Source organism: Monodon monoceros, unplaced genomic scaffold (genome assembly GCF_005190385.1).
Source record: "Monodon monoceros isolate NGI ecotype Baffin Bay Population unplaced genomic scaffold, NGI_Narwhal_1 Super_Scaffold_20, whole genome shotgun sequence".
Taxonomy (NCBI): Eukaryota; Metazoa; Chordata; class Mammalia; order Artiodactyla; family Monodontidae; genus Monodon; species Monodon monoceros.
This window is the reverse complement of record NW_021703777.1, coordinates 117,440,193-117,512,281: the sequence shown is the minus strand read 5'-3', so window position 1 is coordinate 117,512,281 and position 72,089 is coordinate 117,440,193. Positions and strand designations below refer to the sequence as shown.

The 72,089-nt window shown below is 40.4% G+C and overlaps 1 protein-coding gene across 2 annotated transcripts; it reads left to right on the top strand.

Annotated features, from left to right (window-relative positions):
* The first annotated feature begins 23,657 nt into the window (after positions 1–23,657).
* ANXA5 (annexin A5) lies at positions 23,658–55,620 on the top strand. Of its 2 annotated transcripts, XM_029235640.1 has the most exons (13): positions 23,658–23,744; positions 23,930–23,977; positions 37,428–37,512; positions 38,820–38,914; positions 40,071–40,184; positions 42,163–42,253; positions 45,051–45,130; positions 45,565–45,621; positions 50,058–50,151; positions 51,045–51,140; positions 52,708–52,766; positions 52,972–53,094; positions 54,506–55,034. In XM_029235640.1, exons 2-13 carry the CDS (start codon positions 23,969–23,971, stop codon positions 54,563–54,565), a joined length of 963 nt encoding a protein of 320 aa, XP_029091473.1. In that variant the 5' UTR covers positions 23,658–23,744; positions 23,930–23,968; the 3' UTR covers positions 54,566–55,034. The 2 variants fall into 2 exon arrangements, with proteins under 2 accessions (XP_029091473.1, XP_029091474.1); XM_029235641.1 differs by lacking the exons at positions 23,658–23,744; positions 23,930–23,977 and adding an exon at positions 36,906–37,217 and having other exon boundaries at positions 54,506–55,620.
* The last annotated feature ends 16,469 nt before the right edge of the window (positions 55,621–72,089 follow it).

Here is a 72,089-nt window from a genome sequence, read left to right as displayed (position 1 = left end):
ACTGGGCGCTGCTCTAGGGAGCATTAATCATACTCCTGTGATTCATCTGCTCTCTGCCTGTTCCATTGGGAAGCAACCGGGAACAGAAAGCTCACGGGCTCCGGGGCCAGACGATCCACTTGTTAATGTATAATCTTTAGTAAATCGTTTAACCTCTCCAAGCCTCATTTTTCTCATCTTTTAAAAATGGGATGAAGAATAATTGTTCTCATAGTTGTTTTGAAAATGAAAAGAGGTCACATACAATGGATTTTTGGCACAGTGAAACTACTGTGTATGATACTGTAATGATGGAGACGTGTCATTATACATTTGTCCAGACCCACAGAATGTACAACACCAAGAGTGAACCCAAGTATAAGCTATAGTCTTGAGGTGATTGTGATGTGTCAGTGCAGGTTCATCAGTTGTAACAAATGTACCACTCTAGTTGGGGATGTTGATAACTGTGGAGGCTACGCATGTGTGGGAGCAGGGGGTAAATTGGAAATCTCTGTACCTTCCCCTCGGTTTTGTTGTGAACCTAAAACTTCTAAAAATTAAACTCTATTGAAAAAAAAAGAGGTCACATATATAAAACATCTAATACATGCCTGGCTCATAGGAAGTACTTGCCCAATATCAGCTACATTTTGTTCACAGATGACATAGTGCATTTCAAACATCACTCAGCTGTCTGTCCACCATGTGGAATATATCTGGCTTGCCTCCTTACTGTCAAAGGCTCTGGTATAAAGAACTTGAACCCATGTCAGGAATTATTCCAGTATTAGTAGCGGTATTATTATTGCCTAGTAATAATAATCATATTAATGATGATATCAACCACAGTGAACAGGTATTAAACATTAGTGTGCCTGCATTTTTCTACATGCTTCATACACACTACTCAACAAACCTATGCAGGAAGTTCTATTCTTAACCCCACTTAACAGATTAACTGAGGCACAGATGGGTTAATTGTGCCATGTCTCACAGTTGAAAAGTGGGGCAGCCAGACCTGAAAACCACAGACATCTGCCACCAGAGTGCATCTTTTTAACCACTGGGCCTAACTGATGGCCATTCATTGTTTTGTTCACTGGCTCAACAAACACACATTGAACAGTTATTTTGCTCTAGGCACTGAAACTCTGGAGTTAAATAAGACATAAGTCCTCAAAGAGTTCACAATCTAGTGTGCAGGACAGATATGTGAACAGATGATTTCCATGAAATGGGATAGGAACAACAACAGAGGTCGATGTTACATACAGGGGAAGCACCCTAGTGGCAGTGGTGGGTTCTCTGGGTTATACCCTCCTGAGAAGGGCCCCTGGAGTGGATTAAATAGAGGAACAGCCTGCCACAGCAATGAGTACTTGGCAGCTGGGGTGGCTGGTCAGACACAGGTAACCCCTAATAAACTTAGTCTGAAAGCTACTTAGAGATAATGTAGCTTGTCATTAGTCACTGGGCCCATAATTTTACTACTTGGTATCTTTGTCTGGGAAAAGAACAATAATCAAATACCATGTGACTCAGAAGCTAGGCAGTTGCTTATATTGTTCTCATTATCAATGGAACTGATAAACTGTGAAGCAGGTACTCAACTCGTTCTATAGAAATAAAGAAGTGCTGTACTTTGACGTGTACGTTCTATGATGAGACTGTTTTCCGTGGTAGGCTGCAAAATGGTGATCTCAAGGTTTGTTCTGAGCAGGAGGGAATTAGGAAGAAATGTTTCAGATTATGTCCTTCTGCGAGTGCTTGTTTTCTGAGTTGTTAGGGAAAATGTGAAATGGCAGGACTCCTCAGGAAGGCTGCCCCACCGAGCATATGTTTGTGCTCTTCTCATTTTCAGTGATGTCCTGGAAGAGAACTGTGGCCTTGGAGAAAAAGCCATTGTTCCAGGAACGCCCGTCTATAATGCATTGTGGCTTTCAACCAATACATCACTTAAGGGATGGAAAATCCGTATGTGTCCTCAGTGCCTCGGAGTTTCCAAATGAGCGGAGAAATGAGCTTCTCTGGATTCCAGTGTTGCAGTTTGGCAATACAGGCCTTTCCCTGCAAAAAAAAAAAAAAAAAAAAGAAAGTTGTGAATTTAAGGGAGGCTTCTTACATAGATCTCCTTGGTAGCTGGGTTAAAATGTGTAGGAATTTTAAGCATTTAAAAACACCAATAAGAGCTAATTCCAAGCATGGTGAAATTGCCTTCATTATGAAACAATGTCTTGTGTTGTGAACGGAGATATTACACAGGGATGTGATGGTGACTTGGAAAGAAGAGGGGCTGCTGAGGGAACAGGAGGACTGCTGAGGGGGAAGCCATGCAGAGCTGATGCTTTCTGTTGTAGCTACAGACTCAGTATGACAAGGGGGTTTTTCCCGTTGCGGAGCACAGGCTCCGGACGCGCAGGCTCAGCGGCCATGGCTCACGGGTCCAGCCGCTCCGTGGCATGTGGGATCTTCCCAGACCGGGGCACGAACCCGTGTCCCCTGCCTCGGCAGGCGGACTCTCAACCACTGCGCCACCACGGAAGCCCGGCAAGGGGCTTTTAAATGATCTGGACCAGTGCCCCTCCTCCTTTTTCTCTGCACCAAACACTTGACAGACACAAAATATTTGTAGTAGAAACCATTGCAGGGCTGGGTTCTGATGAACCTGGGTGGAGGTGGGCGCATTGGGAGGAAAGGGATGAGGTGGGGAAGGGAAGCAAGGCGGTTCTAAAAACAACCCAGCCAGGTGAGCGGGAACTTGCCTCCTGAGCCTCCCAGGACTCATTACTGCTCCAGGGAGCCGCTCTCCTTTGGGACTGCCGTGACTGAGGCCACCACCCCTCAAGGGTTACACTGGGTCATATGTAGGCCAGTCCTCCATGTCTGCTGGCCCTAAGTTCTCTGGAATTCCGCCAAACACACCTGCTATCCCTTCCTACGTGACCGTTCTTCAAATACCAGGAGTCAGATCCCTTCTAAGACTCCTTTTCTACATGAAACTTCTACTATTTTTTTCTTTTTCTTACCCATCCTACACTCTCATCCCTCAGGACCCCACTATGTGCCAGGTGAGGCCAGGTAATCTGAAAAACAAATCCATGATACTGTGTCAGTCAGTGGTAATAAGTTACTCTTATGTCTACAATTGCAAAACAGGAAGAGGCCTTAGAGGTCAGCTCAACCCAACTCCAGATTGATACGTGGATAAAAAATGGAGGTTCAGTTGTTGGTGGGTAAATTAGGACCAAAATGCAAATTTCTGAACCCTCAGCATAGCAGGGCATGTGCCAGACCACATTCCCAGGAAACATTTTAACAGGCAGCAAATCAAAGTATAAGGCGGGATTAACTAACAGCGCGATAAAGAATCCAGCCTGCTGTAGTTTTTGCCTCTTTTGGCACACTCCATATAATTTATTTTTACAAAATAAGATCATCCCGAAACCAGTGGGGCTCCTAAGGATGTTTTTTTCTTACTATTAACCTGATAGTTTGTGGTTGTTACTGTTTTGTGGGTAAAATACTCACACAAAGTGAGTTGTTCTTCCCCTTGTTTTCGGTTGGTGGTATTTTACCTTCAAAGACGTAGCTCTATGGATGAAACTTATTTCCAAAATTGAAAGATCCTCAAAGGACCAAATAATTGTAAAGTGTGGGATTGTATTATGTAGCAGGTGTATCATTCCCTATGAAGGAAGGAGAGAGGAAAAAAATTCAAAGCAATATTATTGGTGTGAACATTTTGCTGAAAATACACAAAAAGTTCATATAATTCTTTTAAATGAACTTTTAATTTAGAATAGTTTAAGATTTACAAAAAATTGCAAGGATAGTACAGAGAGTTCCATATACCCCACACCCAATTTCTCCTATTATTAACATTTTACATTAGTATGATACATGTAACACAATTATGAACTAATATTGATGCATTATTATTATTAACCAAAGTCCTTTCTTTATTCAGATTTCCTTTGTTTTTATCTAATGTTCTTTTTCTGTTCCAGGGTTCCACCCAGGATATAACATTACATTTAGTCATCGTGTCTTGACTATGACAGTTTCTTAGACTTTCCTTGTTTTTGGTGACAATTGTGAGAAGTATTGGCCAGGTGTTTTTTTTTTCCAACTTTTGTGGGCTTTTTGGCCACGTGGCGTGGCTTGCAGGATCTCAGTTCCCCGACCAGGGATTGAACCTGGGCCATGGCAGTGAAAGCCAGGAAAAGCCAGGAATCCTAACCATGAGGCCACCAGGGAACTCCCACCGGCCAAGTATTTTCTGGGTCTCTCAATTGGGACTTGTCTGATTTTTCCTTATGATTAGAGTGGGATTATGGGTTTTATGGAAGATGATCTAAGAGGCAAACACAGTTCTCAGCAATTGTATCAGGAGTATATGCTATCCACGTGACATAGCTGTTGTTAATCTGGATCACTTAGCTGAGGTAGTAAATACTACCAACCATAAAGTTATTCTTTTTTCCCCCTTTCCATACTGTACTATTTGGAAAGAAGTTGCTATTTGTAGCCCACACATAAGGAATAAGGAGTTATGCTATGATCCATTTGGAGTTAATTTTTGTGAAATGTATAAGGTCTTCGTCTAGTTTTATTTATTTTTGCATATGGATGTCCAATCGTTACAGCACTGTTTAAAAACTATCCTTTGAATTGCCTTTGTGCCTTTGTAAAAATCAGTTGACTGTATTTGTGTGGGCAATTCATTTGACATTGAAGGTACACTTGAGAGTGATTCTTGAGAAAATTAGTTGACTTTGATTTTATTTCCACTAGTCTGTGTAATTTCATTTTATTAAAATCTTTTATCTCCACACAGGTAGCTGTCATCTCAGCCTTTGCAAATGGCTTCTCTTAATAAGAAACAAAAAATCTTCAATTTCAATTTTCTCTTCCGTAGGTAAGATTAATAGAAGGGAATTTTAGAAAACCTCCACTCTCCCGGTATTGTTTATCTTTTGAGAAAAGGGAAGATGCCTGTGAATGACTTAAGATCAAACAGCTGGCAAGTGGTAGCACCACTAACCAATGATCAATGATTCATCGAGGACTCCAGCCAAGACTGTCACCCCGCATGGTCTCCTAATTTGAACAGAGGCTTCTGTCTCTTCAGATCATTTTCTCCAGTCATACTAATTCATAAATATACATACTTCTCAGGTGACTGAGTAAACAAATCCTCCACAAGGCTAACCAGAAAACTAGCCCAGGGGAAATCACCCTGAGAAGGTTGGTTAGAGCAAAGCACTAACGAGGCAACTCCTGAGTTCTTGCATCCCGGGAGACAGCTTATTTTTGATCTGCATCCAAATGGCACCTATACAATCTCTTAAGTTTCTGGTCACAAAAGGAACTCAATGAGAAAATGCTGGATTTTATATGTGCAATCCACTACTATTATTGGGAAATATAGCTCAATAGCTCAACGGGCAGATCCTGTGGATACTGTTAGGAAGATAATTTTCACATGAGAAAAACAATAGTGCACCTAACCTTGTGTGGGTGGGCATTATGTTAGGTGAGTATTTTGTTCACAAGCAAATAGACATATGGAGAGATGATGAACCACTCAATAAATGGAAGGAGAAACTTGACATTTTGATTCCACAGAATTTCTTAAGTATATTAAATAGATTTGTGAAGCTATGAATAGTTAGGTCTGTATGCTAAACAGTTAGATCACAAGATGCTTCCTAGTCTTTCATACATCATCCAAAGCAGCAAAAATGATCTTGGACGGTGAATGGAGGGGTTAATTTTATTCTTTCATTAAACTTTATTCAGATCTACTGCCCTAACCATCTTGCCAATTCTTTTAAAATATATTTGACTTTAAAACATTTCTCCATTATCTCCAAAATCATTATAATTAATTATAAAAGTCACCATTTGTTAACCCCCTACTGTGTGCGTAATATTATCTTAAGCATATTTATGCTCATTAGTCGCATGCAGTCTTCACTTCAGTTCTATGAGGTGCATTACATCATTGTTTTCATTTTGAGTGATTAAGAAAACGACAACAACCCTGTAGTTTATGTTCAAAATTGTCATGACTTGTGCTTACTGCATCCCAGTCAAAACTCTAACTTCTTTATGTCCCTGATCACAGCTAGCTGCCCACGAGATTGAGTCATTTCATTAATTCATACTATTATGAAAATGATGATAGATGTTTATCTGTATAGAAGATTTGGAGAAATCAAATCTAATGGTAGATTTTTATGTCAGTGAAAAGACATTGTTGGGAGAGGGAGTGCAGGAGACAGGGAAGGATTTCATACCTTCCTTTCAAATACACTTCTTAAATGTTTACCTGGTAAGATGGAAAACCAGGTATGTGTGTCTATCAATAAGAACAGCGTGTATTAGAGAATGAAGACTTGGCTTCTTCAGGGAGTACTGCTGGAAAGAGTAGAGACCTATGTATGTGGTGGGATTTTCTGTCAAGGTTATCTACCCACAGGTGGGATAAGTGAATTAACTGTAGTTCTGCAGCTAAGAATTCACAGGTTGCAATTATAATAATTAGAGCATGTCCAGGCAAAGGTTTACAAAAATAACTTAGGTGGTGGTTAGTATTGGGTACTATTTTTGGTCAAATATACATACTTGTTTTTATTTTCTATTTTTCTTCCGCTTAAAATTAGACACATTTCTTCTTGGTCTTTTGTACTTTAGACAGACCTTATTGGGCAGTGTGGATTCAAAAACACATCTCTATTCAGTTTAGGCTAAATTGGAACTCTCACATTCTTATGGTTTGGGGCTATGAGAAAACAGAAGAACATTTTGGTGACCTAAATAATTTGACCTGTCGGGATTCTACATCATTTTAACCAAAACATACACTATCTATGGCTACTGTAGTTGTATAAGACGCATACCCTATATAGTGTTGTGATTAAAAGTGAGGGCTCTGGAGTCGGACTATCTGAGTTCAAATTCTAGCTCTGCCATTTACTAGTCATGTAACCATAAACATTTGTTTAACTACCTTGTACCTCAGTTTCCTCATTTGTAAAGTGAGAGCAATAATGGTACTTTTTTCACAGGATTGTTGTGAGAAATCAAAGAATCACTTAGAACAATGCTTGGTACAAAATAATCATTCACGTTTGTAGCCACGTAATTTTGGAAAAGATGAGACAAATTATTAACAACGGGAAAAAGTGATCGTGATGAAAGTGACAATAGAGCTCATAGTTATGAAGGCAAGATGTGGAGTTATAAAAATCTTTCCCTTATAGAATGTTCTTGGTTTGGTCACATACACACACACATAAAAAGAGTTTGGTAAATTCCAGCTATAGTTTTTTCTTTAATTCAACAACTATTTATTGAGCATCTACTATGTTCAGGCATTTTATTAGGCACTGGGAATTCAGCAATGAGGAAAGCAAACTCCTGTCCTCATGGAGATTATATATATTAAGGAGAGATATAGAAAATACAGACATGAATAATGGGAATTCCCTGGCTGTCCAGTGGTTAGGACTTGGCACTTTCACTGCAGTAGCCTGGGGTTCAGTCCCTGGTTGGGGAACTAAAATCCTGCAAGATGCACAATGTTGCACTCCACAGTTCATATCTATAGTTTTAACTAATAATATACATTCTTTTCATCTATTTTTCTTGAACATGTTAATCATACTTAACTGTTTTTTGATAAGCAAAATATCTGGATCAATATCTCTTTCTATCTTTTGTTTGTTTTTTGATTTACAATGTTGTGTTAATTTCTGCTGTAAAGCAAAGTGATTCCGTTATTCATATGTATACATTCTTTTTCATATTCTTTTCCACTGTGGTTTATCACAGGATATTGAATACTGTGCTATACAGTAAGACCTTGTTGTTTATCCAAGTTAGCATCTACTAATCCCAAACTTCCAACCTATTCCCCTCCACCCCCCTTGGCAACCACAAGTTTGTTCTCTATGACTGTTTCTGTTTCATAGATAAGTTCATTTGTGTCATATTTTGGATTCCACATGTAAGTAATATATGGTATTTATCTTTTTCGGACTTACTTCACTTAGTATGATAATCTCTAGGTCCATCCACGTTGCTGCAAATGGCATTATTTCATTCTTTTTTATGGCTGAGTAGTAAACCATTGTATATATGTCCCACATCTTCTTTATCCATTCACCTGTCAATGGACATTTAGGTTGTTTCCATGTCTTGGCTATTGTAAATAGTGCTTCTATGAACATAGGAGTGTATGGATCCTTTCAAATTATAGTTTTGTCTGAATATATGCCCAGGAGTGAGATTTCTGGATCATATGGCAACTCCATTTTCAGTTTTTTGAGGAACCTCCATACTGTTTTCCACAGTGGCTGCAGCAATTTTTAAAATTAATTTTTATTGGAGTTTAGTTGCTTTACAATGTTGTGTTAGTTTCTACTGTACAGCACAGTGAATCAGCTATATGTATAAATATATCCCCTCTTTTGTTGGATTTCCTTCCCAGTTAGGTCACCACAGAGCATTAAGTAGAGTTCTATTACTATCTTTCTCTTTATGGTTTTAGTACTTGTTTCTGTGTCCTGGAATGCCTGGAAAATTTTGATCCAATTTGATCCAGACATAGTATTTTAAAAATTAGAGGGCTTTGGGGTAAAATCTTCCTCCAGAGAGGCTTTACCTCTTCTACTAGGGAGCTGATCACTTTAATCCAATCAGAGGTAGAACCAACTGCAGGCTGCATTACAGATTTTTATTTTTAGACTTTATTTTTTAGAGCAGTTTTAAGTTCACAGAAAAACTGAGCAGAAAGTACTGAGTTCCCATTTGCCTCTTGCCCGCACCCTTGCATAGCCTCCTTCATTATCAACGTCCCTCACCAGAGTGATACATTTTTTTTAAAATTTATTTTATCGAAGTACAGTTGACTTACAATGTTGCATTACTTTCTACCGTACAGAAAAGTGATTCAGTTCTATATATACAAACACGTATATTTATATATATATATACACACACACATATATATATGTGCATATATATATACTTTTTCATATTCTTTTCCACTGTGGTTTATCACAGGGTATTGTATATAGTTCCCTATGCTACACAGTAGGAGCTTGTTGTTACCCATTCTACATATAATAGTTTGCATCTGCTCATCCCAAACTTCCTGTCCACCCCTCCCCCACCTCCACCCCCTTGGCAACCACAAGTCTGTTCTCTATGTCTGTGAGTCTGTTTTGTAGATAAGTTCATTTGTGCCATATTTTAGATTCCACAGATAAGTGATACCATATGGTATTTGTCTTTCTCCTTCTGACTTACTTCATTTAGTATGATAAACTCTAGGTCCATCCATGCTGCTGTCAGTGGCATTATTTCATTCTTTTTTATGGCTGAGTAGCATTCCATTGTATATATGTACCACATCCTTTTTGTCCTAGAATGGTACTTTTTTTTTTTTTTTACTAGGGATGATTCTACATTGACACATTATTATCACCCAAAGTCCAGAGTTTATGTTAGGGTTAACTCTTGGTGTTGTACATTCTACAGGCCTTGACAAATGTATAATGACATGTATCCATCATTATAGTGTCGTACAGAGTAGTTTCACTGCCCTAAAAAATCCCTTGTGTTCCACTTATTCATCCCTCCGTACCCCTAACTCCTGGCAACTACTGATCTTTCTATTGTCTGCATAGTTTTGCCTTTTCCAGAATGACATATAGTGCATTACAGTTTTTGTGAGACTCTTTTACATCTCTGATCTGTCCCTGTTCCTAGAGAGTAGCCCTCTGCTATAGACTGAATGTTTATGTCCCCCCCAAATTCATATGTTGAAACCCTAACCCCCTAATGTGATGGCAATAGGAGGTGCAGCCTTGAGAGGTGATTTGGTCATGACGGTGGAGCCCTCATGAATGTGATTAGTGCCCTTATAAAAGAGACCCTGCAGAGCTCCCTCATCCCTTCTGACAAGGGAGGACACAGCAAAAAGATGGTCATCTATGAACAAGGAAGTTGGCTCTGGCCAGACACTGAATCTGCCAGAGTCTTTTATTTATTTACTTATATTTTGGGCCGTGTTGGGTCTTCGTTGCTGTGCACGGGTTTTCTCTAGTTGCGGTGAGCGGGGGCTACTCCTTATTGTGGTGTGCGGGCTTCTCATTGTGGTGTCTGCCAGAGTCTTGATCTTGAACTTTCCAACCTCCAGAACTGTGAGAAATAAATGTTTGCTGTTTAAGTCACACAACCCGACCCAACTAAAACACCCTCCTGGAGTTCCACCTGAGGACTTGGGGTGCTCACTGTAGCCCTGTCCTCCTGTGAGTCTTTTAAGTTTGCAAAATCTCTGTTCTACTTTATAGAGACTTTCTATTTAGTTTCTTAACATCTTGATCCATATAGTGTCAGAATCTGGGAAAACAGGTCAAGTGTCAGACTCGGTTTTCCAGATACCCTTCTCACTGGCATCCCAGCCTCACAAGATTCTGATTTTTCTCTCCAGCCCCGCAAACTGCCAACAATTCTGCTGCCTTCTCTGCCCCTTGGTGATCTCCTGCCCAAATCTCTGGCTTAGATTCCTGGCCCCTTGCCAGGTACTCAGAACTGGCAAGTGCCCCCAAAGAAAACTCAACTGCAGAATGCCAGCACTCCTGTCCAAGTTTCGTCTTTCTCCAGAATCTTATTGCTCAAGTCTGAGTTTCCCCAGCAGTTCTTCAATGCCTTCAAACAGGTACTGTTCTGGGTATTTTGTCCAGCTTTTCTAGTCATTCTCAGTGAAAGCATTGGCTTTCATCTCAGCTGAAAGCAAAAGTCTTGACATACATTCCTGACAGATGCTTCTGTATTTTCTCGTTTATTCTGTTAAGATTGACAAATAATAGAAACAGTTTAGCCAAGCAATCTACCTACATGCTTGATTTTATGGATGATTTGTCATTCACAAGTATAAATCTGTACTTTAATTTAGGATGTTGCTATATTAACATATTTGATCATCTGTTGTGTAAATACTTATGAATTTTTTCATGAATTTATAAATGAATATCTGGTGGTCAATAATCACCATATTTGTGTACTATACATGAATTTCAACTGACCAATAGAAATATTGGGGAAATATAATTTTTTTAAACTGAAGTATAGTAGATTTACAATTTTGTGTTAGTTTCTGATAATTTTATTTTATTTTTTTGTAACTCAAATTACTTTCAATCTTGAGCTTCATTTTACTTGGGTGGCAGAAACTAAGCTCAGTCAATGTGGGGATTTCCCTAGGACTGTGTTTAAATAATGAGGGACTTACATAGTGTCAAAGCATCAGGGATGGGAGGGATCTCAGTGTCATCTGTCCATGATGTATCTGCCACATGGGCATCATCTGTTCATGATGTATTCACTGACATGGCACCATCCTGTCTCCCCACTCAGTGGTCTACTCTGGCATTTCTTGACCTTCATTCTTAACTGTGAGGCTCCTTTAGATCCACTGGCTCTCTCTGTTTACCTTGTTTTCATCCATGAATGCAGAGGAAACTTCCCGGGGCTCCTGAACCATTCCAGTGGGATGAAATGATCCCAACTATTTTTTCTATAGGACTTTGATGCCTCCCTGGAGCTGAGCTCTGAGTCTCTTTTGGATCAATCTTCCAGATTTATGGGAGAGATAGAGGTATGCTTCACAATGCTTTGCTCCAATATTTTGTTTATGCCGTAAGCCCTTTGAATTTTCCTAACAACAGAAACATTTGAAACTCAAAATCCTGGCAGAGTTTGCTTTCTGTTGTCCCATGCATTCCCTGAAGCCATAATAACAGATTAGTCTAGCTGAAAAAGGGAAAATGAAATACTGGAGAGAAAAACAAAGCAAAACATTGGTTACTATTTCAAAAAAATTACCGTGCTATGTGTGTTTTCATTCCATAAACCCTTACTTTCTTACTGAGCACCTCATCTACACCAGGCAATATGCAAGACACCAGACTATCATGATAAATGAGACACAGTCCTCAGCTCAGCTACCACCAGACGGAACACAGACAAGAAAGAGGCAATTTCAAGACTTCTGGTTAAAATATGGCAGAGTAAACATGTTTACTCACCCTCCCTCCCAAAATTACATAAAAGTAACAGTAAAGAGTTTTCTAAGAAACCATGAACATATAAAGACAAAAAATGAAATACTTGTAAGTAGAGTATATGGCAGCAATGGAATGTTGGAAACTAGAAAGAGGTGGACTAGTGGTAAAACTGATTAATAATTGAAACCAAAGCTGGCAGTAAGGAAAGCTAAGAAGAAGGCTGATTTGAACTACAGGATCTCAGAAATATTTAGAGATATTAGAGTAGGGGTGCAGGTGTTGCTGGCAATGGGAGGATTCATTGCTGGTCTGTAAAAGAAATGAACTGGCAGCCAAACTTCTTTTATACTTTCCTGGTGAGAGTGTGGTTGAGTCATCTGTGGGAAGCTAGCTAAAAACAAAAGCAAAGAAACAAACAAGAAACAATGTAAAACCTAGTCAGACCTGCTGTATAAAAAAAAAATTAAATTAAAAAATTTAAAAAAACAAAAAACAAAAACCTAGTCAGATCACCTACAGGGATGTATACCAGTCTATTCCAGGCAGTTTTTAAAAACTGCTTTATTTTTAAATATGAGCAGACAACAGTGTTTTAAATTTTAATGTAGTCAAATGCATTAGTTTTCCTCTTATGATCTGTTATTCGTGGTCTTAATTTCTTTGTTAATGTAATGTCAAAACAAAGTAGAGTGAAACAATTGCTAAAAAGCACATGTAGTATGTTACTAATTACATTGAAATGGAAACATATCAAGAAATACTACACATTGTTTTTCATTAGATACATGAATATGTAAGGGAGAATAACAATAGTAATACTATTCTGTGTCTACAACATTTTATTTCTTTATTTTAAAATCTGTTTAATTAAGGTATGAATTGTAACAAGGTTTAATTGGGAACAAAGTATCTCTTTTTACTTTTCTATAATTTGAGATATTTCATAGTTAAAAGAAGATAAATAGGCAGCCACAATACCCTGAGGCAAGGCTTACCATAGAGGAAGGTACTTGGTGTTGGGGAACCCACAGAAAGGCGATTGCTGGGTGGCTAGGGAAGAGTTGGGAGGGAGTGATGGCATGCAGTCTACAACCCAAGGGAAACACTGGCAGTGCTGGAGGGGGGGAAGCGGGGGCGGGAGGTGTGGCACCAGGAGTGGTGGAGCTGTGTTTCCCTAAGAAAGTTAGGGGCATTTGTGGTATGTGTGTTGGGGGAAATAGTGAAGACCCTATAAAACCAAGTTCTGTGAGTCTGGATCTCATCCCCAGGAAAAGGTGAAGCATAAAGAGGGCTGAGCATCAGGGCCAGGGAAGGACCCTGGAGACCTAGTGAGGAACCTGGTGTCAGTATGTAATTGGCAGGAGCTCAAATTCTTTACAAAGGTGTTTTCCCCTAACATGATGCCTTTCTGTCTCATCGAGCTATACTGTTTTTGCCTTTTCCCCTTTCCCACGGCAGAGGGGAGGGAGGAGCCCTTGTTCCTAATTGCTTTCCCCTCGTGTCGCAGCCCCTGGCCTTCTAAAGTCTCCGCTAAGCGTGCCCAATGCTCCCTTCCTGTTCCATCAGCCGATCCCACCTGTCTCTCAGGCAGCCCCAGTTTGCAACTGTGAAGGCCTTGTCAATATGTTTTTTCCTTCTTAGTCTCCTTTCTAAGCCCAAACCCCTCCTCCTCTGTCCTTGTGGGATTCCTGCACGATGAGTCGCCCCCGGAGCCCTCTAATTCCTGCCCACTGCCCTGACTCCTTTGCTCTGCCTGCCGGCCTTTCTGCTGCATGGCAGGTCCCCTTCCTGCAACGTGTGCTTGAGCAGAGCAGTGTCCCAAGTGAGCAGAGGAAGACGTTGATTTTCCTATCCAAGCCAGATTGAGAGACAAGGCAGGGCTTGTGCTATGAATCAGAGGGTATTTATCATGGCTCAGGGGCTGGGGTTTACTTTTCTCAAAGGTAATTTTTGGAAAATATTTACTTTCTTTCACTTGTGTGATGTGAAAGCTCTTTCTATTTGGTGTTCTGAATTCCCTGTTTACACCTTCTAAAAGAGAGGTTATCCATCCAAAGGGGAAACATGATTTGGTTTTGGTGTTATACACTACTTTTTTTTTTTTTATGTTGTCTTTTTTAGATTGAGGTACAATTTACATATAGTAAAATGAATATAAGTAACTTGTGAGTTTTGACAAATATCTACATCCATGTAGTTGTAATCCAAATCAACATAGAGAAGCTTTCCATCCTTTCCAGGAAATCCTTTTGCTCCTCTTTTAGTTAACTTCACTCCTACAGCAAACTACTCTTGATTTCTCTCACCTTAGCTTAGTTTTCATGTTCCTGAACTTCATAAAAATGGGATCAGATAGAATCTATCCTTCTTGTGTCTTGCTTCTTTTTCTTTTGTTCAACACGTTTTTGAGATTATTCCTGTTGTGTTCTTTTTTTTACTGCTGAATACCATCCCATTATATGAATATACCGCAATTCATTTATCTATTCTCATTGTGATAGACATTTCAGCTGTTTCTATACACTAGTGTAAACTAACTGTGTAGAAAGATGTAGAACTTTTCTTAATAGTGGAGAGTGTTCTTTATAAAATCAAAATTACTTGTAACTAGTAGTTACAAGTGAGGAAGGTGGGAGGAGCAAGAGGGTAGGGGATTAAGAGGTACAAACTATTAGGTATAAAATAAAATAACCGGGCTTCCCTGGTGGCGCAGTGGTTGAGAGTCTGCCTGCCGATGCGGGTTCGTGCCCCGGTCCGGGAAGATCCCACATGCAGCGGAGCGGCTGGGCCCGTGAGCCATGGCCGCTGAGCCTGCGCGTCCAGAGCCTGTGCTCCGCAACGGGAGAGGCTGCAATAGTGAGAGGCCCGTGTACCGCAAAAAAATAAATAAATAAAATAAAATAACCTACAAGGATATATTGTACAACACGCAGAATATAGCCAATATTTTATAATAACTATAAATGGAGTATAACCTTTAAAAATTGTGAATCACTATATTGTACACCTGTAACTTATATAATACTGTATAGCACCTATACTTCAATTTAAAAAAATTACATCCCTAGCTGATTATCTAACATACTGGAATTAGAGCCTCTGTATCTTATAGACTTTTCTATTATTGGAAAAATAGAAGCTTGAATGTCAAGATCCTTGCGGCCCTACTCCCCAGTTTCCTGAGTCAGCTGGCTTCTGGGAGTTCCCTGGTGGTTCAGTGGTTAGGACTACACGCTCTCACTGCCAAGGGCCCAGGGTTCAATCCCTGGTTGGGAAACGAAGATCCTGCAAGCCGTGCGGCACGGCCAAAAAAAAAAGAAAAAAAGAAAAAGAAATGTCTTGATGTTTCCTCAACTCCCATCCTGAGTCTTTAAGGCCATATTAAATAATAATAACAGAATTTTGAACTGTTACTCTGCATATTACTGTATGAACATTGAGTAGTTAATCCACTAAAAATATAATTAGTTTTACCGTGTTTCAAAAAGAAACTGGAGAAATAAAAGATAGTCCCTGGGTATTGTTTAAAGACCCCTGGAGGCTTGAGTTAGGAGGACTGAGCACCCCACACTTGAAACTTGGGTCTGGAATTTTGTTCATGCTGACCTCTGCAGGCAAACTGTTTGAACTGGTTTTCTATTGCTCTGTCACAAAGTACCCCAAAACTAACTTGGTGACTGAAAACAGTAAACACTTTTTATTTCATCATTTGTGTGGGTCTGAAGTTCAGGAGGAGCTTAGCCGGGTGGATGAGCTCAGGGTCTGTCGTGAGATTGCCGTCAAGGTGTTGGCACATGTGGCCAGAGAGGAGGCTTAAGAGAAAATTGAGAAGATGCTTAGTGATGGGCCTTGAAGGAGGAACAGCAGCTCACCAGGGAAACTGAAAGAAAGAATGTGTTTGAGGCAGGCAGAGGAGGTAAATGCACAATAGGAACTTTTTTTTTTTTTTTGCAGTACGTGGGCCTCTCACTGTTGTGGCCTCTCCTGTTGCGGAGCACAGGCTCCGGACGCGCAGGCTCAGCGGCCACGGCTCACGGGCCCAGCCACTCCGCTGCATGTGGGATCTTCCCGGACCGGGGCACGAACCCGTGTCCCCTGCATCGGCAGGCGGACTCTCAACCACTGAGCCACCAGGGAAGCCCAAAATAGGAACTTTTATGTGATTCATTAGCAAGAAAGTAGAGAGTGCAGTAAAGTTGGAGGAAAAACTCAGGAAGGCCACAGTAACATCTTGCTAAAGAATTCTGAATATTTCCCGCAAGCAATTTGGATCTGCAAAAAATCTGTTGATTTTAAGCATGGAGTAACACAATCAGATTCGCATTTAGAAGACAAATTAGAGAGAGGGAAAATTAAGAGGCCAGTAGAAAATGATTGCAAAGCAAATGGGTAGAAGGGAGCCGGAACAAGACAAGGAGGGGTGTTATTAGAATCTACCGCCTTAAATGTGGTGGTGCGAGCGGATGGCGAGGGAAAGTGAAGGATCCAGAAGTATTGCCGGGATTCTGCATCAGTGACTGCTTAACAGTGATGTCTTGAACCAGGACAGGGAATGTGGAAGAAGCTGGTCTTGAAGGAAAAATGGTAAGTTCGGTTTGGGCATGTTGCTTGTGAGTTACCTGTGGCCCATCCTGGCTGAGACATGAGAAGCAGGCAGGGAGCTATGTGAGCCTAGAGCACAGGAGAGAGGTCTGAGCTGAAGATGAGGATTTGGAAGTGTCCTTTGTTGTGGCCGGGCCTGCTGCAGGCTGGGTGACGCAGTAATGAATGAACATGGAGCTGTGGCTCAGCAAGGAACCCCTTATATAGGTTAGTGGTTCTCAACTGGGGACAATTTTGCCCTGCAGGGGACTTTTGCCAATGTTGGGAGACATTTTTATTTCTCACAACAGGGGCGGGGGGGTGGGTACTACTGACAGTGCGTAGAGGGTGGAGAGGCTGTTACCAGAAAACTGGGTTTGCCTCTTGGTGGGTATTGAGCCAAAAGACACAATCAGCCAAAGAGCAGGAGAAAGAAAGATTTATTATTACTTGCAGCAAGTAAGGAGAACACCGGGGATCTTTCCCAAAGGTCCTGGGATATCCTGGGATATCTCCCAGGATAGCAAAATGGGGAAGTTTTAAGCTAAGGGTACATGCAAACTAATGAAGGGGCTTGAGCAGAGGAGAATTCAGTGTAGAATTGGGGCAAAGGTTGACAGAGTCCAAGCTTTACTTGACTGAAGTCAGAAAACGTCAACGTCATCATTCCATCCTCCGCCTGGGTGGGTGCTTTATTTCCTGCAGAACTCAAAGATATATATCAGATTTTATATGTATCCCTGGAGGAGGACCTAGGACTCTATTTCATGCTGAACTATTATTTCTTGTAGCCATGTTTTTGCCACAAGAAGAAAGCTGGTCTCTGAGAGAGGAAAATGAGACAGAGAGAGCTAAGAGTGTGTGATCAGTCATACTTTCCCTTTATTGGCATTTCTGTTTCTGTTTTTCTTTTTTAACTTCTATGAAATTAATGTGGGAAGGAAGGATCCTGCTTCCATAAAGTTGAAGTTAGCACTCACTTCCCAAGACCTTGAAGTATGACTGATGACATGCTCTTAGCTCTCTCTCTTTTTACCAAAACTAGCTTGAGCTGCGTTTCTGTCACTTGAAACTAAGAAAGTCCTGATTTAAACAGCTTTGTTAATTTAGCCTGAGAAGAAGCTAGTGAAAGGAAAAGATTTAAATACAGATGAGAATAAGATCATTATCCTGGAGGATGAACCTTAAACCTTGGGTAGGAAGAGGGTCCTTTCACCTTCTGAGTAAGAAAGAAGGAGGTAAGAATGGGCGTGGATGAAGATGAGTTTGTAGGTGTAGGGTGAGAATTCAGGGCAAGGAGACTGGCTGAGTAGGAATTAACGTCATCTGCTGGGAGAAAGGATGAGGGCTAGAATCTTAAGGAGAGCAGTGAAGATTAAAATAAATGTGATGAGGGATGGAAAAAGAGTTGAGCAGGGACATATTAAAGGGTCACTAAGAAACACCGAGGGCCCAGCTGAGACGGATGACTCCAAATCTGTTTCACGGCCACTCTGCGGTATGATTTTGTTGTGTCCAACTGTCCTCAGCAGCCTGCATGTAGGGGCAGGTAGATGACGGCGGGGTAGCGGTTACTGGGACGTGTGAAGAGAGTGGACTGGAGGGAAGTGACAAGACGGTGGGGAAATGACTTACAAAGGATGGATGGTAGTCTGGGTGGGAAGAGAGGCTAGGGGTGGGTGAAGTCTGAGAGTACTAGCAGATGTGGCTGGAATGCCAGGAGAACATGGAGGAAAGGAGGGAGCTTCTGGGGGTGGGAATTAGTAAGGTTTTAGAGGAGGAACCGTGTAGAGAATGGCAGTGTTCAGGGTGTGAGAGAGCGAACCCTCATTCCCTCTCACCCAAATAATAAGGTTGCATAAAGGGGAAAAAAATAACACTACTTCCATCCATCACGTGCCTTGATATCCCCGTTAGGCTGACTTCTGGGAAGGACACCACCCTCCCGCCCTCCTTCTCCCAGCCCTCCACGCTGCACATACACACCCACCCGGCGGCAAAGGCTTTCCTTGTTTAAGCCTACTTCCTACTCTTGCCTCCTACCCTAAGGTTAACAGAATTCTGCTGTGTCATCTCATTTAATCTGCTAGACCGAGCACTGTAATTAGACAGATTCTATCTTTTCTTTTTTTTTTAAAATCACTGTATCCTGAGTGCCTATGACAGGGTGTGACACACAATAAAGTTGTTGAATGAATGAAGATAAACTTCAGATAAAGAAACCAACGCTGAGAGTACCATAAACTGGCCCCAGAAATGGGAGTGGGTTGGGGGTAGGGGACCAGTGCTGAGAAGCTGGCTGTTGGGTAAAGCCTGCTGCAGTGGAGCAGTGGATGCAGAGGGACTTCATTTGGGTTTTTAAGTGGGATGGGTGGGGACTGAATCATCAGCATGGAAGAGATGAGGGTGGGGTTTCGTGGTGAGAGTTTTTTGGAAGGAGAAAGAGGGATGAGAAATTGAAACCAGTCTTCCTGTTATTTTTAGGCATTAAACAAGTGAGCTCATCTAATCCTAGCCACCACCCCAAATTAGGAAAAATCAAATCATTGTCCAAGGTCACACACTACTAAGACCATAAAGCAAAACTTTACCACCCAGGGATGAGTCCTCCCCAGAATTCAGAATCCCTGTCTGGGACTACATCTATTCCACTGGCAAAATTCTCTCCTACAAGGTTTCCTTTTAACTTTTTTTATATCTTCCTAGTCATTTTGAATACCAACCGTTTGCAGTTAACAACCCACACCACAATGGATTCATTCAGCCATTCACGCATCCATTCAAAACATTCACTGCGCTGCTATGAGCAGGTACTAAGTGTTCCTAAGGGCACTGTGCTAGGTGTTGGGGACTCAGCAATGAACAAGAGAGACAGGATGCTTGTCCTTTTATAAACAGGCTGAGTAGTTTGGGGTTTCTTTTTACTAATTGCTCTGAAGATCTTAATCAAGCTTAAAAATCCTTCCTGAAAGATTCCTATGAGAAACTTTCTTTTACCTAATTATTTACCCAAGACCTATATTCCAGTCTTCTGCTAGGGAAGCTGACTTACGTGTTACTGGATAAACACAAATATTGTTTTGAATAAAAGCAGTGGAAGGCCTTCTAAAGATAAAAATCTCCTGAGGAGTCTCTGCTTTTAATTTCTGGTGAGCACGTGGATCTCAATAAGGGGAGATTATTAAAGAGTTTCCTCATAATTTCACACTGTTGGCTCAGGATGAGTTTCTGAAAGTAAATCTGGACCTATTTCTCCAAAGGACATTACAACCACTTTAAGTCTAAAGGGCAAGGTTTGGGGGGGGGCACTAGAATGCTGGCTACATTCCAGTAGTACTTCTGGGAGGTAGAAGTGATGGTGAAAATGGACAGGGCAGAATCTGAAGAAGAATGAGGCCTCACCTTCTCACCCTGGGAGGTTCAGGGATGGATGAGATGAGGCCACATAGACGGCTTGAATTAAATTCCAAATGGTGCTTCTGGAGTCTTTGGCCACATCAGATGGTGGCCGTGGGAGCCTGCATATGGAGAGGAGTATAGAGGGTGGGAGTCTCATTTTGCTGTAATTGATAGGGGCCACTGATGGGAGACTCTAGTAGAGGAAGGATAGGAGAGAACCAGGAAGCATCAGCTTGGCCCTGGAGAGTTGGGGCCTGCTAGGCCTGAGGGATTGGCTGGTGATAGGACAGGTCCTGTTGCACAGGGCAGTGGGACCATCAGAGAGTAATTTGTTTTAAATGTGAGAGTAGGGGCTGAATCATCAGGTTAGGGGCCGAGAATGGTAGTGAGGGTTTTTCAAAGGAGGAAGAACTGTGGAGGAATGAAACCAATCCTCTTATAATTGCTAGGCATTTTTACAAATTAGCTCATTTAATCCTTAATTTCTTGCAATTCACTATCTTGTCTTCTTTTCTTCTTCAGGTAATCATAATTTGTAACAACTATATTTATTCAATGAAATTAATTTAAAAAGAAGACTAACTGAGAATTTTATATTCTAAAAAACAAGACTAACTCTTCTAGAATTAGGGAAAACTGTTTTACTTATACAAAGCCTAATACTCATTTTTTTTCTCTTTATGCATCAGTATAATTAAGGGAAGCAGTAGGTCAATGAATATACGATGAAAATATTAGATTTGAGACATGTAGAAATTATAACACAAGGAAGCTAGACCTGTTTAGAATAAGCTAGTTCCTGAATGATCCAAATAATTGAGGTAAAGAGGGAAATCAGGAAAGTCTCCAGTTTACAAATAAATTGAGGTTCAAAAATGTGTTTGGGGACTTCCCCTGGTGGTTCAGGGGTTAGGACTCTGTGCTTGCACTGCAGGGTACGTGGGTTCTATTCCTGGTCGGGGGACTAAGATCCCACAAGCTGCGTGGCTTGGCCAAAAAAAAACAAAAACAAAAATGGGTTTGTAAATTAGTTATCTGAGATTTGGTACATTTCCCCAATGAAAAGAAAATTTTAGGTATGGCTGTAACCTGATACCTGATTATCTCATCAGAAAATAGCTGAAATCCATTATTTGTACACAAGAACTGTACAGCAAACAAACCAAAATAATCACAAAATACTTTAATGCAACATAAAGACAACACACTAAGAAGACTTTAATTTTAAATTCAAGAAAGAGAAAGTTTAATTAGGAGGTTGAAAGAGTTAACTGAAGAATCTGGTGGAGAGTCTGAGGATGCCCTTTGGACACTGAGTAGGGACTTTTGGGATAGATGACAGATACTGTTTTTAAGACATAATAAGGGAGATTTTCTGAGTGCCCATCATTTATAACACCCAGTAGTTAAAAAACACCACTCATTCAAAATCCATCAATTAAACATACCATTCAAAGCAGAGTCTTTAGGTGGTAGTTTTTATGCACTTTGCACTCCAGCCATTTTAGAAATTCAATTCACACACACACAAAGGCACTTTCCTTCTTTTGGTTTTGCTGTTCACTTAACCAGATCACCCTTTCTCCTCTTCATTTCCTGACAAAATATCCTCCCTCGAAGCCTAATTCAAACGACACATCCATCAATTTTTTAAATCCCTTGACAAAGTATTAGCTGTCTCTCTTCTGAAACCAGTTGCATTTTGATTACATTTTATGCATCTCGTTTATGATTTACAGTTTGTCTCCCATTGTATTATCTGTATTCCTGCTCTATCTGTAATGTTAATGGCACTAGACTCTTGTGTAGGCCTTCTCCACAGCTTCAGACCACCTTTGCAAAACAGCGTTCCCCTCAGCCTGATTCCCCAGCTCCACTTAATTTTTTTTATAGCAGACTTCATACTGGACATAATAGGTATTTTTTATTGTCTGTCCCCTCCCCCAGAATGTATGACTTATGAGGGCAGGGACTTTGTTTCATTTACTGCATTACCCTATCCCCAGTGCCTAGAACTGCGCCCAGTCCACAGTAGGAACTGAATAAATCCACGTAACTGGAAGTGAAAGAAATACCAACTGGGGTATGTATATCAAAACACTGAGTCTAATAATTCATTAATTCTATCACTATTTAGCTGCAGGACACAGCAAGTCGTTAACCTGTGATGGGCATCATTTTCCTATAAAATCAACAACATCGTTATACATAGGATTGCTGAGCTCTGGTGTCATTCCATTACTCTGAGAGTAGAAACTGAGAGAGATGATGAAGTAAAGGACTTCAAGTAAGTGGATGTGTGAGGGGAAAAGAATGCTCCAGGCCACACTGAAGGAGCTACTCTTGGTGAAGGTCAGAGAGAAAATGATAAGCAGAAGTGAGGAGAAAAAGATGCAGAGGAAAGGGCTGCCTTCAGACTCCTTTGCCTGTCAACAGTGCTCTGGGAGAGGTGCTCAAAGTAGAGAGGAGATGTGCTCAAACTAGGGAGGCTGAGGCCACGTAGAGATGCCGGCTGCTTGGGAAGAGGCTTCCAGGGAAGAGGAAAGGCAAGCTGAAAGGGGAGTGTGTGCGTGTGTGTGTGTGTGTGTGTGTGTGTATGGCGAGCTCCACATGCTTTGCAATTTTGCCTCTCTCTGCAGCAAGCAATCACTCTGCTGTGACTTTGTCAAGGCCTGATTAAGCGTGTGGCTCATATGTGAAAGCAAATGAGAAGTTCTATCTATACAAAGAACACATTCGTTCTACATTTAATTTATGACAAAAGCTCTTCTTTATTCCCCAAAGCGGACTAGATTCTCATCTCTTACCTTGAATCTCCACAGCACTTTGCGCTTCTCATCCTAGAATATCTTACTGCGTCTAGGGTTGCCGGCTTCTGTCCTCTTGCCTCCCGGCGCCCGCCCCGGTGCCGCCCCTCTCGCCACGCTAGTAAGTCTGAGGAGGGCACTGTCTTTCTGTCTTTGCGTTCTCTGCACCAGCCTAGTACAATCTCCTGTAGTGTCTGTCTCCGTCTGTCTTTCTCTCTCATACTCATGTATTTTACGTTTAACTAATAATAGGGAATGGCTCAAATTTAAGTTATTTGAAAGTTCTAGGCTGGTTCTGAAAATAGGAACCGACCCCAGGCGGAGGTTTTTAAATTTCCCAAGTAAGTCACCATCGAGATATATACATTTAAGAGAAGGCCATCTAGGAAGCAACGATTGACACTTTTTTTTAAAAACAAACTTAAAAATAAACTTGGTAATTCTAAACCGTGGTCAAAGACGCGCTGTCCTTGCCCGCAGAGACTGTCTGGTCTTCACGCCCCTACACCGTGAAGGCCGAGCACCGGGTGAGGCCCGCGTTCCTGCGGCCACAGAGGGGAGGGAGGCCCCAGCGATCCCAAACACGGAGTCCTGGACAACTCCCCACGCCCTCCCGCTGCGCGAAGGCCAGGCTGTCCCCCGGGCCCTCAGGGATCCGCGCCCCTCCCAGGCTGCGAGGACTCGGACCGGCCGGGCTGCACGCAGGCGCACTGAAGCCCGGGCAGGGGCGTGTCGGAGGCGCGCAGGGATGGGCCGGCGGGGGCGGGGCGGGGCGGGGCGGGGCCGATGCCTTTTCCGTTGCCTGGAACCCGCAGAAAGCAGCTGCCTGGAGCGTTCTCTGCCCGCGTCTCTGCCCGCCCTCTGCGCCGCCGCTCTCCCGGAGGTTCAGGTCTGGGTGAGTGAGAGCTCGCCTAGCCCGCCGAGGGCAGCGGGGGCGCCGGGGTGGCGCGGACGCTCGGCGGAGGGCTGTCCCGGGAGCTGCGGAGAGGGCTGGTCTGCGGCGGCGCCCGGGGGGCTGTCTGGACGCCGCGGCGGCGAAGTCCCGCTCGCTGAACCCGCCATCTCTCTCTTCTCTTGCAGTTCTGCATCAGTCACCTTCTCCTGACCTGGGCAGTCGCCATGGCACAGGTAACGCCGTGCGCCCCCGCGCAGCGCTCGGATTTACCAACTTTGTAAACTGTTCAGGAGTTCTAGAATTTGTTGGAAAGCCAGAAGAGTTTAGGAGTAAACTGAATCTGCCTTCGGGAATTTCTTACACTTTGTTTCCCCTTTGTTCCCCTTCCTAGGGAGCGCCCGCCCGAACCTGCTCCCACCTGGCGCTGCAGCGCAGCGGGCGCAGCCGCTGGTGACGTGGCCGGATTTGGGGGGCGCTTCCTCTTCGTGAGTGAATGTGTGAAAGGGAGCCTTCCTAAAATTCCAGAGAGTGGCTGAAATTAGAACCAGAGCAAGAACAACTCCTTGTGGTCTTGTGAAGCGAACGCATTTCTTTTTTTCTTTTCTTGGCTTTATTTATTTATTTCGCCAAGTTTCCTGTATTTGAATACTATGAGTGGGCGTTGGCTTTTTCCAGTAGAGTTGTAGTGGAGCTTTCTCCAGTCGCTCAACCCAATTTAACTAAAAGGAACTTTTCGTCGTTGGCACAGATTTTTTTCCCCCCCCAAGCAAGAAGGTTAAACCGAAGAGCTGCTTTTCCTAAGTAACGAACTCGCGGAACGAGGTTATGAATTGAATTTGCCTTGGGACTGTTTCAGAATTTGATTACCTAATAACGGCTTTCTTTGCTGTTCTTAACATTTATCAAAAATGTAGGGAAGACAAAATCATTTAATTTGTATAGCACTCTTTAAAAATTGACCGTGTTGTACAATCTTTTGTGAATAAAATATCGGTGCTTACGACAGCTCCACCCCGAAACTAATTTTACAAGATCTCATCGATCTAACTGGCTTGTCAGAGTCCAGAAACTTTTTTTAAACAAGTGGTTCAACTCAAACAATGCCCTCTTTCATGTATAGTTCACTTAAAAAAAAAAATCAGATTGACTTATCAAAATTGAATAAGGTTTCATGATCCTTTCCAAGACAAGATGGGAGGATTAAGAGGAGTTGGTAATTTTATTAAATTTATACAGTACTTCCATTCTTACTTCCTCTTTTGCACTTAAGAAGTGTTACAGAAAACCAAGTCTCATATTACTTCAAGTGGAAACTTCGGTTTAGATTCTTCAACATATAAAGGATACTTTTATATGGAATTAACTTTGCTGAGCATTATTTTTCCAATCTTGATATGCTGGTGTGGTGATGTAAATAATGATTTCGCAAGCATTAAAGAATAATTCTCTTTATCTTAGCTCTTTTGGCTGTTTCCCTTTTGTAAATTTACCCAGTGATTTCTGAAGTTTTTCAGTCAGTTCCTTTAATTATGTAGACTCTACCCAAGATAGCATAAGTGAACACATTTCCCCAAATGTGGACATTGATAATTTCAAAGGATGAAAATAGTGTAAAAGCCCTTATATATACAAAACCTGGGAGAATGGTGGCTTGTATTATAGAATTTTGTACATGACCTCTATTACAATATAACCAGGACTGTTTTCTATCCAAGCCACAGTTTTTAGTTATCATAAAAGTTACAAGTAATATTAAGAAAGATAGTGTTGAATTTTCCACTAGCTTTGTTATTAGTTATCCTTGGAAACCATGGAAGTAAAACATTTTGTTAAATATTTAATATTAAGGTGAAGTTTTGTTGGCTTTATACTTACATTTGATGGTGTGCAGAATGCCTACATTATGGAATTGCACTTTTACTGTCTAAAATTTCCTTTGGACCCCAGTGTAAGCTGAAGTACTTCAGTGTTGGGTTTCAAACAGTTTCCACGGTAGTACCTTTTGTTGACGTGCGGTATGGGCTTCCACTCTCTGGCCATCTGTAGAGTAATGGCATCATGGCTGAGTCTTAGAGGTGCACATTCTGGCAATTTAAAATATGTTGTTAAATATTAATGTCTTTTATTTAATGAAAAGTGAAAATATAGCCTCCCACAACAGTGATTCTTCATGTTTATGAGCTACATCTTCCATACCAGTGGTTTTCTCTTCTTACTTAACATTGGGACCACCCTGCAGATAACAGTTTGCAGATATCCAGGAATCAATTATCGCATATGTAGATCACGGGCACGACTGTCTTATTACAAATTTGATGGAACTTTGACAGATACATTGGAGTTTCTTTTTTTATGTAAACAAATATTATTAGGTATATTTTACACTCTTAAGAATATTTATATTAATATATTTATAAGTAAATTATACATTATATTGTAATGAATGTACTTCATGTCAATGTTGCTCTTTTTAAAAATTTTTTTAAATTTATTTTTTGGCTGCGTTGGGTCTTCGTTGCTGCGCACCGCACTTTCTTTAGTTGCAGCAAGCGGGGGCTACTCTTCATTGCGGTGCGTGGGCTCTAGGCACGCGGGCTTCAGTAGTTGTGGCATGTGGGCTCAGTAGTTGTGGCTCACGGGCTCTAGAGCACAGGCTCAGTAGTTGTGGCGCACGGACTTAGTTGCTCTGCGGCATGTGGGATCTTCCCGGACCAGGGATTGAACTGTGTCCTCTGCATTGGCAGGCAGATTCTTAACCTGCCTGGCAATACTGGGCAAATATTGGGAACAACATAAAAAGTGACTTATCATGTTAGGTAAATACATTCAGAGTTGGAGGCATTTGTTGGGTACCACTACTTGAGCTCTGCCCTTCTTCTGGTCCTAATTCTTATCCATTAGTATTGAAATATGTGGGATTCAACCAGTTAACGGTTATTTGGAGAGAAATAGTCTAACCTGAGGCTTCCCAGTTTTTCTCAAAGAGAGCACACTGGTTAACTCTATCTTCTCCATGACATACAAGAATATAAATTACAGATATACCTGCATGTAAACAGTCCCTGGACAGTACTTTTTTTTATAGGTTTGAAACTATTCATTTGAATGGTTTTATATTTATCTGGTTTGAAACCACAGCATCCATGTTATTTTAGCATAAAAGGCTAAATGAGTAATAAATTATTATGATTATTGGATCAGTAACAAAATCTACTATGTTAAATTTGGGTACAAGCTAGTTGAATATATTTACTAAGGAATAGCCAAAGAGCTGTTAAAATTGCCTGAGTTATCTATATATAGTAAATATTTTTGAATCCCTTCATCTTTTTTCTCTCAACAATTAACTTCTGTTTATGTAAGTGTGAATTTTTCATTAGGTATTAGGGTCATTTCTTTAATCTGACTTACAGTATTTTGGGTTGGATTTCTTAAATAGGCTTCTGACCTATTTCTCTCCTATAGCTTTACTTGCTTACACAGGTTTGTTTTTTTTTAAATCTAAGTATTTAGCTACAGCCAAATTATTTCATAGATATTCTAATTTATTTAAGTATTTGAAAGTACATTGTGTAGTTCTGTGTTCTTTGGTTTGGAAAAATCAAGAGTTGGCTATATTTCGTAGACAAATGATCCATTTAATACATTTTAATTCAATTTAAGGCTTTTATGTCTTTAATTTTCTTTAGGATAATGAAACTTTAAAAAATTACATTTTGGGCAGTCTGAACTTTGTTTAATTTATAGTGTTGTTTACAAAGAGTTAATGTATTCAGGGCATCAGGAATGTCATGAAGCAAAAGCAGGGTACATAATTTTTGACTAGAAACTTCATGAACATCATAGCTATCAGCCTGGTACATATTTAAACTGTACAAAATTTGAAGAGAAATTTTTTTGGTTGGCTTGAAATCATTGCACTATGATAATTTACAAGGGCCCTGAGCAAGCAGGATCAATATAAATAAGGAAATTTGAGATGAGGTTCATTCCAGAGGAGTTGACTGGAGGTTGAGTGCATCTTTTCATGCCATTCACTTTCAGGCCAAATCTCTCTGTAGTGATTCCCTTGGGGGTTCTTAGATCAGGTTACCTGTTTACCCATGGCCTGTGCTGCTTTGGGTTAGTCCTTCTCAGTTCCTGATTCCTTGACTGTGGTCTTCGTTTTGGATGCTGAGAGAGAACTACATCACAAGCTGCTTGGCTGCTTTGCAAGCCGCTGAGCAATTCATTGGTGTTTAGTAAACCTTAATTCTCCTATCTTGAGCTAGTGCCCCTCGGACACAGTTGGCAAGTTAGTCTGAGGTCCAGTTCTGAAATAAATTTTATTCGTATAACCTGTATACTATTCTAAAACTTCACAAATATATCAGTTGATTTTGTTTGTTTGTTTACCAAATTAGCGCTCCTAAGACCGTTTCTTTGTGTTTTATGGACCCGTCTTTCAGTTTATCGGTTTGTATAATATGTACATCTGTAAGCAACTGATTAATTGAAAGGAATACATATTCCGGTTGGTATCATTTTCTTTGGACTCCAGTTCCTAACTGTTCTCTTTACTTTGTCATTCATGCATACATTCATGAATGTTTGAAGCTTTTGAGTTCCTACTATGTGTCAGGTATTATTAGACATGGGAAATAAAAAGGGAAATGGAGCTAAGATTTATTGATACAACGGGTGCATTGCCAAGTCCTTTTTATGCATTATTTAGTGCTCATAATACAGTTTTGGAAATAAATATTACTAGTTCAGTTTCACAGATGAGGAAATTGAGGTAACTTAGCCGATGTTAGTCATATGGGACAAAGGAGGAAAGGCATGATATGTAGAGGCAACAGGAGCAAAACTACAGGCTTGGGGGTGTAAAGGAGTTTGGCAGGGCCAGGAGCTGCAGGCAGTCTGGTCTTGCTGGCGTGAAACTGCAGGCTGTTGAGGAGATGGAGCCCTGCCTTGGAAAGGGGAGCTGGAGCTAAAGAAATATGAGCCATTTTGTAGGTAATGGAGAGCTACCAGAGAGTCATTAGTTGGGGTATGCCATGGTCAGATTTGTGTGTAACAAAGATAGCCCCGGGGCCAATGTGATACTGTGCTTCTGGGGGCTGCAGAGGCGGGATGGTGGTGTGGGAGTTGAGGAGGGGAGAGGGGAGCGGGACATTGGAAGACTACTTGGGCATCTGTTGCTGTAATCCCGGTGAATCTTAAGGGCTTAAACTAGGCAGTAGCTGGGACTTTAGATAGGAGGGGACTGTAGGAGAGAGTGGGCAAATTGGATGCATGAGTGAGTGGGAGTTGGTGAAGGGCCAGGTTAAGGTAAAGATGAGCGGCTTCCTTGATGGAGTGGTTGATTTTTTTCTTTGAGAAAGGAATGCAGGTTGGAGGTGGGAGAAAAGCAGAGTTAGTAGATTTGTTGAATTTGAGTTCTTTATAAAACATTTAGGTGGTGCTATCTAGTACACAGCAGGGTGTATGTGGTCTTTAAATCTATTTTCGTCTCTATAGGTCATCCATTTGATTATGTATTATTTATCTCTTCCTACAACTAAAGATTTGAAGCTAACTTATTTCCTCCCTTTGTCTAGGACCAGCCAAGTTCATTAGATTTCTGTCTCTCGTTTAGATGCAAAAGGAAGTAAAGTTGTGAATCGATGCACACTCTTCTCTAATATGAGAAATCTGTAAACTTGATTGTTTTCTGAAGCATCGATGTGAATGAATTGGTTAGTGAAATAGCTTTTCACGTGCTGTGTGCAAAATGGCCAATTCAACAACTAGGTAAAATAGCCCCTTCTTCGGAGGTTAATACATTTGCCCGCTTTACCGACTCAAAGGTATCACCATTATTCACGGACAGTTAAACTTTCCACTTTATTAGTATTTGCCAAGGGAAGGCATTCTTATACTAGCAGGGAGGTAGCCATAGGAGCATTGAAGAAACACAACAAAAATCTAAATAATGTTGACAAAACCTTTATTAAGTTACTAAAAACTTTTCTACCACTGTGCACATAATGTAAACTATTTTATAGTGATGCTTTTTTCCCTTACATCTGACTTTGAGAGGTCAAAGGTAGTTGGATGATTAGACAAAATGGAAAGAAGCAAAAATAAGGAGGATGAAAGGGAAAGGAAGTTATGTGAAAGTTAGCAAAAGTTATAGACCAGTTTGAATTTGAGGCTTTGAACTATAATTTTCACCTCTTTTGATGGGATTGAGCAACAGTGAAGATTAGGACTTGAGATCTTATTTCTGACGCCTCATGGTATGTGTTTGTGCCCCTCGGTCCTCTTGGAGGTTCTAGTTTTTTCTGATATTTAATTTACTTTGCATCTCAAATCACAATCGTGTTTCCCTGGCTTTTTCCTCCTTTCTTGCTCATCTCATTTCTTTCCTAGTACAGTGATTTTCAATATTGTTTTTTCTTTGCTGATCAGTGGGACCCATCATCAAAGGAAATATTAATGGGCCTGTTCTGTATTGTGTCCGTCAGATAAGACTTGAACTGCTCTGACTGGAGAGGGAAGGCAGAACTCTGCCCTTGGCCTCCCCACCCAGCCCTTTCTTGGGGGAGGGGGGGAAAGGCTTTTTGCGAAACCTGAGCCTCAGAAGAACCGTAGGTAAAAACCATTGTACAATGGCCATCATCAAAAAATCTAGAAACAATAAATGCTGGAGAGGGTGTGGAGAAAAGGGAACGCTCTTGCACTGCTGGTGGGAATGTGAATTGGTACAGCCACTATGGAGAACAGTATGGAGGTTCCTTAAAAAATTACAAATAGAACTACCATATGACCCAGCAGTCCCACTACTGGGCATATACCCTGAGAAAACCATAATTCAAAAAGAGTCATGTACCACAATGTTCATTGCAGCTCTATTTACAATAGCCAGGAGATGGAAGCAACCTAAGTGTCCATCATCAGATGAATGGATAAAGAAGATGTGGCACATATATACAATGGAATATTACTCAGCCATAAAAAGAAACGAAATTGAGTTATTTGTAGTGAGGTGGATGGACCTAGAGTCTGTCATACAGAGTGAAGTAAGTCAGAAAGAGAAAGACAAATACCGTATGCTAACACATATATATGGAATCTAAGAAAAAAAAATGTCATGAAGTACTTAGGGGTAAGACGGGAATAAAGACACAGACCTACTAGAGAATGGACTTGAGGATATGGTGAGGGGGAAGGGTAAGCTGGGAAAAAGTGAGAGAGTGGCATGGACATATATATACACTACCAAACATAAAATAGATAGCTAGTGGGAAGCAGCCGCATAGCCCAGGGAGATCAGCTCGGTGCTTTGTGACCACCTACAGGGGTGGGATAGGGAGGGTGGGAGGGAGGGAGATGCAAGAGGGAAGAGATACGGAGATATATGTATATGTATAACTGATTCACTTTGTTATAAAGCAGAGACTAACACACCATTGTGAAGCAATTATACTCCAATAAAGATGTAAAAAAAATAACAATAATAAACGCTTTATATGTTAATATTAAAAAAAAAAACAAACCATTGTACAGCTGCTCAGCTGTAGCGTTTTGCTTAATGATTTCTGGCTCTTAGTTAGTAGTATGTGGAATGGTGGGTAGCTGTTTAGGTGTTGATTTTATTGAACTGGATGACAAATTTAAAGAGGGTTTATTTCTCCTCTTAAAATGTTCCAGACCAGGTGATGTTTTCTCATCTTTAAATTTGAAGTGTTATTTCTATATTATTTTCCTGTGCATTTAAATTCTGTGTCTAGAAAAGCAGCTCTTCACTTGTGTTTTGGTTTAATTTTATTTGTTTTATTTTGGCATAACTAGTCTTTGCAGGCAAAGAACTTTTTCATTTAAAGCAAACAAGTGAAAAAAGCCAACAAAATTATAGAGCTAAAAGAATGGATAATTTTGAAGTTGAGAGTTAACAGACCGAATTATATGTTTTGGCCACGTACTGTCTGAGCATATATAATAATTCCCTTGGTACGGCTCTGGTGGCATAGGATTGAGGTAAATGAGGGTGAACTGAGGATGGGTGAAGGGAACAGTAGCTACTTACGGTTGGAATTCATCTGGGGAAGGTGTACTTGTTGAACACCTTGAGGCCGGTGGCAAAGATGGGAAGCAGGGGAAGCCCTCTCTGTGAGTCATGTAGAGTCCCATTTGCCCAGTGTAGATGGTTTTGTGTGGGTGGGGATGGAGCTTGGACAGGATGTCCAAACAAGGGTTCTCTCTGTGTGAGTCATGTCCTGTGATTCACATCTGCTCTCTTACTACCGCTACATGGCTTTGCTAGCTTTCACAATGACTGATCAAATGGAAATGTAGCAAGAATGTTTCCCAATCTTTAGAAAGCTCTCAAAAATACAACCAGCAGTTGTTTCGTCTTCACAGTAACTGAGACTCAAGGATACTTCTCTTCTTTCCATTGTTCACCTCATTTCCTTCAGGCTCAGGGGTCAGATGTCTCTTCTCTTTAAGGCAAATTCCTCCTGTCTCCTCTGTTCTTAAGCTTTTTGCTGTTTCTCTGTCTACTAGAAACTTCTTCAGAGCCTATAAGCTGGAAAAAGTATTTTTAAAGTGTGTGTTTTTTTTAACGTATTAAAAAAGAAAAGCCTGTTTGTAAAATGGGAGTTCACAGAGATGCTCTGCCTCTCACTCTTTAGTGTCCTCCAATCAGGCTTTTACCGCCACCAAAGACCTCCTACTTGCCAAATCCAGTGGACCCTTTTCCATCTTCCCGCTTACTTGATTGCCCTATGGTTTGGGCACTGCCTGTTCTTCCTTTCCTTGGAACATTTTTCTCCTTTGTCTTCCATTCCATCACCTTCTTTGGATTTTCTTTTTGCCTTTGGGAGGCTGTGTAGAGCCCACAGTTAAGAGCCCACAGTCCCATGGCCTGTGTTCAAGTGCCGGCTCTGCTACTTGCTTGCTTGCTGGTCACCTGGGTGATTCGCCAAACCTTTCTAAGCCCGTGTGTTTCTTTATCTGGAAAATGGGGTTTCACTGAGATGGTCCATGTGAAGCTCTGAGCTCATTGCCACCCTTAGCTGATATTAGCTGCCATTCCGATTGTAGGTGACCTTCCCTCCTCCAGCTCTTCTTTCCATTCCATTAATATTGCCTTTCGTGAAGCCTCCTCCCACAGCTCTAGTTACCACTTATGTGCCCCAGTAACTGACAAGCCTGCTTCTCTTTCAGTATGTGGAGAAGTGCAAAACCAGCCACCCTGTTCCTTATCCAAAAGATGAATCATCCTCAGTGGTTTCCTTCTGCCTTGGCCCTGTTCCTGTCTGCCTTTTCCTTTCCATTTCCACTGCTCCTGACTTAGATCAGGTCCTTTTTATCCTTCTTATGTTTAGTAGTTTTTAAAACAGTCTTTCTGTCTCCACACATGCACAGTTCTGTCCTTTTGTCTCCACTGCTGCCCTAGTGATGTTACTGTGCAGAGTCGACCTTGTTCCTTGTCTGCTTGCTTAAACGCCCTCCAAGGGCTTCCTTTGCCAGCGGGGTGAAGGCTGCTCTTCTCAGCCTGGCTTCCAGCCGTCCTCGCTCCCCACTGTGACCTTTCCCTTGTTTTTCGATCCAGTCTTACTGCTTGTTCCAGTCTGTTGAAATACTTAACCCTTTGTCCAAAGCACCACATTGTTTCCTTCTTCCATGCTTTTAATTATGTACTGAAATAGCTGCCTGCCCTTTTCTGCTTTGCTGAGCCAGCCTGGCAAAATTACAGGCAACTTTCAAGACGTTTTGGGGAAGTTTTTCTGATTTCTTTTCTTTCCACTCCTCCCGTCTCAGTCCCTCCTTTATGTGCTCCTATTACCCTGAGGAAACCTCTGTGTGTATATACTCTGCTGCACTTGCTTACTTACATGCCTATCATTTTCTCTTGACTTAAGAGATCTTAACTTTTTCCTACTGATTAGTACAATACCTGGCAGTGGAAGGCATTCAGAAAATGGCTGTTGAGTGAATAGATAAGCAGACAGGTGAGCTAAGTCATTCAAGCTCTCACAGCGAGAGAACCCATGGTATTTGCTCATGTTTATGGTGATACTGATGGTGTCTTCCTCATCAATTTGAAGTGGTCTTACTAAACAGAGAGGAACTGCAGTTTGCCTTGAGAGAAATAACTTTCCTAACCCATACCAATTTTGAAGGGCCATCTCCTCAAATCTTACCAGTTTCTCTCCCAACCTATTGCTCCTTTTAATGATGTTGAACCATTTGAAGCTGCCGGTATTCAACCATTCCCTTTCATATGGTCAAGCTATGGAACAAATGGCAGGGAGTTTATTGGCCCTTATTGCATCTGTGCTTTTTAGATAGGGTGGAAATAGAGACTAGCCTGGCTTTGGGTGGATTTCTCAAAGGGTTCTGAACCCACTTCTAATGTGGGGTGTGGTTTCCACACACCAACAGGCAGTTCTCCTGTACCAGATGGGTGTCTTGCTATTCAACTCAGTTCTGCCATTGTCTGCTGGAGATAGCATCAGCTCCCACAGGTTGAGGGCTCAGTTCTGCAAGACCACCCCTCTTCATACTCCCACCCCCATTTCAGACGCCAGTTGCAAGGCCAGATTGCCACATCTGATTCTGACTGACTGGCTATAGATCGGAGTTTCCAATGACCCCATCATTGGCTCACAGATCTCAGAGAAACATTTTACTTACTAGATCACTGGTTTATTATAAAAGGACACAACTCAGGATTAGCCAGATGGAAGAGATGTGTAGGGCAAGGTGTGTGGGAAGGGGCAGGGAGCTTCAGGGCCCACTCCGAGTGAGCCACTGTCCCTACAACTCCATGTGTTCACCAGCCTGGAAGCTCTCCAAACTGTGTCCTTTTGGATTTTATGGAGGCTTCATTACTTAGGCATGATTGACTCAATCATTGGCCATTGGTGATAGAACTCGATCTCCAGCCCCTCTCTCTTCCCTGAGGTGGGGTTGTGGGTGTGGGACTGAAAGTTCCAACCCTCTAATCGCATGGTTGCTTCCCCGGGCAAGCAGCCCCGAAACCCCCATCCTTAGATGCTTCCCAAAAGTCACCTCATTAACAAAGTCAGGTGTGATTGAAGGGGGTTTGCTATGAATATCAAGCTCTTATCATTATGAAATTTATCACTCTTATCATCCGGGAATTCCAAGGGTTTTAGGAGGTCTGTGCAGGAAATGGGGACAAAGACCAAATATATATGTTTCTTATTATAAATCACAGTATCGCATTTTCCCACTTAGCAGAATGAAGAGCTCTGGCTTAGTTTCATGACCTCCCCATGAGATAAGTGAGGCTTCCCTGCCCCTCCTTTTCCTACTTGGCCACAATCTTTTGTTTGGCTGTGGGTGTGGGGGGGGGTGGCTTGGGGGGATGAAAGCTGCTACCAGTCAACACTCTGGGGCTGGGAGATGGAACTGGGAAAAAACACCTCTTCTCTTGGATTGTATGCTTTTGGCCACATAATTACAACACTAAGGTTTTCCTGTAGGTTCTCTCAAGGCTGACTCTGTTCAGAGGAAAGAAGAGTCTTTCTTCTTTCCTTGAACAAGAGGAGACTATTGTTAAAGAAAAAATTATTCTCGTACTTGTTAAATGGTAAAGAAGACTTTCAAAACTACTGCAGTAAAGGTCATGCCTATTGCAATGGAAGAGAAGAGATTGGGTTCAAGTCCAAGTATAGCAAAGGCAGCTGGGAACTTACAACCAGTGAGCAGGATGAAGGGGGTCAGTGGATGGAAAGTTACTAAGAGGAGACATTAAGGGTAGAGGGATTCTTGCTGAACTGGCCTAATAGGATTCTTGCTTAAGGCGGCCCATGGATTTATACGTCAAAGATGGAGGATGAGGAACTTGAACAGATATTAAGGTTTGCGGGATTCTCTGTAAACTGACTTCAGCAGGATTCGTGCTACAACTGGGCTTGGCAGGCTAGAGACCAGTCCTAGTCAAAAAGTGTGCTCTGAGGAGCCTGTCTGAAGTTTGGTCAAGGAGAGAGTCTGTCTTCTGGAGCCCTGAGTGCTACTTTTTCAGGAGGCAGAATGCAGTGCCACTGAAGAGAGGTCTCAGAGCTGACCTCTGGTGCATTGTCCCATGCAAGTTCTTCCTCATGGATATGTCTCTCTGTTGTCTTTTTTTTTTTTTTTTTTAATGTGATTGGTGTTAAGATACTGTAGGCAAATGCAGCAGTTGGATGTTAAGGTGGAAGAGAAATTTTTTTCCTTGTAGGTGATCGTGCTTCCATGCATTCATAGTAAAACAGAAGTGATCATAAACCAGACAAGTCTTCTCGGTCCCCAACCCTTATAGCTGTTTATTTCTCAGTTTTGGATGGAACCTTGACAGGAGTTGTGAGGTACTTCAGGAACATTTATTGGTAAAAATAAATCCTGGGAGCCTCCCTTTATCATAAGATAAAAATTTATGGCTCAGTATTAATAAAGCTTTCTGATTCTAAAGATCTATTGATATTACAAACAGTTTTTGGAGGTATTAAAATATTTGGATGATTAAAAGTACTATATATGATAACATAAAGTAGGAACTCTTACAAACAGTATCTTCTAATATATCTTTAAAAGTTCTAAATTCAGAAATTTGTATTCTTCTGGCACATGAACTACTGAAAATCTTTTCAGGTTTTGCCAGGTTATCTTAAAATCCCTAAATAAGTATAAGGAAACAGGACTAGATTTATTAAGAGCATTGCTTAGAGTTCAGTGCCTAGGGTAAGGCCTCAAGTTTGTTTTTATTTTTTTTTTAACATCTGTATTGGAGTATAATTGCTTTACAATGGTGTGTTAGTTTCTGTTTTATAACAAAGTGAGTCAGCTATACATATACATATATCCCCATATCTCCTCCCTCTTGCGTCTCCCTCCCTCCCACCCTCCCTATCCCACCCCTCTAGGTGGTCACAAAGCACCGAGCTGATCTCCCTGTGCTATGCGGCTGCTTCCCACTAGCTATCTATTTTACGTTTGGTAGTGTATATATGTCCATGCCACTCTCTCACTTCGTCCCAGCTTACCCTTCCGCCTCTCTGTATCCTGAAGTCCATTCTCTAGTAGGTCTGTGTCTTTATTCCCGTCTTGCCCCTTGGTTCTTCATGACCACTTCTTTTTTTTTTTTTTAGATTCCATATATATGTGTTAGCATACAGTATTTGTTTTTCTCTTTCTGACTTACTTCACTCTGTATGACAGACTCTAGGTCCATCCACCTCACTACAAATAACTCAGTTTTGTTTCTTTTTATGGCTGAGTAATGTTCCATTGTATATATGTGCCACAGAAGGCCTCAAGTTTTAATGCAGGCTCAGCATGCTCCCAGATCAAAGTGGCGAGAGGCTTAACGGGAATGAAGCCTGCAAGGAAGTGCCCTCCTTGAACCAGGAGGTGCTGGTGGAGCTTGATCACTGGGGGGCAATGCCTGAAGGAAGAGGGCCTTGGAAGCCAGCCTTCCTGCTAATGGTATCGCAGGTAGGCCAGGAGAGCTCGTGCACTGAATTGGTGCACTGCTAATCCACATTGTAATGGTCTGTTTCCCATTTCAAATGGGGTTATATTGATATATCTTATCAAATGATAAGTTTATGTAAAGTCTGAACATGAAGCAGAGCAAGCAGCTTACTGTTTATGTTTATTGTATTAGTCATGCTGTGAATAATATTGCTGTTTTTCCTGTGTCAGGCGCTCAGAGGCACTGTGACTGACTTCCCTGGATTTGATGAGCGGGCCGATGCAGAAACTCTTCGGAAGGCCATGAAAGGCCTGGGTAAATTCAGCCTTCTTTTTGTTCTAAAAAAAAAATGTGACATTTGTTTTTCTGAACAAAAAAGTCATTGTTTTACAGTAAGATTAACTTTAGAATATTTTGAGCTGAACATATATAGAGAGAAACATTAAAGGAACAAAAAAAATGACTGACCACCCGTAGTATTTAGTCTCTAGAACCAAACAGCAGTTAAATTCAGCCTCTTTGTTTTTTTAGCTTTTCAGCTTTACCCATATGGTAGCTGACTGAGTAGATAAACAGACATTCCTGAGGGTGATCAGCTGTGCGGCCTTTTGCTCTCAGTGTCCAATCAGATATCCAGTTCTATAAGCTTCTTACATCCGACTGTCTTCACTTTCTCAGCTTTCCTTTTTTGCAGTTTAAAAACCTCTCTTCTTGAGGACTTCCACATATAATTAATCCTCCTGTCCTCAGGCTCCTTCTGTACCAGTGTCCATGTGAAGGGATTCATCTTCCTCAAACTTGGCTCTGACCCCATCACTCTCCATTCTGAACATCTTGTGAGATTTCCTGTTGTAGCAGGATCAGGTGCAGGCTTTCTGGCCTTGTAAGGCCTTCCCTGGTATTCCAGCCCACCTTGTCGGTCTCAGCGCACATTACTGCCTGATGTGTCCTCTGATCCATCCATGCCAGGTGATCTGCTACTCAGGAAAGCTCTGTATTTTCCTACTGTTAAGCTTTTCCTGGATTCTAAAAGCCTGTCTTTCTTCCTTACATCACTGCCTGTCAAAATCTTTTCATCCTTCAAGACTGTTTTGGGTGGGTGTCACCTTCTCCATGAAGCTTTTCCCAAAACTGTCTTCCGCTGCCTTTCAGCTACGAGAACCTCCTCTGAACCCCATTTAACACCTGGACCTCTCCTGAGGCCCTTGTCACATTTTGCCTTACCTCACAAAAAAAATATTTGTATTTTTTACCCTAAATTGTTCATAACTTGAAACCAGGGTCTATATCTTTTCTCCTTTCTCAACCCCTTGGAACACCCAACACATCATGCCTTGTGAAGAGCTGTTATTTGAGTAATTACTTGTTGCAAGAAAAGCTAGGTGCACTCAGTTTTTAAAAAGTCAGGAGAATTTTTGTGTCTCCTTCACAATGTGTAGGGGTAGTACGTATTGTTGGAAACAATAACATTTTGATATTGTAAATTTTATAGTTTAATAAATTACTTAATAAAATATATTTTATGAGGCAAGGAATTAAAGTGACTAGGGAGCTGGTTACAAAGGTTATTGAGAGAGTGGGCATGCGGGAGCCGGGATGTAATGGTTGGAACATAATTGCAGGCACCGATGAGGAGAGCATCCTGACTCTGCTGACATCCCGCAGTAATGCTCAGCGCCAGGAGATCGCTATGGCTTTTAAAACTCTATTTGGCAGGGTAAGACTGTACTTCATCCCAAGGTGGAATGTGAGAGCAGCTTTCTCTTTTAAGACTAGTTTGAAATCTACTAATATTCTTTTGTAAATATCATGAATCTTACGATTCTGACTTTCCTATTCCTCCTTTTTTCTTTTCTAGTTTGTTTCTTAGTTATCAGCTGTTGGTTAAAATGCTCACTCAACTTATCCTCATATGATTGTTTTTCCTCACTTGACACTGTATAGGTGCTGAAAGATCCCAATGGGGATAACTGCCCTTCTTTCCTTCTGTATTTCCCACTCAGGATTGTTGTATTATTTTCCAGGTGTAAACCTGTATTGAAATATGTTTTGCTCTGACACAGTCACACTTGGTTCCTTTTGGAGTGATATTTTAATAAATGAGTTTTTAATTCATTGATTTAAATGTTCTTATTTGATTAACAATTCAAAGTAAAAATTAAATTTGTCACTAAATGAATTAGTACAGACATGAAAAACGTAGCTTTATTCTGAAAATTTTTGTTCATTATTTCGAGAAACAAATGCAAAGAAAAAAAAAAGCATGTATTTTAAACACAAATTCTAGTTGCCTGTGTGCTGAAACTGAAATGGATGAGAAATACTGCTTTTATCTTTATAATTATGCAAGTTCCCCTTAATAGCAGCTGTCCTGCAGTAGTCAGGGGCATAGTAATGAACATAATCTATTATGTATGTATTAGAATATCACTAGATATGGAGAGAAAAGAAAACATTGTTTTGTTTAGGTATGATAGGCCAAATTTTGTCCTTTGTAAAAATGCATTATGATATTTTGGGGAAATTATTTTTTTGAGATAGACATGTTTCTCAGAAGAGTATTTTTAAAATATTTTAGGCTTATTTTAAAATAAATATTTTTTATAAAAAGCATTCATTTTTTAAAATCTCTGAGATTAAGAAAAACATCTTAAAAACAAGTACCTTGACACATGAGTGGCTTTGCTTTAGGTTAAGGTCAGATGTCAAAAGTACATTATTAAAAGCCACAGGGTGTTGTTTAGCTCATGTGTCTTCTACTTGGAGATAGCAATGTAAAGAATTCATTAGAGCAAAGGGCTATTGTTCATATTTAAGAAGAACCTCCTTAAAATTTCTGCATGGTTAACCAATTTATATTTTCTGTGAGTTAGGACCTTCTGGATGACCTGAAATCAGAACTGACTGGAAAATTTGAAAAATTAATTGTGGCTCTGATGAAACCCTCTCGGCTTTACGATGCCTATGAACTGAAGCATGCTCTTAAGGTGAAAGGATGAGTGCGAGGAATATTCCTGTCATGTGTATAATATTATTTTGTGTTGGTAATTACTTTATGGTATTTTTATTTTTATTTATTTATTTTATTTATTTTTTATTTTTTTTGGAACATATAAATCATCACATCAGTCTATTACAGTCATTATACATGACAATTAGCTGTTCTAACAGCTATTTCTTTTTTTTAAATTTTATTTAATTTTTTTTTATACAGCAGGTTATGGTATTTTTATATTAAAACAAATTGAATTATTTCACTGAGGGTTTCTTGAAGGACAAAACTGCGTAGGAGGCAATAAGAAAAGGAGAGAGAAAATGACAAGTGTGTCATTTAGTCTTTTTGTATAGTTAACTCAGTAGTAGTGGGTTTTTAAAATTTTAGTGTATTTTACAGCCTTTTGTACTTTATTTTCATGCTTGTTTTCTAATTTTGAGATATGTTTGTGTTTTTTTTTTTTTGTTTTTTTTTTTTTGGCGGTACGCGGGCCTCTCACTGTTGTGGCCTCTCGTGTTGCGGAGCACAGGCTCCGGATGCACAGGCTCAGCGGCCATGGCTCACGGGCCCAGCCGCTCTGTGGCATGTGGGATCTTCCTGGACCGGGGCACGAACCCGAGTCCCCTGCATCGGCAGGCGGACTCTCAACCACTGCGCCACCAGGGAAGCCCTGAGATATGTTTTTAAAATGTTACAGATTAGGTATTTTATCTTTTAGTTTAGAAAGTTGCCTGATTAGGGAACAATAATATTGTTAATCGTTTTAGCATAGAAGATGAAGCTTTGGAGAGAATTTTGAGATAAGAAAGATTTTCTAATACCCTTTCCTTCTTTCCTGTACTTCTAAATACTAAAATGAAGCAGCTGGTAAACTTGATATAATTTCATTGTAGCAAGTAACTAAATGTATATTCCCTTGCCTGGTGTTTGCAATGTTGTATAAATGTGATTACATTGAATCATTTGTTTAGACTTATGGGACAGGGAATAACTCAGTCACTAGTAGTTAGGTTTTGGATGGACAAACTGAAATTAACAACAAGGAGATGATGTAGCTCAGGTGGAGGGAGGAGAGGGTTTATCAAGTTAGGAACCTTTCTGTGCTTCTTCATTTTCCTACAATGATTCTTTGGAATAAATAAAATCTTAGGTTATTGGAAATGGGCATTTTTGCAGCCTTCTGAAATATTAGCAGTAGCTAAAATTCTGCCCGAGCATAAACCTAGTTCTTTCAGTGTTTGATTTTTTGGTAAAGCAACAGAAATATAAGGAAATTAAGGCTTAAATATGCTATCTTTTAAAATTAAGTTCAGCTATGTCATTGCTTGTATCTTCTAATTTAGTAGTGTAGATATGACTTATAATCAGAAAAAGGAAAAGCAACTACAATTATTCTTTAAAAATCCAGAAAGCAAGTCCCAGTTCCTTTATGCTGATCCAATAACTGATTCCTAATAATCAAGCCATGCTATATTTATTTTTACCTGTGTTGCAGAATTTCCCTGTGATCCATAGAGAACTTAATTTGAGGGCAGGGTTGTTTATGTTTTGAGGTACATATTGTTTAAGTATCAGAGTTCTTCCATGTAAATTTATGTGAAGTTTTCATTTTTACTATTTCAGCCTTTTTATTATTTCCTGTTTCATTAAAATGTTTCCCTTTAAAACTATTTAGAATTAAACTGATAAAATTACAAATTTATGTAATCTGTTATATGTCATATATGTAGACACATTCATACAATAAACATTTTTTTCATTAGGCAAAAAAGGATAAAATTGTCTTTGGAAAGAAAACTAATTTGAAATTTCGTATTTCTATAACTAATAGAACTCATATAGAAAGTGAACGTTATGTTGGATAATATATATATATTTATGCAGTTGGGGTAACATCTGTTCTGGGAAAATCACTTTCTTTTTAATCTTATTAACATGTTTTTTTCTATTAAAAATAAATCTCCAAACAGGGAGCTGGGACAAATGAAAAAGTCCTGACAGAAATTATTGCTTCAAGGACACCTGAAGAACTGAGAGCCATAAAGCAAGTTTATGAAGAAGGTAACTGTTTCGAATTACATCTCCCTTCACTTCTGCTGTCACTTTGTCATTTCTCTAAAGTGAATGGAGTTCTTTGGAGTTATAGGAGGGCAGGCCATACGTGATTTCTGGATGAGTGAAGGAATGAGTAAACAAATAAGCGACGATTCAAGCTAGTTTCTCTTTCAGTAGGGAAGAGACTGCCTTTTTCTATACCTATAACTACTTTAGTATTTGTAAGAAACTTCTGTTGAGGATAGGACTTATTTTCATATAGGATTTACAGTCAGTGTTGGGATATACAGGTTGTCTCTTTCACATTAAATTTAAGATGTAAGTGGTTTTTCTTCCTTAAAAATTTCAGTTTTATGTTGGTAGAAGTTAAGAATTATTAAAAAGGAAAAGAAACCTTGTCCAAATCAGAGTCGATAATGTCTGAGTAAATGTATGTCATTCTAGCTAAGGGGAGTGCTTGACTACTCTGCATTTTGACTTTCTTTTTGGTGTCTTTTCTTTTGGATTTTTAAAATTTTTTTGCGTGAAAAAAAACCTATATTTCAATCTGAAGCATATCCTGTTAATGGAACCAAGAAAATGTAATAAAAAGTAAAAGTAGGGAATTCTTTTCTCATCAGATTTTCTGTAAAAGACTCTGCTCTCTGCGTGACTTAGGAGGATCAGACTGTCCAGATTGTCAGCTCAGTCAACAGACCTCCAAGCCTAGTGCCTGCAGCTAGGAAAATGGGTCCCTATCTTGGCATTAGTTGGTTAATCTTAGAAATGACCGTGTAACCCAGCAAGTTAGAATGGTGTGAAATTTATGGCCACTAAACAATTACCTTTTTTTTTTTTTTTTTTTTTTGCGGTACCCGGGCCTCTCACTGTTGTGGCCTCTCCCGTTGCGGAGCACAGGCTCCGGACACGCAGGCCCAGCGGCCATGGCTCACAGGCCCAGCCTGCTCCATGGCATGTGGGATCTTTCTGGACCGGGGCACGAACCCGTGTCCCCTGCATCAGCAGGCGGACTCTCAACCACTGCGCCACCAGGGAAGCCCAACAATTACCTTTTGAAGCGCTGGAATCTTTCTTTCCTGCTCCTCTTTTTGTAGTTGGATAGGACCCAACCACTAAGGCAGAGGTGATACATGTATCTCAGCTGCAGGTGATCACGCTTGAGTTTTTACCTGATATAACATTCACATATCTCCTTCTGGGGTTGTTGACATTGATGAATGAGCCTTTGTGCTGCCGGGTGACAGATGGGGTGCCACAAGAGGTATAGTAACTGTGTGTGGTCCATCCAGTCAGCCGTGCTATTGTGCACTTGCTATGTGTCCAGCAGCGTACTGGCTGTCATGAATGATGCAGAAGATGCACATAACAAAGCTCCTGTCCTCAAGGAGTTTGCAATCTATTTAGGGATGACATGACTTAGAAAAAGCTGCAAGAGTTACAGGATAGTAAAATTCAAACATCGAACATGTTTAATGAAAGAATTCATTCAGAGAAGAGAGGTCATTTTGGCTTTGGATGTAAGGAGAGGCTTCTTCACAGGGCAGTCAGACACTGAGCCAGGGTTTCAAGACTAGATAGGTTTCGAGTGGGTGAAGAAGGCATTTTTGGTCAAGGTCCACCCACTGTCTGCCACGGCATGGAGACCAGTTTGACAAAAGTATACTGAGGGAACAAAGAGAATGTGACTGTAGTGGAGGGAATGCGCATGTCCATTGTGGAGATAAACTGAATAAGTGCAGTTAGGCTCTGTTACAGATGGTTTTGTATGACTGGATTAGAAGTTTGGACTTGGTTCAAAAGCACTGTAAGCTCCTGAATGGATAGTAGAGTATTAAAGGGGCAATTGAGGTCAGGAAGAAGGTTTGAATTAAGAGGCTGATTAGGTAGCTGTGTTGGGAGAGGTAAGCTGGGTAGTTATGGCTCAGCCTAGGCTGGTGGGAGGTATGAGGCGAATCAGAGGAGAAATATAAATGGATTTGGTGGTTGATTATATATAGGTGTTGGAGTAGAGGAAGGAATAAAAAATTCCTTCAAGGTTTTGTATTTGAGCAACTGATTGAATTAGATATGTATCTCTTTTGTATCTTTAGAAGTGTCAAACTTTTAAACTTTGTCTCCTTTCAAATAATGATGAAATGTTTAAATGCCTTAGAGTAATACCTCCTTTCCTTCAATGGCAGCTGGTTGTGAGACGGTGAAAAGTGCCTGTAGACTCTTGTAGATCCTGGTTTTCCCCTTTGCTGTGGCTTTATGTCTGTCGAATAGCTGGAAATGGAGGGGAGAAGGGCGTATTTTAAAATATCACTGCTGTCTCTCAGAGTTAACTTTATTTGTTGCAGAGGAAAAATATCTTATTAGGAGAAGGAATGGCCATGCCCCAAAGGAAAAAAAAACTCAGAATATTTGAGAGTGGAAGACCTTTCGAGATGAATCATGTAAAACATTTGAAAGAAAGGGAAACAAAGTTTAAAATTAAGATTGATTGTATTTTAGAGACTTTCCAGTACCATCACGTATCTGATTAATAACAGATTAATAACTACGTTGGTTGAGAGCATTTCTAAATGGCCGAGTCATGATTTAGGTTTGAACTGTGTGCTTTTGGGAGACTTTAATTTCTTTTCTTCCAGCCACTCACCACTTAAAACATTTGCCTTCAGTCTTCAGAGTGCTCAGAGAAGCATGAACTATTATGCTGATCAAATATTTCTTCCTTTATGTCTCTTCCATTTGATTAATGGGGCAAGATATCCTTTTCTAGTTGAAAGAAGCTGTAAATAAGTGTGAAATTATTCTGTTGCAGAATATGGCTCGAGCCTGGAAGATGATGTGGTGGGGGACACTTCAGGGTACTACCAGAGGATGTTGGTGGTCCTCCTTCAGGTATTGGGTGGAGGCTCTTTGTGGTTTAAAAAACCTGAAGCTGGACTGGTCTGAATCTAGTTAAGTCAAGTCACTTAAAATTCTTTTATTTATTTCTGGTACTTGCTTGATTCTGGCTGTGAGGTGCCAGTGTGTGTTTGTGTTTCAGAATATCTGACCTGAACTCGTAATAGCTAACTCATAGTTTTTTGGGGGTTTTTTTGTATATCACTGTCCTCTTTTATTCATAGATTTTAAAATCAAGAGGGTCAGGTTGGTTTTGGACAGTGTTTGTGTGATAATGTAAAGATATTGTAGGATTGATAAGATCTTAATTAATGCATATTATTCCTAAGAGAAAAAGCTTTATGTGCAAAACCATTAGGTGGAACCGTTTTTTCTTTAGAACAGAAATACTCATGTAATGCAATAACATAACATATTATCTCTTCTAGGCTAATAGAGACCCTGATGCTGGAATTGATGAAGCACAGGTTGAACAAGATGCTCAGGTGAGTGAGACTTAATCTGTGATGACTTTATTATGACATAAATGAAAAAAGAATCCATGCTAATGGCAAATCATAATATGTGTAATAGCATCTAAAAATAGTCTAACGGGTCGTTTACAAATCATAAGACCCATGTAAGTAGATGGCCAACAAAATGTTTTATCCCAAGGCTGAAATGAAATAAAATAAATTACATGTAAATAATGAGTTCCACCTGGATATGTTATTTTCCTTTAGATTATGGGACATTCTCAAAATAGAGAATTTTACAAGAAAACCAGGTGTTACGGATTCTACTGCCAATGTGGCAGTCTCTTCGTAGAAAAGGATAAAGAAGAAAAAATACTTCAGTGGTAAATGGTGTTTTATTACGTAATAGATGACACGTTATTGTAGAATTTGAAAATTCCTCCACCTTTCCTTTGATAGACTTCTAAACAGGATTGTTCTTTTGTCAGTTGCTCTTTAGTCACTCCCTAATGAAATTTTGTACTTAAGTGGCTTTTAAATTCCATTATCGTCTCAGTATGGTTTATAAAGTAGTCAAATGTAGGAAATAAGTGTTAGGAAATTTGAAACATGAGACCTGAAAACTGGAAAATGGTAATAAAGGAATTACTTGGGTTCCTAGAATCACATATCGTAGTCCTGTCTCTCATAGGCATACCTTGGAGATGTTGTGGGTTTGGTTCTAGACCACTACACTAAAGTGACTATCACAGTAAAGCAAGTTACATGAATTACTTTGGTTTCCCAGTGCATATAGAAGTTATGTTTACACTATACTTCAGTAACTGTGCAATAGCATTATATCTAAAACACAGTGTACGTCCCTTAAATAATTCCTCTTCAGGGGCCAGTCCTCAAATTAGCTGCTTTTCAGGTCTCCCGGCCTGACCCCCAGGTGTGTGTCAGGTGCTCCTTACAGGGGAGACTATAGCATCTCAAGCTTCCTGCCACAGTTCTTGCCACCTAATATGGAAGCTGCCTATTTACCTGACTGACCACCCAGGGCACTCTGAGCTGTCAGTTCAATCTGTATCCTTTGCCCCTAGCATATGGTTAGCACTTAGTAACTATGAGTTGCTGACGAGTGACCCAGTGCATAACTCTAACATAGAGGGGATCATTTCTGTTTTCTAGATAAGGAAACTGAAGCTCAGGGGTTCGAGAAACAAGCCCATGGCCCCCACTGAGTGGGAATGGAGCTGGAATTTCCACCTGGGCCCATCTGACCCCAAAGCCCTTCCTCTTTCACTAGACAACAGTCTTGGCGTTCTTACCCGTTAGCTCCTTTCTCTCCTTTCCGCTACCGTAAAACAGGCTTAGTAAGTATAGATTGGAAGGAAAGATCTCGCTTAACCCGGCCTACTTACAAACCCATCCTCCCAAGCTGTTAGGGGCTTTGCTCATTGCTGAGACGAGCTTGTTGCTTTCCAGGCTTGCACTGTCTGTGGGTCTGTAGGAGATGTGCTGGCTCTCACACTCCTGCTCTCAGGACTGGGACTTCTGCATGCTTTTCAGGGGTCATGGTCACGGTGAAAGGAGCAGCTTAATAGTCTCAGACGACTGCAGTGAGGCCTGCATTAGCGGGCGGTGGGTGGGCAGGTTTCCCAGCACAGCTGGTGGTGTGACGAGAGCACTGCTGCAGCGTGAGGCTACTGAACGGGAACAGTACATTTGTACCTCGTTTTCATTGATTTCTCTGCTTGGAGCACTCACTGTAGAGCAGTGCTTCTCAGACTTTAATGTGCCTATAAATCCTTTGGGGAGCTCCCTAAACTGCAGATTCTGACTCAGTAGGTCTGGGTGGGGCCTGGGATCTGCATTTCTAACAAGCCCTCAGGTGATGCCCGTGCTGGTCCTGGGGCCGCACTTTGAGTACTGAGGCTGTATAGGCATCACTTAACCTCTGCTGCAGGGGATATGACCATTCCGAACCCTGAAGGGGAAACTTTGTACATCTGAAAACTGACTTACGAAGTTACTTTAACATACCCCTGAAACAGTATCCAGGCTTTCTTTACCTTTTCAGTGACCAGGGACAACACAGAATACAGACTGGCTGTTGATCTTTGATTCATAAAAATCTTATTAATTAATTCAGCCTGTTGAAAACAATTACCCTTTCAGCATTATAAAAAAGGAACACACCCATTTATACCTTGTAGCAAGGGTACCTGGGCTTCCCATCACTGATGGGAATTTCAGATTTCTTAATTGAGAGTCATCCAACTAAGGGGCCCTTTTATAAGCATTTGAATTTTTTTCCCTACTGATACCTGGCACTAAGAGGATTCCTGTTATTTCAGGGATTTGATAAGCCTCAATGAGTCATTCACCTGGGAATTGAACATTTTGTAGTTAATTCACTTAACTTTTTAACATTTTTAATGCATTGAACTGATTTTACTTCCTCCCCTACCAAATCCTTGTTTTATGCTTTCTCTGGAGAGAAAGTTGAACTCTTAAAGGAAGGAGGGAGAAGGGAATCAATGCTTATTGAGTACCTGCTATTGATTGCCTGACACTGTTCAGTGCATTCATTATGTGAGTTATATAATCTCCATTAATAACTCTATAGAAATATTATTCCTACTGTGTAGGTGAAGACACTGAGGCTCAAGAAGAGATTAAGTAACTCATCTAAGACTCACAGATAGGACAGGACCAGTTCTGTTTTGATTCCAAAACCTCTGTACTTTGCACTGAACCAGAGGTTATCAAACTGCTTGGGCTAAACTGTAAAGCCCCCTCTGAGGGAAGGGGGAGGGTGAGGAGGTGTGAGGGTCCCTCATCCAGAAGAGCTCCGTGGATATTGGGCAGCCTCATTTAACCCTTACATTAAGACAAGGCAAAACAAAAGACTTTTAAATATTGCTGTATATGATGATACCGTCATTATTATTGCATATGATTCAGTTAGTAGTAGTTTTAGACTAGGTAATGATCCCAAACGTAATTCTTCCAAGAAAATTAAGAGATTATAGTTAAAAGTAGCCATCTCACCAGGTTTTTCCATACAACTGCTACAGCTACTAGAGAACATCCCTAGAGATATAGAACAATTGGTAAGAAAGGAGGCTTCAGCAGCGCTTGCAGTATTGTACAGGATGAGCCCTTCACCACTTTTAGGCATTAATGTATACGTATATCTCATCTGTGTGTGGAAAACATACTAGAGGTAGTAGCCAGTATCTTTGGGATGTTGATATTCTTGGTAATTTAAATTTCCTTATTTATGTTTTTTCTCTGTTTTATAAAATTTATCAATGAACATGTGTAATTTTTGTAATTAGATTAAAAAAGTTATCTTAAGAGAGGTGTACAGCACCCTGATATAGTTCTAAGGTTTAGATACTTGCATGACTTTCGTAGTAACACTCTTTTTAGTTTTGAAGAGCATGCTCACATGACCAGGATTGATGTTGTGTATTTTTATCATTAAAATAAATTAATTTCAATATTGAGCATAGAGATGATTCTCTGGAAGTGTAATACAAAATAGACCTGTAGTAGCGTAGTCTATATTCTTAAACATACTGTGATCAAAATTCCTACATCCAAACACGTGCTTTGATCACCTCGTATCATTTGTTTTGCCGCTTGTGGCTGTAAAGGCAGCTCGGCGTAGTAGTCTCAGCAAATTGCATTTGGCTTGCTTTAATAGGTATACTTACCTTGAAATGATTAGAAGGGTAGTATAGACATTTTAAAGATTGATGCTTTGGGTTTTAATAAATAATCTACAACCCAATAAGTGGACTCAGATTTAATGATGATGTTTGTATATAATTTTTTCAGCAATGATATGGACATTGGAAAGCATATATTCTTTTCCATGTAAAAAGGTAAATGTAGACACTCAAACTATTCAACAAGTATATGTTAAGTGCCTGCTGTATGTCAGGCACTGTGCTGTATTAACAATGTTTTAAAAATTCGTTGTGATCTTTTACAAATGGGAAAACTTTTTGTAGCTAGCATTGGTTAAATTTCAGTTGTAAAGAGAGAATATGGAGTTTTATCATGTATTACTGAACAGCTACAAGAGCAAGCAAAACAGAAAACGCAGACCCCTTAGCTCCTAGTTAAACTTTCCCAGTCTGTAAATGGATGTATCAGCAGTGAGGTAATCAGAACTTTCCACCAACCACATCATTGCTCCTGAATGATTGGAAGTCATGGTAGACATTTTGGGGACATTTAACCTGGCACTATTGCTCTGCTTTATTGCTTTGCCACAGTTTAGTGGCAAGCTCCCAAGTAGCCCCAGACTTAGTGAGCTGAGTTTCAGAGTAGGAAACATCAGAACGGAAAAACATAAGATGATGAATCAGGCAAATTCATATTCAGGGAGTAAAACCCAAGTGTGATTAAGAACCTGGACATGAGATGGGAGAACAATTTATTAATTGAGGTTGAAATTTTCACAGGCTTTGTTTCAGGCTGGAGAACTTAAATGGGGAACGGATGAAGAAAAGTTTATTACTATCTTTGGAACACGAAGTGTGTCTCATTTGAGAAGGGGTGAGTGATAAAAATGTGTATGATACGTATGGTACTTTGATTAATTTTGAAAGTACAAGTCAGTATGCCAAAATACCTGCTGCATAACAGGCTCTTGCGGAATGGATCAGTTTTTAAATTTCTTCCTTTTGGTGACCTTGAGAAATCTCATAGTTCTCTGCTTCTCTTGTAGCTTTTACAAGACTTAGAGATCCTTAGTCCACTCTTTGCTATCAGGGTGATGAGGGAGATAGGCCTCTAGATTGTTGCTCATGGTGACAAATCACTGAGCTGTAGCTCACTACAAGTATTTCCTCTTAGATAGTGTTACCTAAGAGCTCACTTCTGGGTATTCATCAGTACTTGTGGTATCAAGTGGGAATAAGTTCACGGGCAAGTGACAGAAAACCCTACTAATAGTGGCTTTAATATTGGGCTTTCTGTAGGTAAGATTCCTTGGCTGATTTGGCAGGATGTAGGCCCTTTCTGTTTTCCTTCTCCGCTGTCCTTAGTGCTTTGGTTCTCTTTCTCATCTTCGGTACTTCGTTGTCACACGATGACTACTGTTGCTCCAAACATACCAACCATTTTCACAGCAAGAAGAAAAGAAAGGGGTAAACTCACCATATCTGTCTGTTACTTTTAATTGGGAAAGAGAAAGATTTTTCAGAATCCTCTCCCACAGATTTCCCTTTAGATCTCATTGGTTATAACCAGTAAGGAGGGGCTGGGAAATGAGTGAACAAAGAACACTTAGAATCCATTGTTTCGGGCTTGGCACGTTGAGGCTCTGAACAAAATCAAGGTCTGTCAGCAAGGAGAAAGGGGAGATTTGTGTTTGGTAGGACAGTGCCTGGTGAGAGGAAGTATCTTTCTGGAAAGAGTGATTCATAAATTGTTTTCCTGTTTTCTAGTGTTTGACAAATACATGACTATATCAGGATTTCAAATTGAAGAAACCATTGACCGAGAGACTTCTGGTAATTTGGAACAACTGCTCCTTGCTGTTGGTAGGTAATTTTATAATGTATATAATATTCATGGTGTTAAGAGTTAAAGTATTTTATTCAGTTGAAGCTATATCTGAAAATAACCATCTATTTCTTTATTAAAAAAGAGCTTATCATGATATTTGGGTGAAGCAAACTCCTAAATTTCCAATTCAAAATCTGTCTTGATGTTGGAAATACGTGAAATATCTGGTTATTTCATTTAATCTTATGGAAACATTAAGAGAATTGTTTAAAAATCATTTTGAAGCTGCATTAAAAGTATTACTGTTTCACTGTGAATCTGAAATGTGGGCATTGTAATCTCAGAGGCTTGTAAATGTTACTTCTGATATCTGTGAAATTTTATTTTCTTTAGAATACCATCCTCACAGTTTTGAAGCAGACTGAGAAATTGGAATCTGATTTAGAATAAGTATCTTTGATATAATGGAAGATGTGTGATAGTGGTTATTTTTCTGAGTAAATAGTTTAGAATTTTATTTTAGCTAAATATTCAGAATAACCTGGAAAAATTGGAGAAACGAGTTTGTGCAGTTTATTGTCGTATTACGTACTCACCAAATTCCAGGGAGAATGTAGTTTGTGAGTTCCCTGTGGTCCCAGCTTTCATATGGGTTTGGAGTGAACCTCTGTCTGCTATTTGTTCTGAGTATTTGGTGTTGAGCTGAAGCTTCTGTGCTCTCTCTCTGTCTTCTGGAGAATAAGCTAAATGTGTGTATATACCAGCACTAACAGTAACCTTTCATTTGAGCCCACAGTTAATGAATTTTAACAGAAATCTTTTAGATGACCCCTTCATAATAGAATACACATAAAAGTTATGACAGATTTAGTTACTGGTGGCTGTTTTCTTAAGCATTGGAGAAGAACACACCACCCCCAATCAAGGATTTGTTATTTTTATATATTAGGGAATTTTTATGATAGTTTCTGAAGCTAAGCAGACTGAGTTCTGAGGAGCCCTAACATACAATAGATATGTACGTGTTCGGGGAAGATACTCTTTTCTGTTACCAGTTTATCTGGATGTTTCTACCAAAATGGGTGAGTCTTGTGCTGCTCTGTGTGAATCATGGACGTTATATCAATAGAATACGGAGGGAATACCTATATTAAGGTTTCAGACAGATAGTCTAAGGTTTGTCAGATTAGATGGGGTAGTAATCTTACATTATTTGCTTGAATATATTGGAATGAAAACTCCCAGGAGGTTTGTATAATTTACTGGGGATGAAGAAGGTTGTGGCGTAACAGCCCAGGCTGCCAAAACTGTTACAGTGAAAAGGTGCTCATAGAAGAAAGGGGCACTGAAAAACTTGCAGCCCCCGTCCTACGTGCCTTTCTGTGTAGAACTCAGAACTCTACGGAAAACTCAAGCCAGTATCTATGGAGATTCTCTGTAGTCAGGAGATCAGAGCAGCTTGCAAATGAGCAGCTCTTGAGCCTGTGTTACTTTTATACTGTATTTAAGTAGAGCTATAAGCGTCAGGCAGCTTTGATTTTAATTACTTTATCCTTTTCACATCAGAATAGCATGTGACCATTATATTACTTATTTTTGTAGTGAAATCCATTCGCAGTATACCTGCCTACCTTGCAGAAACCCTCTACTATGCTATGAAGGTAAGTGCATGCCTTGAATCTTCTATCTAATTAATTTATCTCTCGTATGTTTTAGATGATAGACTTTGAGTCTTTTTTCCTCCTTAAAACAGGTAGTTCAATTCTACCAAATTGTTTTACTTTATTGACTCACCCCAACTCAGGGGAGTTTGATGCTATAATTGACATTTTTAAACACGTGCCTCTCTTTTGTTCTTTTTTAAAGGGAGCTGGGACAGATGATCATACCCTCATCAGAGTTGTGGTTTCCAGAAGTGAGATCGATCTGTTTAACATTAGGAAGGAGTTTAGGAAGAATTTTGCCACCTCTCTTTATTCCATGATTAAGGTAGTAGAACCTTTCTTTAAATGTTTAGAAATCCACAGCAGACCAGTGCATAGCTTGCAAGACATGGGTGGGAGAACCTAATTCCTGTGTTAAGTTTAGAGTTTTAGAGATGTGATTAGAGCTGTGAGTTACAAAGTTTGGCGTAATGTCCCCTGAAGTACGGGTGATGGCTCCTGAGTGAAAGACTGGCTCTTGGTGAAGGCCGAGGCTCCTGGTGAGCTTAGAAGCATTATTTAGTAGTGGTGACAGATGACTCACTAAACCCAGTCTTGTCCACGGTAATAATATGTTGGTTCTTTCTGCCTTTTATCAGTTCCAGCTGTCTTTATTAGTTTCTCCTTTCTTTCATATCAGTGTTTTCTTTCTTTATTGTCTGTTATCACCTTATCTCTGGTATTGGTTCAGAGTTCAGGAAAGAACCAACCAGGTCATATCAGGAGTAAGTAAAGAACTTAAGTATTACTGTCATTTTCATCCTTTTAAAAGCAAGGGACACTGTGGCCTATAATTAAATTTGGCTTAAGGCCTTTCGACTTCCTCATTCCTTCTTTTCCTCTCTCCCTCCCTCCCTCCCTCCCTCCCTCTGTCTGCCTTTCTGTCTTTTTTTGTCTCTCTGTCTTGGTCTTTCTCTTTGATAAAGGGGAATGTGGGCTGTGTGCAAAGCAGCATCTCAGTTGAGAAAGCGTTGAACTTTGTGTGTGCGTCGTGTGCTGGGCTGAAGGGTACTAGAGAGTTCTCCCAGTGACTCATAGCTTGAAACGTTAACTTATCCCACACATCTGTGCATGACACGAGCAGAGGCAAAATGTACCTTACCCTTCTGTCTTTGAGGCAAAGCCATAACAGCCAGGCGGTCCCAGCATTGCCCCCCATAGCCAGCCATATGCTATGTGATAAGACAGGGATCCCCAACTCCCGGGATGTAATGCCTGATGATCTGAGTTGGAGCTGCTGTAATAATAATAGAAATAAAATGCACAGTAAATGTAATGCCCTCGAATCATCCCGAAACCATCCCCTGCCCCCCGGTCCTTGGAAAAATTGTCTTCCATGAAAACAGTCCCTGGTGCCCAAAAGGTTAGGGACTGCTGTGATGAGAGACTCAGAGTTCGTTTAGAAACCTTGACTTGAACATGGTTGTAAAAGCTTCCCTGTTCTCTGTGTTACTAGAGGGAAGAACATACTTCACTGTCTTAGGTAGAACTATGCTTTTAAGGGGTAAAATTAGAAAGTTAAACATCAGTTGCATCAGTAGGAAATTCTCTGTAAAGCATTCCTGTTGTGAAAGGCACTCACAGAGAGATTACCCACATGGGGGAAACGTCATGTGAATAAAACCTGTTGCCAGATATGTCTTAGTTTTTTATTTTCTGTGAGTCATGGGGGTTAACGGAGTACATTTGGGTTTCAGGGGGACACATCTGGGGACTATAAGAAAGCCCTCCTGCTGCTCTGTGGAGAAGATGACTGATGTGCGCCTGGGGAGAGACCCTGCACCGTGCCTGCCACCGTCACCACTGCCTTCCTGCAGTGCATCTCACTGCACTTCCTGCACGCCAGCGCGTGGCACGTTGCCTTATTCATGCCAGCATGCTATGACCAAAACATATATGTTGTAGAAGAAAATAGTAGTGCTCCTTTCTGATCTTCACTTAAAATCCTTCTCTTTGACTGTCATAGTCCTGAAGTGTACTTATGTTACTAAGACTAAAGTCTGGATCATTTATATTTTCCTTTAAGAGGTCAGACTGCTTTCAGCCTTTTTAAAAAACTTCATTTATATTAAATTGATAACCGCATTACCTTAACCAGAACCTTAGCCTTGAAATTGTGAACTCCTGGAAATATTATTAATCAAGTTTGCTACTAAATTAAACCTGAAACATTATGGAGGTTGCATTCAAAGGGTTAATGAATAATAAACGTTTCCTTCCTCCTGAGTTACGTGTGGGTGTATGTCTAAAGAAAACTTATTTAATTTACCTACTTAACAATGATATGTTTTTTCAAGCTAGTCGGTTGACAGTGTTGTCAGTTGACAACTGAATTTATAGTTGGCTTTTGGGTGAAAAGCTTGAAATACAACATGCAGAATGAATTGTCTGTGCAGTGTGGAATGAGGGAAGAGTTGAAGGGGGTCTCTGATTTATTGGTGGCGTGTTTAATGTGGGCATCAATTAAAGCAATGCTTATGTTAGTTGCTTAGTAGAAAAGCTGATTTTAAAACTTAACCTAAAATTTCAGAGTGTTACTTTTCACTTTCCTGTTACAACTTGTTTTTCCTGTTTTTATCTACTACCTTCTTTGAGATAAAAAAGCAGGCAATATAGAGGCAAAAAGAGAGAAGCGGCTTCTTTCTTCTAATATTTACCTTTCAGTTTTCTGCTTTCAAACTGCTTCTTGAATTGGTGTCAATTTCCTTTTTTCATTTACTCCCTTATAAATGTATGTTTTTAAAAGCAAGTGATTGCTATTAATAAGACATTTTAATAAATGGACTACTCTCCTACTGAAAACTCTTAATTAGTGATACTGTTCTTTTCACAAGCTTGGCTGGTCATCAGAATAACCGTGAGAGCTTTGAAAATTATGTGTGTGTATATATGACATGCTGTTTTTTTTCAAAAGCTCTCCGTAGGCAATTCTAATGCAGAGCCAAGTTGAGAATCAACTGCCTCTACTGCCCCCAGCCCCGCGTACTGAGATATAATTGACATACAGCACTGACAGGTTTAAGGCGTACAGCATAACGGCGTGACTTAGGTATGTTGAAAAATGATTGTCACAGTAAGTTTAGCTAATATCTATCATCTCATGTAGATTAAAAAAAAGAAAGAAGAAAACGTTTCTCCTGGTGATGAGAGCTCTTAGGGTTCTCTCCTAACAAGTTCCAAAAGGCCAGACAGCAGTGTTAAGTATAGTTACGTTGAACGTTACATCCCCAGGACTTACTTATCTCATAACTGGAAGTTTGTACCTTTTGTCCACTTTCTTCCAATTCCCCACTCCCCACCCCTGCTTCTGAGAGCCACAAATCTGATCTCTTTTTCTGTTAGTGTTTGTTTGCTTTTTAGATTGTACATATAAATGAGATCGTGCAGTATTTGTCTCTCTCTGACTTATTTCACTGAGCATAATTCCCTCAAGATCCATCCACGTCGTCCCAAATGGCAAGAGGTTCATTTTTACGGATGAATAATATTCTGCTCTGTGTGCGTGCGTGCGTGTGTGTGTGTGTGTGTGTGAGTGTGTGTGTGTAGCTATCACTTTTTCTTTGTCTATTCATTCATTGATGGATACTTAGGTTGCCTCTATGTCTTGACTACTGTAAATAATGAACATGGGGGTGCATATATCTTTCTGAGTTAGTGTTCTCATTTTCTTTGGATAAGTACCTAGAAGTGGAACTGCTGGATCATATGGTAGTTTAATTTTTTGAGGACCCTCCATGCTCTTTTCCATGGGGGCTGTATAAATTTACATTCCCACCAACAGTACACAAGGGTTCCCTTTTCTCCACATTCTCGTCAATGTTTGTTATTTCTTGTCTTTTTCATAATAGCCGTTCTAACGGGCAAGATGATATCTCATTGTGGTTTTGATTTACGTTTTCCTGATTAGTGACGTTGAGCACCTTATCATGTACCTGTTTTGGCCATCCGTATGTCTTTTATAGAGAAATGTCTATTCAGATCCTCTGCCCATTTTTTCATTGGATTATTTTTTGTTGTTATTATTATTTGAATTCTTTATATATTTCGGATATTAACCCTTTATCAGACATATGATTTGCAAATATTTTCTCCCATTCTGTAAGTTGCCTTTTAATTTTGTTGATGGTTTCCTTTGCTTTGCAGAAGCTTTTAGATTGATGTAATCCCACATGTTTATATTTGCTATTGTTGCTTTTGCTTTTGGTGTCCAAAAAATCATCACCAAGACTGATGTCAAGGAGCTGACCACCTATGTTTTCTTCTAGGAGTTTTTGTGGTTTCAGGTCTTACATTCAAATCTTTAATCCATTCTGAGTTAATTTTTGTGTATGGTGTAGTTTAGTGGTCCAGTTTCATTTTTTTACATGTGGCTGTAAATTTCCCAGCACTATTTATTGGAGAGACTGTTCTTTTCCCATTGTATATTCTTGGCTCCTTTGTCAAACATTAATTGACCATATATCCCTAGGTTTATTTCTGGTCTCGATTCTGTTGTGTTGATCTGTGTGTCTGTTTTTATGCCAATACCAGACTGTTTGGTTACTGTAACTGTGTAATATAGTTTGAAATCAGAAAGCATGTTGCCTCCAACTTTGTTTTTCTTTCTCCAGATTGCTTGGGCCATTCGGCATCTTTTGTGGTTACATACAAATTTTAGGATTGTTTGTTGTATTTCTGTGAAAAATACCATTGAAATTTTGATAGGGATTGCATTGAATCTGTGGATTGCTTTGGGTAATATGGACATTTTAACAATATTAATTATTCTAATCTATGAACATGGAATATCTTTCCATTTATTGTGTCCTGAATTTCTTTCATCAGTGTCTTGTAGCTCTCAGTGTTTTTCACCTCCTTGGTTAAATTTATTCCTAAGTATTTTATTCTTCTTGATGCAATAGTAAATTGAATTGTTTTCTTAATTTCTGTTCCTGGTAGTTTGTTATAGGTGTATAGAAATGTAACAAGTTTATGTATATTTTTTTTATCCTGTAACTTTACTGAATTCATTTATTCTAGCAGTTTTTTAGTGGAGTCTTTAGGGTTTTCTCTTTATTATCAGGTCATCTGCAAAAAATGACAGTTTTACTTCTTCCTTTCAGTCTGCTGTCTGTGTGCTGTGCCCTGAGTAGGGGTAACCAGTCAAGGATTACTTGTTTGTAAGAGTCCTGTGGGACATATGAGTGCAAGCCCCGCTGGCCACCAGAGCCAGGTAACCACGAGGTGTCTCCTGATCAGTAGCTGCAAAAATTGTTGCATCATACAAGTGCACAAGCTCCTTCCTGGGAGAGACTGGCAGTCTGGAGTGAGGCAGAGTGAGTGTGCAAAGATGTCACCCACGGGCATCCTTCCCCAGAGAACACCTCTACAGATCTCTATAATTGTGCCAAACCAGAAGCCTGCCCTCTTATCAAAGCTCCAAGATAAGCAAATAGGCCTCTTACACAGAAAGACTGGGGGTGTGTTTTTGTCTGCTCTCTGTGAAGTGCCCTGAGAGTGGCAGTCTGCCAAGAATTATCCCCACATTTGTTACAGCCTCAAGAAGGCAAGCAGCGCTGACCACCAGAGCCAAGGGATCAAGGGGTGTCCCCTGGGCGGCATCCACAAAAACCAGGGCACCAGACTAAAAACTGGGGCACCAGATATGTGCCCAAGCTCCCCTATGGGAGATACCGGTAACCTGGACCGTTGCAGAGGGAGAGCACGAAGATAGTGCCTGCCCTCCAGGGTCTCTGGAGAGAATTACAGTTAGCCCTAAGCTGTTGTGTTCAGTTAGAAACCTGCCCCTCAGGATGCAGCCAGGAAGATATAACAGGCCTCTTTCACAGACAGACTGGGTGCCTCAGTCTTTTGCATCTCTGCTGTGCGCTGGGGGTAGCCAGTTAGGAGCTCTTTCACCATTTGTTACAGTTCCACGGGACCTGTGCATGTGAGCTGCGCTGGCCGCCAGAGCAGGCGATTTAGATTTGGACATCTGGGCAGCAGCCGCAACACCTGGAGCACCAGATGAGCGTGTAAGCTCTTTTCTGGAGATACCAGTGGCCTGGAGCGAGGCACAGGGAGAGTGAGATACGGTGCCTGCTGGCCTCTATCTTTGGAGAATATTTCAGGAGGCCTTTAGAGGTGTGTTCAGTTAGATGCCTGCCCCTCAGGCTGACACCTTAAGATATTCACACAAGTCTCTTTCACAGAAAGTGTGGGCACTTTTCAGTTAGCTGCTTCTGTGCTGGGCCCTGGGTGGGTGATCTGTGCCAGCCTTTGAAGAACTGTTTCTCACTTTGCTGTAGTCTTGTAGGTCTCATGGGTTTGAGCCCTATTGGTTTTCAAAAGCCAGATATTTTGAGGGTTTGTCAGGGGTAGGTGTTAAAAATCGGGGTGCCTGGTGTATGGTTCAAACCCTTAGCTCCTCAGGGAGAAGCTTGGGGTTTTGAGTTCTGTCCTCATTGTGGGGTGTCGCTCTGGGGTGGGGTTTATGGTGAGACTGTGTCTCAGCCTCTCCCACCTGTTTCACTGTGGGGTTTTTTCCTCATTTGTTTGATGTGTAGGAGTCACTCAGCTAGGTGTTTGTTTTTTTTTTTTAACCCTACAGAGGAAATTGTTCCCTATGTAGCTGTAGATTTGGTGTGTCTGTTAAGGTGAATTCAAGATCCTCCTATGTTGCCATCTTGAACTAGACTCTTGGTTTTTCTTCTTTTTCTATTGATAAGGTGAATTACATCAACTGATTTTCAAATCTTGAACAGTCTTGCATTCCCAGGATGAATTGCACTTTGTCATAATGCTTTATCACTTTTCTATGTTGCTGGATTTGTTTTGCTAGTATATTTTTGAGAATTTTTGTTTCTATGTTCATGAGAGATACTGGTCTGCAGTTTTCTTTTATTGAAATATTTTTTTGTCTAGTTTTGGTATCAGAGTAACGCTACTGTCATAAAATGAGTTGGGAAGTATTTCTATTCTATCTTGTGCAAGTTTGTGTAGAACTGGTATGAAAAATTTCCTTTTATGTTTGGTACATTTTCCAGTGAAGCCTGTCATGAGCTTTTTTTTTTTTTTTTTTTTGGAAACTTTTAAACTACAAATTCAAATATCTATCTATCTGATTTTTATTTTTTAGCCATGCCGTGTGGCATGTGGGATCTTAGTTCCCCAACCAGGGAGATTGAACCTGTGTCCCCTGCATTGGAATCATGGAGTCTTAACCACTGGACCGCCAGGGAAGTGCCACTATCTGATTTTTAATATATAGACATCACATATTTATCACAAACTCAGTGGCTTAAAATAACACAAATTATTATCTAACAGTTCTAGAGGCTGGAAATTCAAAAGCATTCTCACTGGGCTAAAATAAAGGCGTTGGCAGGACTGTGCTCCATTCTGGAGGCTCTAGAGGAGAATCCATCTCCTTGTCTACTCCAGCTTCTAGAGAATGCCTGGATTCCTTAGCTCTTGGGCCCTTCCTGCATCTTCAAAGCCAACAATTAATTCACTGCAATTTCTACTTTCTGACCTCACATCTTCTCTGTCTCCAACTTTTTCCCTTTTTTAAGGGCCTTTGTTGTTTACACTGGTCTTACCTGGGTAGTCCAGATGCTCTTTCCATTTCAAAGTCACATCTGCAAATACCTTTTTGCCATATGAAGTCATGTACTCACAGACTCCCGGGATTAAGACATGGATTTTTTTTTTTTTTTTGGAGTGGGAGTGGGGACATTTTTCTGCCAACCACAGATGGTTTCCAAAAAATGTTTTTGTGGTATACACAGCATTTTTCCTTTATTAGGGTAAGAATGATGGTCTACATCCTAGGTATAAGTGAAACTTCCAAATAATATATACCCTTAGTTAATTTAGCTGACATAAATGGGGAAACACATTTTATTACTGGGTTTTGAATGTATACTTAATTTTAATGATCAAAAACCTCTGAGGATGTTTTTTCCGCCTTGAACATATGTATGTACACATGCGCTTTGAAGAATCTCCCACCAAGTCTGTGGTAGTCTATCTTGTGACAGTGGGTGGTGCTGTTGGCATAAATTTACTTGCATCACATAAAACTGCACTTCTACTTAACTGAAGTTGTTGATTTTTCAGCAGCAGAGGGTATTCCTACACAATCTTCCTCACCCCAACACTCAGACAAAAAGTGAATTTAAAATTTAATTCCCTACTTGGTTACTCATCTGTCACTTGGTGGCTTAGAATCATCTTATTTTCCCTGGTTTAGGATGTTCAGTGTTTTCTGAAGCACTGGTTTGTCTTTTGCCCCTGAGATGTTTGGTAGTTAAGTCCCACCTTCTCTCCTGCTCCCAGCCCTGCAGTGGAGCACGGAGCACGTCGCCTTCCCCTGTAAAGTCTTTGGATATTTTCTATGGATGATGTATATTTCTCTTCATTTTTCAACCTGACAGCATTTAAAGATACAGCCAGAGGTGCACATAGAGAAAAAAAATCCCCTTCTGCAGAATGAATTTGTCTTCTGGGTTTTGATACTTGAAGGAATATTTTAAAAATTTAAATTCACTTTTTTAAACCGTTGTCCTTTCATACACAAATGTCTAAAGCTGTATTCATTACACATCCCACAGACAAGTTTGCCCTCCCAAATTCCCTGTTTTTGGTAGTAGCTCTAAAATTCTTCTAATTATTCAGTCTCAAAACTTTGGGACTAATTTTATATCCTCCTTTTCTATGTCTTTTATGTTAAACTAATTATCAATCAAGTCCAAATAATTCTTCCTTCATTATGTCTATCACATCTGCCCCCTCCTTTCCATCCCTGCTACTCCCCTATTTCTAGAACTAACTTATTACTACACAAATGACTTCCTTTTATTAAAGAAACATTTCTTTATTTTTTATCAAAGCAATAAATGCACCAGGTAAAAAAGTCAAAAAACGTGGAAGTATAAGGAAAAGAAGAAGTCCTTATCCTCTCACTTCCCAGCCTATGCCATTCCCCACTGGGGTGGGTGTCAAAAGCCTTAAGTAGCCTTAAAGCCTTAAACGTTTTTATCATTTTCCGTTTAAATTTTTCCAGGAAGTTTCATCCATCAAATATATATTTGTATGTAATACTTGTAATACTACTATGTATATATACTACTCTTTCCTCATTTATTTAGTTCAAGGTTTTCTGTTGGTTCTGTGCCATAGTAGGTGGTGATCAAGCTCATCTACCCCACTTTCCTTTCATCTTCTCTTCTCCCTCCTCTCAGTGCTCTTACGTTGCTCTTTTTTGTTCCTGCCAGGTTACCTATGTACCTTTAAACAATATATTTACATTTTCATTTTTTGTTCCCACAACTGTCAAAGAATCTCTAGAACCCTCATTTGGAAGGTAAGGGTACTAGAGACACTTCACCTCTCCTCTCCCCTTTTCATCTTCCAACTCTTGTCAACTGTAATTTTGCTTTGTAAATGGTCAGGAGTAATCCTATAAACACTCTGGTCTATGATCCCAGTTAAGTCTTTTGTCAGTATATTGATTCTACAATTTGAAATGCAAAAGTTCAGATAATTGACTAATCTCTAACCTAGCTGTGTTCTATGATTTTATTTCCCTCCTGGTATACCTTTTTTCACACACACACACACACACACACACACACACACACACACACTGTATTTTATTTTTACAAGAGATAAACTGACACCTCCGGGTATACTTTTATCTTCCAACCTCATGACATCTGCCTTTATTGTTTCTTAAGTGTCTATAATATCCAAGCATTGTGGGAACTCTACGGCACCTTCCCCACATTTTTCCTCCTGGGATTTCTTTCCTGGAGCCCCCATCCTTTGGTTGGACTGATTTCTCTCTAGACCTGCATGCTGGGCACCTCCAAATCTCAGCACGTGCGTGGCTTGGCTCTGAGGGTGGCCGTACTCACTATCTGACCTGGTTCTCCTTAGACATGCCCTGCAATCTTTTTAAAAGATCTTCCCTCCCCTCCCCTCCCTGCCTCCCTTCCCTTCCCCCCTCCTCTCCCCTCTCCTCTCCTCTCTGCTTCCTTCCTCCCTCCCTCCGTCCTTTCCTTCTTTCCTTCCTTTCTTGTTTTGTGGCTGGGGGTAGGGGTAAGTAGTTGGTGAGAGGGGTTCTGAGCTCCAGGGTATTGTGTGTGTATGTGCCTTGTTTCATATACAGATTTTCAATTAATTCTTCTGTTTTAGGCCCTGCATGCCTTTCTCACCTCCATGCTACTTGATACTTGTGAGTCACAATCTTTTCTGGGGTGCCGTGGGGCAGTCTGTCTTTCTCATTGTGTGCAGCCTCTTTTCTGTGTATTTTTGGTTAGGGCTTCATCAGACAACACTTGTCCTTCCCTTCTTTCATTTCCCAGAAATTTGATGACATTTCTCTTGCGCTGATGGCTTCCCCCCCCATTCTTTCTTTTGTGAGATTTTTAACGCCTTGATGCTCATTCTTAGAGTCCAAGGTTCATAACCACTCAGACTGCCACCTAGAACTGCATGTCCTGAAATGACTTTGTAAGTGCCCGTGCTGGTTAGAGCCTCTTCTGCCAGTCCTGCCAATTTCCCGTGCCCTTGCTCTCCTACTTCCCTTTGCACCACGAGTGCGTCTCCTTTCCAGAAGCCTTGACCCCGTTCCTAATGCGCCAATCAGGTTGATGTAAAGAAGACGGTATCTAAACTACTTCCCTACCTCTCTCACAGAGGTATCCCTGCTGGGCGGGATTCCTATCGCTGATCTCTGGGTCCCAGATTTGTCTGAAGACACCACTTCTTCTGCCCCTTCTGCCCCAGGCTCCCAGGACTTCACTTCTGCTTCATTCCTCTTTCTAGCAACCTTGTCTTGTGTCAGCCTCTTCTCTCGCCTGTTGGCAGAGAAGTCTTGTGAGTTGTGAGTTGGTCTTGTGAGTTGGCCACGGTGTAGCGCATCTCCAGGGCGATCGTGGCTGGCAGGCCCCAGTCACCATTTCGGGTGCCCTGGTACTATGTTCCGTCTGCCTCGTTGGGCCTCTTGCCTTCTGGAAATCCAGCCGCAAGCTGCTGCCTCATCTCCCCTGAAGTGTCACCTCTTTGAACCTTTCCTTGTCCTCCTGGTTGCGCTTCCTGCTGTTAGCTCCGTCTGCCGCCAGATAGCGCTCGGACCTAACACGTTTTCTCTCATTAGGCGCCACCTTCTCCCTTTCCTTGCTTAGGTTGCTACAAGGAATACAAAAATACTTTGTACTCCCATCTGTTGATATATCACCCTCCAGTCCTACACATCTTACAGTCTATATATTCTCAATGGGGGAAATATCACCCCTAAGAGGGTGAAAGTTGGTTCTTGGGGGCTGAAAAAAATTTACTCTTTTTGTGTGTAAAGCATAGATATACATACAGTACATAAACAGATAAGCAATATATCTGTGGTATTAAAAATTCATGAGGGCTTCCCTGGTGGCGCGGTGGTTAAGAATCTGCCTGCCAATGCAAGGGACATGGGTTTGAGCCCTGGCCAGGGAAGATCCCACATGCTGCAGAGCAACTAAGCCCGTGTGCCACAACTACTGAGCCTGAGCTCTAGAGCCTGCGTGCCACAACTACTGAGCCCACATGCCACAACTACTGAAGCCTGTACGCCTAGAGCCCATGCTCCGCAACAAGAGAAGCCACCGCAATGAGAACCCTGCCCACCACAACAAAGAGTAGCCCCCGCTCACCACAACTAGAGAAAGCCCGTGCACAGCAGCGATGACCCAACACAGCCAAAAAAAAAAAAAAAAAAAAAATCACAGGGAGTGGTGATTAGGGGAAAAAATGCCTGTGAAAGCTGCTTGTTTGTGTGTTAGGGGACAATAATAAAACAAAAGTTAAGGAACGCTGCTATAATCTTTGCCAGTTTACTTTTTAGGTCTCATTTTCATCATGTCTCCACTTGCCCAGAAGTCTTCAGTAGTTTCCCGTGGCCAACTCTATAAAGCCTGAATCATGTTCTGTAGTTCAGAGCTCTTCCTATTCGGCCCCCAACCATCTTTCCAGTCCTGGATCCCATGTTCTCCTTACATAGATCATCCACTCCAGTTAGATTGCCGTTCATAGCCTCCTAATCACAGCCTCTGCTCTCCTTCTTTGCTCTTATCAGCTTGCATTGTTGGCCTTTGGCTGGCATCTGGGAGCTTGGGTTCTGAGAAGGTTCTCATCATGGCTACAACTGAAAAGAGCAGCTCACTGGATTTGGCTTGTGCTGAACCCCTGCTTTCCTTCTGGGAGTCTGGAATTTGGGTATGTGCTAGGCAGAGAATGCCTACGTGACCAGCCCCCAAGGAAAACTTCGGGCAGTGAGTCTCTGATGAGCTTCCCTGGTACACAACTTTTCACATGTGTTGTTACAACTTACCGCTGGGATAATTAAGTGCATCCTGTGGGACTCCACTGGGAGTGGGCTCTTGGAAGCTTGTGCCTGGTTTTTTCCAGACTTCTCTGCATACAGCTTTTCCTGTGCTGATTTTGCTTTGTATCTTTTCATTGTAATACATCTTAGCTGTGAGTATGACTATATGCTGAGACCTGTGAGTTCTCCTAGAGAAAGATTGAGCCTGGGGGTGGTCTTGGGAACCCCTGCAATAACATGACTAGTGGTTTCCATTGTCCCTTTGGTTCTCAGCCAATCCTTCATGAAACGAGAGTGATAGGAGTCTTGTTGCCCAAAGATGTACAATGAGGCTTAATAGCTTTGGAAGGAAAGTAACGGGCAGGACATACGTCCATGGCCTGGGGTGGATTGTGTTAGGTTAATTTAGCTAAGCTGAAATTGTGTTTTCCAGAATTCCCTTTCTGGTATGGTTCTGGGTTAGCATAGGTCATGAGAGAGATTTTGCACAGGATTCAGAAGGCAGAAGTGGAACAGCAGTCAGCTTGCTTTTTATTCTCTAAAGCTTAGTGAGGCGCTGTTACAGATCGTGAGTGCTGTCGTTTATCCACTGGCTCGTCTGGTTGGCATGGGACCGCAGCTGGGCTTGTATCGACTGCAGCTCCTGCCTCATCCTCCTTCAGGCGCCCCCTACCCCCAACTCCTGGGCTTAGGTGTGTGTTTAGCTTTAAGGTGAAGGGCACCGGGTCTCTTGCAGGACACACCCATCATCAAAGTTGGAGACTTGGAGGTGGTGAGAGACAGAGGCAGGCTCCAGCCCATCCATATGGGTTCAAGCTCAGCCTCCCAGGAGCGAGGGAGGCAATCCACCGTGGGCTAGGAGTGTCCACTGACGTTCTTGTTGGGAGAGTCAAGAGAGCAAGTCTCCTCCTACTTGGACATTTCTCAGGGCTGTGTTTACAGCAAGCCCACCTTGAGGGTGAGATAATATCTTACTTACAGATAAGAACATGTTTGCTTACTACTTACTTATTTTGGTGAATTTTCCAAACTCAGAGTGTCTCAGCTGGGATGCCAATTCACTATATGTGCAGCATTCATCTGGGACCCTCTGCATGGCCCCCATGGGACTTGGGGGACAAGGGGAACCCAGACAAACCTCATGGTCATGCTGCTTGTTGTACTGTGAGTAAATAGTAAAAGGCTAACTTAGGAGCTTGTTAGTAGGTTAAACTCCTAGACTCTGACAGCAGGTTCTGGTTTGTCCTTGCTTCTTCCACTCTGTTTCCATCTTCCCTTCCTAACTGTCGGCTCTGTGGACTTCAGGCACCAGACACAGAAACACAGACTCACATAGACTATTTAATCAGATCCCACAATTGTGTAGGAATAAATCCCCCAAATAAATACCTATTACGTATGTTCCTCAGTGGATCTGCTTCTCTGATCAAAACCTGATTATTACAGTTCTCCTCACAATCAGTTTCCTGATGTTTCATATTGTTTCAGGTTCTGTGTAAATATAATATTTAATATTAATATCAGTATTTAATTAAATATTATTTAATGGTAGCAGAATATTTCACATTGGGTATGTTAGACATCATTTATAGACCTGAATTTTTGGCACAAAAAATATTTGAGCAGTCTAATTATTCTAAAAAGAAGAGGGATTTGTGAAATTGAATTAGATTTTTGAAAATAACCTTTGTCTTTCTGCATTATTAATTTTGTGTAAGTATTGGAATGCTCTGCTGTGTACTCTTCTGGTGTTTGTTTTTCATTTGTTTAGATCTGTACCACCTGCAATGTAACCTCGGGAGAGAAAAAGAACACTGAATTAAAATATTCCAGGCTTTGGGACTAAGTTCTTGTTTGATAGGGGGAAAGGTTGCTAAAGGAGAGGGTAATGAAACCCAGGTCAGTTAAGGCCCTCTATAAACTCCATGAACATTTTCATGTACTTACTTGCTATAAGAGTTAATTTTAAGGTATAGTCAACACAAAAACCAGCCTGACTCTTGGATGTAAGGCAATATGAAAATGTGTTTTGTGACAAACAGTATCTGCATTTTTTTCCAGTTAAAAAGTTCAAATGACTCTGTTCATTAAATATGATCCTCAAAGAGGGAGAAATCATTATTTGCGTTTCCTGGCAATGAAAATGACTGTTATTTTGCTCTGCGCAGTTCTGCTTCTGCGGAGGGGAAACCAAAGATCTTTCGTAGAAGAATTCTTCTGGCAGTGTCCCAAGTATAAAATAACTTAACTATCCTAACATTGCTGGAACATGATAACACCTACTTTTATTTTAAGTGGACAGCAGACATGAGAAGAGATTCTTGCTTAATGTAGTAGGAAGAATGTGACCCAAGAATGATCTTTTCTACTGAGAATGGAACAGAAGTGAAGCACTAGACTGCAGGTTTTTTGAAGGAAGTGATTACAACTATCTGATTTACTGCTATATTCTTAGAGCCCAGCACAGTGTCTGGCACAAAGGATGTGCTTACAGATTATTTGTTTAATAAATGAACGAACTCAGAGAGAGACTCATCAAGCTTTACCCCTAGAGGGCAGAACCCTTCTGAGTACAGATAATCCAACTAAATTCCTGAATTTGGAATTTAATTCCAGAGAGGACTTATCAATCTTACTATATATGATTTCTTGATATTAGTGTTTATTATTTTGACTTATTCTTGGCCAGTATATATTCTATGAGTTTTTTGAGCAAGGATGTTTGTGAAATATTTTTAATATCTGTGCATATCTGTGAATGTCATTTTGTTGTCTTCTGCATGAAAAGCAACTTGGTTGGTTGTAAAATTTGTTCTTGTTCAAAAGCTATAGATGTTTCTTTTTTTCATTTAGCACTGTAGAAGAAATTTTTAAAAATGAGACCAATCTGTGTTACTTTTCCTTCTCCCTTTACCTCCATCAGACCGGAAGTTTATAAGATTTTTTTTTCTTTCTTGTTTTAATTTTAAAATTTTACCAGGCTGTGTCTAATGATGAATTTCTTTTAGTTGGCTTTCCCTGGAATGAGGTGAACTGTTTTAATCTGAGACCCCAAGACTCTTTTTAAAATTTAGAGGATTGCTTAATTATAGGTTTGATTTTTTCCAATTGTTTTAGTTGCTTCCTGAGAGAAAAATATAATTCTCCGGTTAGATCTCTCTTCTCTCCTTTCCTTGGTTTTCATTTCTTTATCATTTTTCTCTATGCTTTGAGACCATGTCTCAAATTTGTCCTTTCCCTCATGGTCTCAAGTTTTTATAATGTGAATTCTGATCTTTTCTTCTCCCGAAGTTAATTATAAGTGTTACTGAATATTTACTTTCTCTGCAACCCTCTTATCTGGTTTCTTTCCTGTCTTGCCATTTTATTTCAGGATCTTATTTCTTTATGCCAGCTGTACCTTTCTCATGGAGGTCCTGAAGTCTGACTTCTTATAGAAGATGCCAAAATGTTCATCACTTTATAAAAAAAAAATATGGGTATTATTTTCAGAATACTGCTAAGTCTTATTCCTATTGACATAGGCAGTTGCCTCAAGAAGAAATTAAGAAATCAAATGGCAGCTTCACAAAAATTATTCCTTGCTGGCATTAATCCTGCTACCACTAAAACGTGCTGAATAAGTATTTGTGAAATATAGTTTTATAGGGGTGCCATGTTATTAGTCTCTCTAGAAGATGCGTATGTTTTATAATAGCCTGATCCTAAAATTATGTGTGGTAGGAAGCAGAACAGGACATCACGGTACTTATGCAATTATTTATATCTATAGGTTGTTGAGGTTACACTCTGGAACTTGAGAAGAGGTTTATCGTTTGGAAAAGCTTGAGGAGTCCCTGTGAGTGAGACAGGCCCCTCCAATCATCTATTGGAGATAGAGGGCTGAGCCTTCTCTGATAGTCAGTCTTGGGCGGAATAGAGAAGCTTTGGATATACGAGACATTGGCAGAGTGGAGGTAGGGGTAGGAACTGGGCAACTTACAGGGGACTGGATGCCTGTCCTAGTTAATTGAGGTGGGTTGAAGACTAGGGGGGAAAGAATGAATACATAAGTGATTTTTGATAAGGGTGGGTCCAGGTGAATGTCAATCTCCTGAAACTTCTGAGTAAGGCCATTGAGGTCTTTATTATTTCTTTCAACAAAAATACTGTGCCCTTACTCTGTGCAGAGCCCTCAGTGGTCCCCAATTGTCTAAGATGTGGTCCCCACAGCCACCAAGTGGTTTACAGTTGAGTTGCCTTTACTATCAAGTCTTTTACTGTGAGTCAGTTAATGGCGTGTAACTGAGAACCCTGCAGGAAAAGGGCAGGCTGGGAAGCTCCTTGTCCCAGGCTACTCTGTTTATGCTAGCAATTTTAGAATTCCATGGAATAATGGCACATTATAATACCAATAACATTTCATTTGTCTTCTGCTTTTAGAAACCTTTTAAGGGTAGCATATTTTGAAAAATAAGGAAAGAAAGGAAGCAAAGAAAAAAGTCCCTCAAAATAATAACAACCAGAACAAACCACTCTTAACATTTTAGTGTACAACACTCTCCTTCTGAAATAGCCATTTACCATATTTTCCAATGTGAATAGTTTTACAAAATATGGTATATATTTAACCTGTCTCTTTTTTCCCTAAATATGTGAGTCCTTAATTTTGAAGTCAATGCAACTAAATTATAAGTAAGGATGGGACTAGAATTAAAAATACAAACTATTACAGTCCACAGATGATGTGAAAACACTATCATTTGATGGTTCACCAGTTCAGAGAAGAGTTAAAAATATTGTTACATGATTAAACATGTTCATAGTAGAGATATTAGAAAATATGGATATGACAGAATATATAAAAGTCATTAGTAATCTCAGTGGTAACTGCAATTAATATTTTGTGTTGTGTTCAAAGAGAATGTCTTTCTTGAATTTTTTATGAGTGCAGAAGCATTTTTTTACCAAAATGGGAATCGTAGTTTTACCAAAATGTTTCATAACTATTTTTATTTCACCTTTCAAGTTCCTTGCAGTCAATACATATACTTTGACTATATGTTTTCTTCAACAACTGCATGGTAATTCCATCATATGACTATATCATAATTTAACTATATAGGACAATTAAATTGTTTCCAATATTTCATTAAGAATGCTGAAAGACATATTCTCTACATACATTTGCCTCTCATTTTTATTTCCTTGATAATAAAATAGGCTTTTAAGGTGATGGAATATATTTGTCAGAATACAGAAAAAATCTGATTGATGATTTTATGTCAAGATGTCATCACTCACTATGTACTGAAGATTGAAGGCTATTTATCAAGTGGTGTAAGAAAAAATGACAGAATAATCATCTATACACAAGGCTGATACATAACTTGGGAAGTGAGACAATGTGGAAGGACTTCTCCCAGACAACTATATAATCTTTTCTTACATAACATCAGTTAACTGAATCTCCGACCTTGGTTTTGAGTCTGGTTACTCCTTAGTTGTTAGAGTTTGTTTGGTCAAAGGTTATAGGGTTTGCAATATTTAGACCAGCTACCAGATTTCAGCATATAAGTCATATAAGAAAGAAAGAAAAGGAAGCACAGAAACTGAATAGAGGGCTGTACTGACTGAACTAAGTGTATGGATATAAATCTTGTTCAAGACGGGAAGAAACAGCTACAGTTGGGGATACATATCTGATGAACATAATAGAACATTATGTTTTTGAGGCAGTAAGTTAAGACTATAAAAACAGTAGTGAACAGTATTACATCTTAGAATTTTACCAGACAAGATCCAGTAAATGATGCAGAAGTGAGCTGACTCAAGGACCCAGAACCTGGATCCAGACCTCCAATGCTGGAGGTGGGCTACAGTGTGCAGCTGTGCAGTACACGGACTCTGACATAGGAGCTGGGACTAAGTTCACCCCAGGAGGATGAGCATGTTTACAAAGCGTTTGGTAAGAGACAAACAGGTAGTACAACAGAGAGACTGTATTATTTTTCCCCCAAGTTTTATTGAGATATAATGGACATACAGCACTGTGTAAGTTTAAGGTGTATAGCATAATGATTTGACTTAGGTATATTGTGAAATGACTACCACGATAAGTTTAGTTAACATCCACTATCTCATATAGATACAAAAAAAGAGAAAATGAAAAAAATGTTTTTTCCCTTGTGATGAGAACTCTTAGGATTTATTTTCTTAACAGCTTTCATATATACCGTACAGCAGGGTTAGCTGTGGCCATGATGTTGTACATTACATCCCTAGTAGTCATTTTCCTTTAACTAAAAGTTTGTACCTATTGGCCACCTTCATCCAATTTTTCCTTCCCCACCTCCACCTCTGCTCTGGTAACCACAAATCTGTTTTTCTTCTATGAGTTTTCTTATTTTTTTTAAGATTCCACTTATAAGTGAGATCATACAGTATTGGTCTTTCCTTGTCTGACTTATTTCACTTAGCATTATGCACTCAGAGTCCATCCATGCTGTTGCAAATGGCAGGATTTCCTTCTTTTTTATTGCTGAATAATATCATATATACCACAATTTCTATATCCACCCATCCATTGATGGAAACTTAGGTTGTTTCCATGTCTTGGCTATTGTAAATAATGTTGCTATGTACATGGTTGTGCAGATATCTTTTTGAGTTAGTGCTATTGTTTCCTTTAAAGATATTCCCAGAAGTTGAATTGCTGGATCATATAGTAGCTCTATTTTTAATTTTTTGAGGAACTTCCATACTGGAAGTTTTCCATAGTGGCTATACCAATTTACATTCCTACCAACACTGCACAAGTGTTCCCTTTTTTCCACATCCTTGCCAGCATTCGCTATCGCTTGTCTTTTTGATGATAACCATTCTAACAGGCATGAAGTGATATCTTATTGTGGTTTTGATTTGCATTTCCTTAATGATTAGTGATGTTGAGC

What these genes read in the sequence shown, in the direction of transcription:
- ANXA5 (XM_029235641.1), top strand. Translation starts at nt 37,059, where the DNA reads ATGCTCCCAGATCAAAGTGGCGAGAGGCTTAACGGGAATGAAGCCTGC. An exon ending in GAAGGCCATGAAAGGCCTGG is followed by an intron (nt 37,513 to 38,819) that starts GTAAATTCAGCC and finishes ACATAATTGCAG; the next exon opens with GCACCGATGAGGAGAGCATC. An exon ending in TTAAAACTCTATTTGGCAGG is followed by an intron (nt 38,915 to 40,070) that starts GTAAGACTGTAC and finishes TCTGTGAGTTAG; the next exon opens with GACCTTCTGGATGACCTGAA.